This window comes from Haemaphysalis longicornis, unplaced genomic scaffold, assembly GCF_048455015.1.
Source record: "Haemaphysalis longicornis isolate Haplotype H1 unplaced genomic scaffold, Haemaphysalis longicornis Haplotype H1 scaffold_15, whole genome shotgun sequence".
NCBI lineage: Eukaryota > Metazoa > Arthropoda > Arachnida > Ixodida > Ixodidae > Haemaphysalis > Haemaphysalis longicornis.
This window is the reverse complement of record NW_027526257.1, coordinates 16,347,651-16,419,739: the sequence shown is the minus strand read 5'-3', so window position 1 is coordinate 16,419,739 and position 72,089 is coordinate 16,347,651.

The window sequence follows — 72,089 nt, the reverse complement described above, 5'->3', positions numbered from 1 at the left end:
TGCACCACCTAGCCACTTTTATTATTTGATAAGGTAGGAATACGCAGATGCAAATTTAAATTTTCAACAGTACAAATGTTGCAGACAATAGAAACCATTTTGCTATTACTTTTCCGCCATATTTCACTGAATATATTGTTTTGGGGATGTAGCGCCACACTTTTAACGGTTGTTTTGGAATTCCGCGAAAACATTTTAATTCCGCGATTTTTCGCGGAATTGCGGAATTGCGGAAAGCTAGGGGCTCTAGCTATGGCTGACGAAGTCCATGGGCTCCATTTTACCACACAGAGCCGCAACAACGGTTATTTTACGAACACTAATTGGCGCCAATAAATAAAGAAAATAAAATAAAAGCGTGCGGCATCTTATAATTTCTGCAGGCCGCATGCGAAATGCTGCTGTTGTAACCAGGAAGTGAGCATCCCTTGAATAAATGTGGCAGAATAAAGATCAGCCAATTCATTCCCTATTTCCGGTGGTGTGCTCATAGAACTGAATTGTACTTAAAAAAGAGCCAGCAGTCTTTTAAATGTAAACAATCATTGACACTTTCAATCAAAATGGCCGCTTCTTTTAATTTGTTTTCATCATACCATGGCTAAGGAAACTGACCATGCAGTCATTCTCCTGTGTCCTAGATATTGAAGTGGGCTTGGAAAGCTCGCTCACTTGCAAAGGTGGAGTTTTTAAGTTGCTGAAAACAACACGACAGAAAAATAGCAGATCAACTTGTCTGTGGTTTGAGGGAAAGGGAAAAGTAAGCGCACTGGGGATGCTATTGAGCTCCGCGAGGGACCCACCTGCATACAACCCAGTGTGGCGGGGGCAGTGGAAGGTAAGTGCAGAGTATTAAAGAGAAAACGGATAAAAGATATGGCTACCCCAAGTAGCACCAAAACATTAGAAGAACGTATTTTTTTTGTTTGGTGGTAACGTTAGAGCAATGTTCTTAATGTCATTTTTTTGAAATGTTTAACTAATGTTATCAAAAACGTTACAGCAATGTTTTGTCAAACATTATTTAAACGTCCACAAAACATTTTTACAACATATTATTAATGTTAGTGTTACATTTCCCTAACGTTGCAGCGAACAAGCTAATAACGTTCAAAAAACGTTTAAAAACAATGTAAAACGTTACATCACATTTCGCCAAACGTTATGCGAACAGTAAGAAAGCATTTCTACAACATATAAATACTTTTGGAGTTACGTTTACCTAACGTTGCAGAAGCACCCTACAAAAACATTTTAAGAACAACTAAAAAACGTTACAGTAACGTTTCGTCAAACATTATTGGAACTGTGAGGAAGCATTTCGACAACATAGTAATTATGTTGGATTTACATTTACTTAACGTTGCAGAAAACACGCTTGAAACAATCTTTTAACGTTGCAAAACCTTTTCAGAATGTGGACCAGGAACGTTACAGTGACGTTTTGCCAAACGTGTGGAATGTGTATCGTGGAGCATTGTTTCTGTTATCCACGTTTGCCGGTTACAATATATTTTAAAGCATTTTCAAAATAACAAGGAAAAGTGAAATTTCAAATAAAATTTTATTTTATTTTTGCATGGTTACATTTTTTTTTTTATTTACATTCCATTGCTGCTGCTGTGCAGGAGAGGAGGCTCCATCCAGGGGCTGGCTGCGTCTGTGTGGAAAAAGCAAACAATTCCTACTTCAGTACGCTGCGGCGGTAGGCGGTTTTTGCGCGAAAAAGTAGTCGCCGCCTAAGGATTTGTTTAGTTAACGAGCGCACACACGCACACACACGCACATGCACACGCACGCACTAAAAGGAGAGGAACTGAACAAGCAGGTACGCAGCAACTCGTGCTAACCATATGACCAGAAGAAAGCAAGCGCACAAAATTTTGGGTCACCTGACTCCCAACTTGAATCTCCCGAGTCAGTAACCTATACAGGTTAGTGACTATTCGTCAAAGTCGCTCGCTAGCGGAGTGTTGTGTCTTCTGCATGGTTCATGTATTTTTATTAGGCAGAGATTAGGATGAAAATCATTTAAATATAAATGCACTATTAAATTTTGAGAATATTAGTTTATTGCTTACCTTGTGGGTTCCTGTAAGCCCAATATTCGCAAAGTGGATCCAGTCACCAATGATGTGGCCCGCTATCGACTGTGACCTGCGTCACACCAGTAGCAGCTGGAAAGCATAGGGCGCGACTAGTTATGGGCTGCATAGCAGTTCATAAATTGAACTACTAAAACAAATCAAAATACGCTCTCAGAAATTTTCTACACTCACCAAATACTATTCGGGAACGGATACTAACCTCTCGGACCTTTTTCTTCTTTTCTTCCTGTCCAACTGTATATAGATGACCGCTACCTCAATCGAAACAACCCATTTGAAAATTCGCTTGGTTGTAGAAGCGACGTTTGCTCCTCCAGTCCGGCAGATATTTCACCTAAAAAAGAACACAAAGTGCTACAGAGGTATTACAGATGGTTCACACAAAAGAAACACCCATTAAACACGAATGTGTATAATGGTCCAAGTTTACTTACGTAATAACGGGAACCAAAGTGGGAACTCATAAACGAACTTCGATCCTAGTCTTTCTCAGCACTGAAAAGAGTTGTGTGACATGTTTAATACATGCTTGGAACAGGCTAGGGGAAGAAAGGAGGAAGAATTTGAGCATTTTACAACAACCCGGGCATTCTTTTTTTTTTTTTTTTTTTTTGCACGAATGCAGGAAGGTTCTGTTTTTCAGTCAAAGCCATGCGTATCATTGCAGCCACTAAATTTGTTAGCGTTCACTTTAACCATGGTTTTTGTTTTTTCACGCTCGGCGCTGTTACCTCGTCATATGAAACGCACCCTGTTATTCATCACTGCTGAGCGTTTACAGGATTTTTCAAAAGTTGGGAAGAGCGCCTGGAACCACGGCTGTAAAAGCCTTTGATTCAAGCTGTTCGAAACCGCACCACCGATGAACAGTACTAGAACTAGCCTTTTTGCTCGAAGCATGTCGGTTTTATTTCGGCGAACGACGGCTGTGCATGATCAATGCGGCCCCAATGAAAGCGTGTTGGTTCTAAACTTCTGATAAAGTACGCGCAGTAGGCAAAATTCTGTATCCAGAGTGACCTCTTTTGGGCGGAACGGTTCCCTTTAGAGGGAGTGGGTGATCGCTAGCATGACCAAGTACCTCCCACACCTCTTAACCCCAATTCCCCCCTTCGGATCTTTATCGGCTTAGTTGAAAGTGGCACCTGCCCTGGTCATTCCAGCTCCTGTTGTGCTGTGCGTTATCGATTGAATTCGCTTTTCCATTTTGATTCGCTAAACCCGCTAGCCATTTACACAATATTTACTTACCAGTTTCTATGGTCTCGGGATTGGCACTCATCGTCGATGAACTCCGCGGCTTTCCCGGTTTGAGGGTATCTTGAAAACCATAGCCTGCAATGAAAGTGACTTCGACTCTTTACCAGCTGCTATTTACCAGCCTTTTGGGGTGCGTTTCTCACAACTCAAGAACGCGCTATGCTGCTTTAATGCATTTCAAAAATGTAAGTCGCAAACGAACGCATGTACTCGAACAGCGCACTTTTTCCCACCCTCTGTGACACCTTCAGCCCTCAAAGTGCCCCTTTCTAACAAAGTTGGCTATATAGTCACGCAGGTTGTCTGGTTGCTTACTCGCCAGCGAAGAAAGCTACGACAAAAGGCTCAGGTTTGCAGCTTTTAACAATATATCCCAGAAGTCTGACGAACTTTTTGCGATAGGTACACCGTCATACCGTCTAAGTTAACCAGCGGCAAAATAGGCTACCAAGGGGTGCATTCTGACCTGTTCGTTTGCATTTGTATCGACTACATTCCGAAGTAGCTGCACTGGCTGCACCCCCCCCCCCCCCCTTTTTTTTTCACGTTAAGGAACCCCGGCGTTCCCAACATAATTATCGCATCGCCAGGCAATTAGGGGCAAATGTAATGCTTTTTTTTTTTTTCAAAATTTCGCACAGCGAACTAACGTGACACGCACATTATTTTGTTTCGCGTGCCCAAGCCGCTACCTCACTTGCCCGGCTGAAGTGAAGATCATTCGAGTGTGGGCGAGGTTAGTTATCCGAATTCACTTTGCTTTGCACAAAGCGCGCAAAAATCGTTTCCATGCAACGAACAAAAATCGTTTCCATGCAACGTACCCGTAACATCGATTCTTCCATCAATACTGCCTACTATATAGTTCAAAGGCCCGTTCACACTTGCGACGATGAGACGCGATTTCGGAAACTTTTGCCGCCCGGCGATCCGTTTTGTCGTTCGGTCTCGGCCAATTTGTCGCCGCGACAGAAATCGCGTTGTTCGTCGCAAGTGTGCACGGGCCTATAAGCAAGAAAATACTCACGAGTTGCTCCTGCACACCTTCCTTGTATGTCGCTTACATTGCCCAAACGCCGCCTCTGGCGCTTCGTTTTGAATATCCAGCAATGAACGGGTCTCGGTTGGACAGACCACGGAGAAAGATATAACACCATCGAACAGGCTACGACTGAACAAGCATGCGCTTGCGCATATACTTACGTCTACAACTGCAGTGTGCCAGGTAAACGATCCGGTGTAACGACTGGAGCTGGGTGCGCACGGGGCCGGCAGTGGCGAGAAAAGACACCTTGAGCCCTTGCCCTTTTTTCTTTCCCTCTCATATGGGGCGAGAAGGCAGTGGATCTCCAAGCAACTTTCCGCAGCCGCTGTCTGCGGCTGAAACCTGTCTGAATGAACAAAAAGCCGTGGGGGAATGCTACACAAAGGAACGTCGCACAATGCGACGGGAAACTTCTCCACCCGCCCTTGGGGACGCGTGTTTCCGTCTCCAAAACGCCGTAACGCCAAAACTTCCGGTGACGTCACACAAAAATAAAAAAACAAAAAACAAATACGCAGAAGCCGTCTATGCATTAAGTAGTAATAAGGATAATCATAAAAAGTAAAAATATTGCTGCGCGTGTAAGCATTTGCATCGAAACGTTTCACGCATTAACGAAAGTGGGGCGGATGCGCCACGAGCGCCTACTGGTGGTAGAAAGCACCCGTAAAAAAAAAAAAAAGAAAAAGAAACAATGGCGTCTTTTGATGTGTGCGATTTGTCCACGAAGTTTGTGTAGGAACTGTTACGAATGTAGTGCATCATAAAGGCCCGTTCACACTTGCGACGAAAGCGACGGAAATTCCGTCGCTTTGTCGCGCGACGACCGTTTTTGGCGAATGGTCGGGACCAATTTTTGTCGTCGCGCGACAAAGCGACAGAATTCTCGTCGCTTTCGTCGCAGTGTGAACGGGCCTTAAGGCCGATAAGGCTCTAAAGTCGTCTGCGCCGTGTGTGTCTTGCCAAGTCGTCATTTGTACGTGAGGAAGTCGTGGTGGGCTGTTTTTACTCGGAGTGTCGTCACCTAACTCCTGCCGAGAACGTCCTGGCTTCATTTGTTGCTGGTGTGTTGTGTGTCTGTAGCAGTTATAAAAAAAATAATAATAATAATAAACAGCGGGCGAGCGCGATCATCGTACAGGAGGCGATGGCGCGCTGCTTGTGCTTACATTCTCGAGTGACAATGGTTGTGATCGCATTGTTTTTCAGCAGTATGCCAAGCTTTTCACATGGACCATTTCAGTGCGGTTGCTTGCCCCGAGGCCCGTCGCCGAAGCTGTAATTAGCGATGTTTTTATTGAGGGTATTTACTAATTAACAAGGGCGGAAAGTACATTGCACGATTTCTTTCTCAGCCCGCTAACAAACGGTGATATAATCGTTACTGTACTGTAGCATCTGAGTTGGGACCATTTTTGCAGGGGCCGTGCTCACATTTCTCGAAATTTCTATTTCCCCAGAACGCGTATGTGTCAAAATTGGAAGGTTAGCAGCAAAAGTAGATAAAGAGAGCGTTAAAATTAAACTGCACCTGTTGACTGTCATTCGCGAACGGTTTTGTTTATTGTCTGTACCATCTAACAGTGGTTCAGAGACCAGAGTCACGTCACTTTGTTGGTACAGTGTAGGGTATGGGGCATCTCATAGCACCATTCCCTAGTAGGCTGCATTGCAGGTGCTTAAAATATAAATTTTAGCCTACATCTGAGAATGTAATTCCCAAAACCTGTGTCACCGAAATCATGCAGGTGCAATTGACAAAACTTTTTTCACTTATTCTCTACAGCTCCAATGCCACTATCTACCACCAGCTCAGCTCCAATTTCTAAAATTTCAGTAACTGGCGACAGTGCCAGTGTTTCAGTAAACTACTTATGTACTTTATTGCCGCTTTCCAGTTTTCGTTACAATTTGCGTAGACTTTTTGTCCCATTAATTGCAATTTTTGAGGTGAAGATGTGAGCTAGCAGTCCCTTTTTCTTATATTGATTTGATCAATCGTGTGGGGACACAAACCAAAAAAAAATTGCACTTTCCAGCCACCTCATTGCATAGAGGTGATTTCCTGTACAAGCTGGGTCAACTTTTCAAGTGTAGTCACACGCCAGGAGCATCTTCTAGTGGTAACAAGGGCCGAGCACCAGGCTTGTACCTATTTTCTCAATAGGTGCCCGGCACCACCAAGGCACACGAATGCACATGGAGACTTCCACAGCTACGCTGCACTTTCTACTCAGTAACCGCCTGTGGTAGGACATGCCGCCAGACTCTTCCTCCCTTCGGCAATGCGGTGTTGTAGAAGGCCGGGGCCCCACCAGATTGACAAAGGTCGGAAGCCCCTCGCACGGGTAAAGGCAGCTTTCCAGGCGTGAGTTATCCTTTCAAAGGTCCGCACTTGACCAGGGACACCTGTACCCATTAAAGAAACCAGTGGGTGCCCGGCGGTGTGCAGATTCGAACCCAGTACTTCCCCCATATGAGGCGAGTGCAGTACCTCTGAGCCATCGCTGATGAGGCATAGCCACATTACGTTTCTGCAGTGCACTGCAGAAAAGTTGTGTTCACGTAATCCAGGAACACATTGACCGCCAGACTCATAGGGTTTTCTGCAGAGGGTTTTCTGACACCAGTGCTTAAGGCGGTTGCAGACTGCCTCCGTATCAAGTTTAAAAGGCAAAACGAAAGTGCAGAGGCCCGATGAAAACAAGGTGAAAGTGATGCCGTATCTTCATAAGCCGTCGCACAACATAAAGAAAATTATTTCATGGCGCAGTGTTCGAGTAGTGTTTTCCGCACCATGAAAGCTGTCCAGGCTGTGCACGCACATTGAAAACGCCAATACTGGGAGAGCTGGCAAAGGTCATGGTGGAGGTGTGGGTCCTATACAAAAATTACACTTGTGTTCATGAGAAGCACCAACTTCACAGTCTCTGGCATGTTCTCTCACCGCGGTTTCATGGCTGTAAACAAGAGGTGCGCTTGAGAAGCAGCGGCTTTACAGCCCGAGGGCCTCACATGAATCCATTCCAGTGTACTACATAAGTCTGCAATTCTTGCCGTAGTCTTCTAGTCAGAAGCAACAGCCCACCTCTGCAAAGGAGCAACATTAGCACCTCGAAGGACTGACATCAAACCATTGCAACCTGCTGGGCAACTGGTTCCTATTCTTACTGCAGCTGTACAGCCAGAATATTCTTGAAATGCAGCAACATGAAGCACTTAGGTCCTGAAATATTCTGATATGCCGCATCATTTTCTATTCTTACCACAGCTGCATAATCGGATGCAACTGTGCATGCTTGAAAATCAGTGACACAGCACTCTGAAGCCCCTCCAACTCGTCATAGTTGCTAGAACAATAATAACTTCCAAGTGTATGGAAGAGGTGTTGAATCTAAACAAACTTTATATTTATGGGAAGTCTCTGAAAAAATTGTCCCACTTGGTAGAATAATGGCTCTATCGTTGTAAGGGGACGCTGGACACCTGACTGTTTGCCAATACACTTTGTAAACTCCTTTGGAAAAATTTATACTCTACTGTTAAACTGCACAAGCACCAAAATGTAATCATGAAACTCCAGCCATCACTATGAAGCACAATTTCAAAAGCACATTTTTATTGCTCACGAAGGTCATTCTACAAACTCTGAAGAAAAATAAAGGAAAGATAAATTGCTGGGTTCATTCCTCAGAAATGCACTGCACAATTCCAAAATAACTTTAATAGCTGACAACACTTCAGACAGAATCCAACACTGCCAACAAAATAACGGCAATTTGAGATCAGTACACCCTTAGTCGGCCCCTTAGATGCCACTTTCATTAGCAACGGGAACAACGAACCAGCAGCGTAGCAGGCATAATAAAACACTGCGTGTATGTGGATTTTTAAAATCCATTTATCAAAAACACGTCAAGTAATGCCGCGGGGCCACATACTTTCAGATTTCTGCAATGACGGGGTCCAAATCCAGCAATGTCTTTGGTTCCTTTTTCATAACTTGTAAAGAATACTACTGTAGTGTCCTATGTAGTGGCGCTGTCATCCCGTACTCCGGAAACACAGCCGCGTGTGGAAATTGCGGCGCACAAAACTGACAACTGTCTACCTCCGTAGCCAGCGGTTGAACCTGCTTCACGTGTGGCCACCTCGAGGTCACTTTCAACAGTACTGTCGAAGTTTGCATCGCGGGCGTGGAAGACGCCCGGCCTGAGTCGCCGAAATTGTTCCTGAGGAAGACGCCGAGAGTCATGAACATTCTTACTGTTCACACTGATAATTAAGCGTACGGGTGTCTACTTTTATGTCGGGGTTCAACCTGTTTCTCTGGCACCACCCCGGCGCATCATAAAATTTTTAGTGGACACTGGCTCAGCTGTATCGATAATGAAAGAACAAAGCTTTCAAAACCTATTCAGATACCAAGTTGAGCTGAAGAAATCGCAACCAACATTACTGGATTTTTCACGTCAAAAAATTCCTGTGCGTGGACAGTTCCCTGCCCTCACTGTGCACAAATCGGAAACAGCTGTAGTGACCTTCCACATTACCAAAGGTGGAACATCACTTCTGGGTATTGATGCCGTACAAGCTTTTGGTCTCCAGATTGTGGGCACAGAATTACACTGCCTTACTATGGCCAAACATTGACACAAACCAATTAAAACATTGACACAAGGCCCCAAAATGCATCCACAGCACTCAAACAAGTTGTCACCGCCCACCACGAAACCACGCGAGTCTGAAGAAATAGTCTCTGGTGACGTCTGTACATCAAGATGAACTGAGACAAGCGACAGTGGAGGATAACACTCTCCGAGAAGTTTCCCGTTACGTGCAGACATCGTGGCCGCCCCGCAAGAATCGGGCATACTATGAAGTCCAAAGGGGTTGACAGCAGTTGATGGCATGCTCTTCCGTACTAAGCGCATCGTAGTTCCTGTCAAACTCACAGTGACTTTTGTCCAGCTGGTTGACAAATCCCACCCTCGTATCGTGAAAACCAAACAATGCCTATGAGAGAAGTATGATGGCCAGGGTTAGGCAAACATGATGAAACAGCTATCCGCAGTTCCATTTGTCAGCACGCGGAAAAAAGTGCCAAGATCTCACCCACACCACTTCAGCCAATTCCTCTTCCTGACAAACCTTGAGACAAGATAGACGTTGTTGCTCCTTTTCAGCGTGCACCTGGAGACTACCGATTTGCCATTTCAGTAGTTGATTATTTTTCAAAATGGCCAGAAGTGGCTTTTTGCACTGACGTTACCACTCACACGGTGACGAAGTTGCTTCTAGCACTCTCCGTACGTGAGGGTTACCCTACTGAAATAGTGTCTGTTCATGGTCGACTTCACATCAAGGGAATTTGAGTCCTTCCTTGAAGACCGTGAATCAACCACATCTTTTCTGCCATGTACAACCCAGAGGCAAGTGGTCTCGTTGAGATTTGATCGTATACTGAAGTCATACATTCAACTGGCTCTGCTCGAGCAGCGTCCAGTGAAGGAAACTGTGACCGAGTACTTGGGAGTATACAGAGCCACCCCTCGCAGCACCACCAGTCTCTCCCCGGCCGTTCTTCTACATGGCCGACACATGAGAACTTCTTTGGACGTCATTGGTCAGCTGACAGCTGACTTCAGCACAAATCCTTCACGGGAGATGAGCCCGCTAGGAAAAAGAGTCCCAGAGTGTGAACGAAAAAGTAAGGCATACGCTGAGCAACAGCGAGCTGCAAGAGTCCCCAAGTTCCTAGTTGGCACCTACATACGAGTGAAGAAACCAGTTCCTGGGTCAGTTCCTGGCTCCAAGTTATGGACCACTATTAAAAATCCTCAAAAAAATTGGCCGCTGGTCCTTCTATCTGGAAGACGGTCTAACTTGGAACGCTTCACAGCTATCAGCGGTACCAAAAGAGGCATCACCAGGGCAAGAAACTAAGGACAACTCTTGCACGTACAACATGCCCCTGTTGACGGACTACCAAAGTACAGCTGCACCATTGAAGACTTGGATCACTGCACCTGGGGGTCCGCCACAAACACAATCTGCGAGTTCATCCGCAGATCAACTTGAGTCTTCACGCGCTGTACCATCACATGTGCCACCGAGCCCACCACAGCCGCAAGGTTCGCAGCCACAAAGTCTGGCTCCAGGCTCTGGCACTGAGGAGTGCAGTGTACCGGTAGAGGGAAATGGACTCAATGCCAGGGCCACCACCTGACCGGCCCAGGAGAAATCGCAGACCTCCAGTGCACTTCCAAGATTACATGCAGTGATTCGACAGCTGTCAGGGCTCATACAGACAGTGACTGTATTGGTGATTTCTGCACACAAACAGTGACCGTATTGGTGATTTGTGCAGACAGGACTGTCTAGTCTAATAATTGTTTGTTCCCCGGGAGGGAAAGATGTAGTGGCTCGCAGAAGCACCAGGCGCCACCATATTATCCGTAGATGCCAACATGTGGCACCACCTCTGTAATATGCGTACACACACACACACACACACACACACACACACACACACACACGCACGCACGCACGCACGCACACACACGATGTGCAGTGCAGTGCATCTGTACAGCCGACATAACTACTTATGCTTACGAACAACCATAGTCCATAGCAGTCATGAAACACTCTATATAACGCCAGCGCATTTGATTACCTGAACAATATTCGCGCTCGTTCATAGTGCTTTGTTTGTAAGATACGCAGTCTCAGACGATTGTGTACAGGATAAAAACGCATCGTTGCTCCGATTGTACTACCACCCAGAGCAACCTGCGAAACCACTCCGAAAGGATACCTTCCGTTGTCATTAGAGTGAACTAGAATGTGAGTTGTAACACCAGCTACGTAGGCCTCGCGTTTAACGTCGGGTGAGCCCATGTTCACAGCCAGAAAAAGAACCCTTGTAGCTTGTCACCACTGCTGTCGTAGAACAAAGCCACTCAAATTCCATCAGGGAGATTTTACACAGACACACACCACACCAGCAACAAATAAAGCCAGGACGTTCTCGGCAGGAGATAGGTGACGACGATACGAGTAAAAACAGCCCACCACGACTTCCTCACGCACAAATGACGACTTGGCAAGACACACACGGCGCAGACGACTTTAGAGCCTTATGATGTACTACATTCGTACAGTTCCTACACAAACTTCGTGGACGAATCGCACACATCAGAAAACGCCATTGTTTCTTTTCTTTTTTTTTTTTTTTTACGGGTGCTTTCTACCACTAGTGCCACTAGTAGGCGCTCGTGGCGCATCCGCCCTAAGGTCCCTAAAATTACTAAGGTAGCGCCATCTTTAGATCTCGCCGCCTTTCGCCCTCGCCCGCGCTCCTCTCTTACTTCGTTTTTTGCCATTTTCTTTTTCGCCGGCGAACGCCGCGCGCCATTGGCCAAGGGAAAAGTCACGTGGTTTTGTTTTTTTTGCTCCGCCGCCGGGTCGCCTCGCCGATGCCTCGCCGGCGGGGACATTGCGCAACGCCGCCGCTGCGACGCCATTGCCCTGTTCTGTGCCATTGCTGGCTTCCGAGCCACCGTCGCCACCGTGCTTCAGTACCGGAATTAGCTGCTCGCTTCGAAAAAATGTCGCACCGGTGTCGTTTTAGGTTACTTCTCGGTGTCGATGTGTTGTGCCTTAGGCAGCGCGAATATCGTCAGGCAGGGCACAAGACTTCGTTATTCCGTCCGGGAAACGCGACGCAGAAAGGAGAAAAGTTTGGTTGCATAGATTTGAACGGGCATACTTCAGGCCGACACTACCATCACTCTTTTGCGAGGTAAGTTTCTGAATGCTTGTTCTTGCTCTGTTAAATTCTGCGCGAGCTTGAGCGGTCACTTACGAAGAAATGCGTATTCCCTTCGCGACCGTCGTCCACGCTTTGTTCTGAGTAGGCATTGCGTGCAGCGCCGAGTTCGTCCCGTCGTAAGCTTTGGTTTGGATAAGAGGCCGTGTATTTGTCATGTGCGCGCTTAACTTCCAGCATCAATATCAGCGGCGTAGCATGTTCAGTCAGTTGTCGTAAGGGTTTCGTGACGCGAGAATTGTTCACCTGAATTCATGCTTGTTTTGGCCGACGGCAGCTTGCGTCTGACCATGTATCGTGTCCGTTCCGAGTGCGTGTACGCTCTTTTTGGCGTGAAGTCATGTTTTGTGTGTTAGCTACCCGGGTGGTATTATAATCCCGTTGTTATGACATCGGAGTGATTTGCTGCGTAATATGGGCTTGGTCGGTGCGGCGCAAATTGAGGCTGTTGCGAGAAAAAAAAATTGCGGCTAGGTAAAACAATTTAAGGTCAGCTAATATAGTGACCGCGCTGTTGACGTACGTTTGATGCGCAATTTCTGTTATCGCTTTATTAAATTCGCGCACGTTTGAATGAGCACTTCAAATGCATATTCGCGCCGTAACGGCTGTACGCCCTTTCTTCCGTGTATGCACAGAGGAACGTTAATTACGACTTACGTTTGCATTACACGTGATGCCGTACATTTGCAGTGTGCGCGCTTACTTCATCTTAGTAGTCAATGGCGCAGCGTATCCAGTCATTGCGATTTGAACCAAAACACACTGGGCGACTATATTATTTTCAGCAGACGTATTTTTGTCCAGCAAAGCGCTTGCTAAACGGGTTTAGTGTAGCGAGTTGAACGGACGCGGTACTGAGCAGATGCGCGAACACGAATTTGACCATGCTACGGTAAAACAGTCACTAACTCCCTTCTGCAATGCATTATTGCCTATATTTGCGGAGTGTTTGTGGCGCATCTCAAACTCGGTGGCGACATTTCTTTTCCCTTCTCAATAGGATTATTTCACGGATCAATTTGAGCAACGGATATTGGAGAAGCTTGGCGTTAAAAAAACTAAACCCAAATGCCACTCCCAACATTTTTTCTCACGGGAAGCCACGTCAGCAGCACAAGCCACCTGCACGACGTCATTACGGACGTTTGTTCCAATAAAATATCTATTTGCTGGCACCAATTCATTTTTGTGATTTATTGTTTTCTCTTGATAATCATCGTGACATTGGTCCTCTTTCGAATTTCTTTCGGGTGTATCCCTGTGTTAGTGCAATGTACAAATCTGCCAGAATATATCCCAGCACAAAACAATTCTGTCCAGGCGCCTCCATTAATAACGGCTGTAAACGACCGCGCCCGGTGAAAAAACGTATTGCATGATTAATTAACTGCGGTAACTAGTTACATAATTTGTACCTAGAGGGACTGTAATTTCAGTTTACCCGATCGATTGATCGCAGTCTTCTCTGGCGCGTATTCCCAGAATTACAAGTCTGCGTTTTTCACTAGGTTCGCACATGAACGTACGGCCGCGAGTGTAGTTTAGTGTATCCGGCTGCGAAGTCGAGGAAGCAGGGGCTTTTCACGTCGCTGTACGTGCACACACGCACAACAGCATGTGTATGTTTTTAGTCTACTCACAGCAGCCTATAACGACATAAAGGTGAAGGAAACATTTCTACAAAAACGGCAAAGCACTCTAAACTGCCCGTACTTAAGGTAGGCTGTAGGTCGTTAGTAAAAGCGGGCGCAGAGTGAACGCCGCTGAGGATACACAATTATCGCAAGAAAGGCGAGTGCAAGGACGCCAGCGCAGCGCTCGAACTACGGCATTTGCGAATGAAGCGCACTGTATACTGCCGCGAACCGTGCGCAAGACCTCTGTGCAGTGATTGCACGACCACAGTCACGCGAATGCAAGAACGGAACTACCGTAACACAGCAGTTTGAAATGTCCACGCTCGATCCTTTCGCATTCACGAGCTATCCTGAGGTGTTACAGAATGCCGCACACGTAAACAAAAACCGCGCTGTGCGTATGCGCCAGCGGCATCCGCCCCGCAAATATCCCCTTGTAGACAAAAATATAAAACAAAACACTATAACTCAGTGCCTGTTGGTAAAACGGGGCTCTAGAAATCCTATAAATGCTACCAAAGAGCGATTTCGGCGCGAAAACAAGAGCAAACTGCAGCGAGCGCCCTGAAGCGTAGCGAGGGCGTCTGCTCTCAAGTGGCCAACAAATATGGCGGCCCCGCCGCGGAGTTAAAGGGACGGCGGCGCCGCGGGTGAGGGGAGAGAAAAAAGAGGAGGGCAGCGGAGAAGGAGGGAGCAGTTGGCGCTACCTTAGTTCTTTCAGGGACCTTAATCCGCCCCACTTTCGTTAATGCGTAAAACGTTTCGATGCAAATGCTTACACGCGCAGCAATATTTTTACTTTTTATAAGTATCCTTATTACTACTTAATGCATAAACGGCTTCTGCGTATTTGTTTTTTATTTTTGTGTGACGTCACCGGAAGTTTTGGTGTTACGGCGTTTTGGAGACGGAAACACGCCTTGGGGACAGCGCCGCGAAGTTCGCCTTTTACATCGCAAAGTGAAGACAGCCTTACCTGCTCGTCTCAACGAACAGAATGAAGAGGACTCGCGAACAAGATTGACTTTGAACGAGACTGATCGTGATGCCCGGATCAAGGAACGCTTCATAACCAAACATGAAATACGAGCGGTGTAGGGAGAAAATTTGTAAAAAACACCAGTGGCATTTTTTTTGTAAACTAGAACTTAAACGTTTTGATTCACTAGTCAGAAATATCATGCTTCGATGAAAAAAGAATTGTGGGCAACTTAACCAGTCCGGCTGGTGCGTACGGAATAACTGTGTGGTCACATAACTACAAAAAAGGGTTGTTTTTTTTCGTACATGTATGCTTTAAACAAGCGAGTTACCCCTGCAGCCTTGAGCACTATTAGCGAACACGATTACGTAATTTCTCGCCTGATCGCCGATAAAGCATGCCTTCGCCAGGAATGCCTTCGCACATGGAGTCCATCTCCCCCCCTTCTTCCTCCCCCGTTAAACGGCTCCGAAAATTACATAGTCTCACGACTAGAAATAATAGGATATCATTTCACAGTAAATCACGGAATAGTACGCGAATTACGGGATATTACGGCTAGAAACTGCTCTTTCTAATGTTTTCTAAAATGTTTTCTGAGTGAATCTAGAGCAATCTCTCCCCTGCCCAAAGAACCACAACTTAATAGGAAATAAGCCGCAACGAGTAAAATAAATCTGCTTTATAATAGGTGTTGCTTGAAGTGTGTTAAAGAAAAACCTAACAATGGACACAAATCGTAAGATAAACTTTTGAAACGTGGCATTATTATAATAAAAAAATTCAGTAAGTGCAGTAAATAGTCATTCACGACATATGATTTACCAAAATCAAAATACAACAATACGTTCAAAGCAAATAAGGCATACAAGAACCAGACCGAAGTAGGTGGCTAGTACCAACAAATATATTTTACATGACCTGCTCGAGATAGCTAGCGCACCGCTGGCGTTGTCTTATTACCGCTGTTTCCAGAAAACTGCACGTGCACTGCTTGCGTACTCAAACGCTTCGTCGTCGTTTTCTACCGTCGTTGTCTTCTTCCATCGTGGCACGTTAGGAGCACACTACGAGTAACCATATCTGTTCTTCAAAATGTTTTCGCATCGAAATGCCTTTGAACCGAGAAGTCCGTGCATCGGAAAGCCCGTGCGCCGAAACGTGCTTCACCGAAATGTCCCAGACCCCGTCATAACAGTAACAGGGAGACACTGAGATCGGATGATTCGTTTCAAATTAGCTCGATGGCATAGGCGCCAACAAAGTGGGCGCTGAAAGGCTCGATCCCCCCCTCTTCCATCACCCTCCCCATTTTTCGAGGGCTTCGTGTCCTTACGCCGCACACGATGATGGGAAAAATATGGGTACGCAGCTTTTCAACAACAAACGCAACTCAAGGTTTTAAACGAAGTTCGCGTAATTGGAGGCTAAACATTGCGCTTCGGCTGATTATAAGGACTCGAATACTTCCTCGAGTCCTTATAATTCCTGGATTTAACAAAGTTTTTCAAATCCCCATTGCCAGCCTCATTGAAAACGATGCGTTTTCGACCTGACCTCTATATAACGAAGGCATGGCAACAGTTACACCTTCATGTAACGAATTCGCTACGCTGATGAGCCATCGTTTTTTGCACTTTTTCTAAAAATTGGCTGGAGATATGCACTAATTTAGCGAACATTGCCCGCGCTGCAAACTACCGTGTGTTTCCAATGTGAGTGTGGTGTCGCTTATATTAGGTGCTAGGCCCAACTGTCGGTGAGTATATTCGCGCATCTCCACTGATTTCTGAGGTGTAGGTTCATTGGTGATGAGTTCTGCTACTAGAAAACAAAAATATTTGTCTTTTCAAGACAAGCTCGGAATTTCAGGTGCCGTCTCCGCAGGCAAGTAGGATCAACGTTGTCGTTCGGTACAGCATCCCAGCTAGCACCTTCTCAAAAAGTTTGAGTGCACAATTAAATAGCATCAAGTTCGCGAAAAGGCGCCCTTTCAGCACACGTTTGCTCCTTGAAACTGGTTAAAGGGACACTGAAGTGAATTTGTCAAGCTCCCGTTTTTGCTTGCACTGCGTAGACTGGCTCAAATTAGCCCACTTTTCATCGTTTATCCGGTTGACAAATCGGTAATTATTTTACAAAGCGCCGAAGAAGAAAAACTACCATGCGCGGTTTGCGGCGGCCGCACCAACTAAAGCTGTGACGTTGGGAGGAGCGGGACCGTGATTGGACGATGCCCAAGGTGAGCAACCAAACAAGTTTCGGTTTCGGTTTCGGTTCTGTAAAACACAACCTGTGGCGTTGTTGGATGGGCATTCTCAATAACTCAGTAATCATCGTACCGCGCTTCTGCCATGTTGTCAGCTGTAAAAATGCATAACGATAAGCCTCCCAGGACGGCTTGGAATCGTAGCATTCACTAGCCGAGGCCTACGCAGTGCATGGACGCCCTCCGCGTACCCGCAGACGCACAAATGTCATGCGCTTTTCCTCCCCTATTTGGAGCTTGCCTCACTCATGCCTGTACCGTAAAATGCGTGTTCGCACCAGGCCAAGGGTCTGTTCATTCTGGCCTGTGCCCACTGCCCGCAAGCAGTCGGTGCTTATGGACAGCACGCCAACGAGAACTCGCTAGCGCGCCAGTGCCAGCCTGCGTGCGTTCTGTGAACTAGTTCGTGGAGCCATGAACGTTGCGGCCCAAACAAAGGTGAACTCAATGTAGAAAACATCGGCAGAAAATATAAAAGTTAACTTACAAAAAAAAAAAGCAAGTACCCGCAGGGACTCGAACTTGTGACTTGCAAAACATTCGGCGGTGACATACCTGCAGCCTTAGACAACTCGGCCACGAGACGGGCTGCGCCGAGTATAGTAATATAAGGTATATATTGTACAACAAGTTTACATTTTTATTTAGTTTTGGCATTTCAAGCAGCTTAGGTGACTATTTGTTGTATTGTGCTCGTGCAGTAAGCGTCCCCCGAGTTTCCACAATAGCTCACGTCTAGCAATTGCATTTCGTAGACGGAAAAGCGTTCGCAGATGCGTAGTCGTGCTGCTGACCGCTGTGCTTGTTCGCCCAGCGCAAAAAAGTGCTTCCCGCACCCTATTTTTACGCTGTACGGTAAAAATATCAGTTGATTTTATTTCCTTAGTACCTATATTGACTTCGCTGACTCTTCTCCCGCCTTCAAGAGGCCTTATATTTTCCTACGGGCGTACCAGTCAGCGAAGCGTCGCATGTGCGCTTGTGCAGGGCTTGTGTGAAGCGACCTTGACTTGGAGCTAGATACAGTGTACAAACTAACCAAGTAAAGAAAGGCCCATTCTTCCATTCACAAACGTGTCCTGGCTTCGTTTCAACTGAGCGAACGAATTGCGACGACCCGTCGGCGTCCGGCGGACGAAACGCTGGGCCGACTGACTCTGTCTGAAGGCCGGGGAGCCGTGCAGATAGCGCAGCCAATTGCGAGCTCGGCTCCTCTCGACGTCACACGAAAACGCCGCAGAAAATGGGCGAGCGTAAAGAGAGGAGGACAGCATTTTCGAATTAAGTTTTCTACTAAATAAAAGCGCGTAAACGCGCCCAGAGTGGTCGTAACATGGCCTGGGGACCCCGGACTACAATTTGCGCAAGTAATCCCGCAATGTTTACATATCACTTCAGTGTCCCTTTAAAGCAGCGAAGAGTGTCAAAAGGCAAAATTGATAGTTACGTTACGCTTGCGAATACAGGGGTATTATAAGTGACCTTGATTCTTTGGACTGCCGTGTACTGAAAAACTTCGTGGAAAAGCAGAAGCCGCAAATAGAGCATTTTTTTTCACTCTGAAATAAATTCTTGAAGGGAGAGTTCACTGTCCCTGATATCAAGTATTCTGATTTAGTTTCGGCTTCATTTACGGGTGCCTTAAATCGAAACTTGCATATAATGAAAACCTGCATGTAACGAAAATTTTAAATTTTTATCAACTTCTTTACATACAGGTTTAACTGTACGCGTAACTCTATATTTCGACGTGGTGCGTGCTTTTACACGGCGGATAAACCTAGGCTTGCATCAAAATTGACGAATTGATTACGTCTGCCGCAAAGGGAAGTTTTCAAAGTTTCAATTTTGTCGCCTAAATATTTTTATGAAGTTTCATCAAAGGTAATACAGTTGTCAAACATTATAGCTTTTGCAGTGAATTAACAACACCGCAGCAGCAGACATCAAAATATTTAGGCAGCAATCGTGCCGCCAGCGCAGCGCTATGGGGAGGAATTGGAGCGACAGCGGAGTGCAGTTTATATACGTAGATGTTAAAAGTTGAAATCCACTCTAGAAATACAGTTATGCGGCTACAAAGGAAGGCTGTACAGCTTGGTTAGATACTTCGCAAGGGTCCCAGTGCTTGATTTCACCTAGGGTCCACCGCCCATCGACATCATGAAGTCGATTTCAGGCTAGCCGTTTGTAGCGCGAGCGTGAGCGTAGGGTATCATCGATAGTGAGCACTTACGCGCTCGTATAGGCTCAAGGCAGGAGCATGGATATATGGTTAGCAACCGCCACCAAAATGTTACAGAGAGGAAGACGTGAAACGAAGATGTATTTACAAGGCGTATTTACACCCGCCTTGGTGGCTCAGTGGCTAAGGCGTTGTGCTGCTGGGCACGAGGACGCTGGTTCGATTCCCGGCCGCTGCGGCCGCTTTTCCGATGGAGGCGAAAAGCAAAAACGCCCGTGCGTACGAGATTTAGGCGCACGTTACAGATCCCCAGGTGGTCAAAATTAATCCGGAGCCCTTCACTACGGCGCGCCTCATCGCCTGCGTTGCATCGGCGCGTTAAACCCTACAACCCATCAACCAACAAGGCGTATTTACATAACAGAAGGCTCCGCGCAGACCAAGAACGCCAGAGCTTCGGCTTCTTCCTTTTCAATACATGTACACCTCAGAGTCGATCTGAGCGCACCCAGCGTGTTGTTTTGGCTACAATTTAGCACACGTGCGAGCAGGCTAGGCACTGGCGTCCGTGTCTTCTTCCTCTGTGGCTGATGCACCATAACAATGCTGTTGTACTTTATATGGCTAATGCGAAACAAAATAACGCGAAACTGCGGTGTCGCAGTCTCGCGTTGCATGCGCAGGGCAACTCTGGCTTTCACTGTAGGTGTGAGTTCGTTACAGATCTACCAAATCATCCAATGGGTGTTAATTCGATCGCCGCATTGATAAGAAGCAGCTCTCGCATTTTTGTTTTCTGCTTCAATGGCGCAGAATTTGCGGTGCAAACGTGACAGGAATGTAAAAATTACACATAACACTGTCAATTCCTACTCATTTTTTTCTATTCCTATTCATTCCTAGTCATTCATTCATTATTTCATTCATTCATTCATTCATTCATCCTAGTCATTCCTAGTCAATTCCTAAAATAAATTTAACTTCATATGATGCTTACTGAAAATAGTTAAAAGCGTGCTTTCGTGTATATTTGAAGTAACCTGCATTTGACTTGCAAATCGTTGTTTCCCGGCAACAAGTGTATTTCTCGATGACGCAAAACACCTTCTGCTGCTCTGTGCTGTCACTCTTTCTTGCGCTCGGTGCAGATGACAGAAAAGAAAAATACCAGGCAGCCTCACGCCGGAATACAAGACACAAGAACAGGCTTTTGACGCACTTCCCCTGAAGGTCTTGAGAGGGGGAGCAAGCCCCCACCCGCCGCGCGCACCCGCATGATGCACGCCTTGCAAAACGAGGGGAGCGGCGGTGGGCAACAATAGGACTGGTCATAAATGGGACCGGTTGTTGACGGAGCTATTCCTCTAAGGGAACAAAAGGCAACTGAGGGGAAAGCCGCCTTGCCTGAGAAATGTTTCGCGCGGACTCGCAGCGGCCAAAACCACAACTGATGACACGATTGGCGCTGTAATTTATCCTCCTCAACACGTTGGCTTGCCCATGTCCAGGGCTGAGCTGGGCTCATAACACAAAATAAACACGCACGCATACGCACTACAACATTTGTCTCAGCACATCTCCGGCGGCGTCAAAATGCAGTCAAGCACTGAAATAATGTGGCTGCGATTTTTAAAAGCATTGGCGTAGCCAGGATTTTATATCGGATTGGGGGAAGGGGGGGGGGGGGGGTTTGAGCCGCTAGAGCTGCTCAAACGAGCGGGAAGAATTGGCCGCGGAAGACACGCCAACGATAGCAGAATCGGTGGCGACACGCCGACGGCACGAGATGCAAAGTTCTATATATGTGAAATAAGGAAATAACCCGAAATATCCTCCCCCCCCCCCCTTTAATATCTCAAAATGGTGAAGAGGGAGCCAGAAGAACCGACCGGTACGTGGTGGAGCCTGGAAGCGTTATCTGGCGCGTGCGATTCACGTTCGCGCGAATCACCCGTCCTGGATGACCCCCCCCCCTCCCCACTTCCCTCACGAGGAATTTCGGGGGGAGGACTTGTTTTGACCACCTGTACCCCTGAAGACTTTGGTAAAAGCCAGTTGTATTGTGCAATTAGTTTGAACATTTCGCTAATGCTTCAAGCATAACATCACCCTGCCGTTGTAACATAAATGTTATGCTTATGTTCAGATTTATTATGTTACCTGACAGTATTACCTCGAGCATTTTAATAACGTTAAATTTCTAAAATTACTTCAACGTTATGCCTTGAACATTGTAATAATGTTGCAATAAAGATGTTACCTATAACGTTGCTTTGCGGGTACTTCTTAACATTATAATAATGTTTACATTTTTACATCCCATTAATGTTCTGCCGTGAACATGCCCTGAACGTTATTATAATGTTTCAATTTGTACATTACTTTAATGTTGAGTCCTGAGCATTTTAATAACGTTACCATTTCTAACATTGGTGATAAGTTGTTTCCTGAACATGTCCTGAACGTTATTATAATGTTTGTATATATACATTACTTTAATGTTGAGTATGAGCATTGTAATAACATTAGTATTTCTAACATTGGTTTTAAGTTGTTTCCTAAACGTTAAATAAATGTTGGGAACAAAACGTTAACATACATGTTTGTTTTCAACGTAAAAATAACGTTTCTAACATAACATAAACATTGAATGTTTTTTTTAAACGTTACGTAAACATTGCCTCGTAACATTTAACGTTATTTAAACTTTCGCAACTTCCAGATAACGTTATTCTAATGTTCTGTGCTACTTGGGACGTCAGACTTGCTACATCAAACTTGCTGCATTTATAGCAGAAAGACAAACCGTGGGGTAAGTTGGTGGTCCAGCAGGTTGCGAAAGAAACGTACATAGCGTTGAACGTACACAGAAAGGGAGAAAGCACATGAGTGCTGTAAATACAAAATGACCGCTTTTCGTGCTTGCATGACATTATCACAGAAACTAAGAATTCGGCAATGTTCTCAAATTTTGTCTCTGCACGGTCCGACTGTCACATCCACAGGGAAGACATAGTAGTGAAGTATTTACGTCGGGTAAGTGATGCATATGGGAGATTTTCTGAACAGTCCACAGCAGGCATAAGATGGAGGCCAAGCAGTCGATCTGATTTGAGGGGATTACAACCGGCAGGTTAAAAGCAGAGGTGGAAGGAGAAACGTAGTTATTGTTTGTGTAAGCGAATTCTAAATTTGGGTGTGAAGGCCCCTCGTCAGTAAGGTAGTCGTGGGACCACAACAGGCATAAGACGGAAGCCAAGCAGTCGATCTGATTTAAAGGGATTACAACCGGCAGGTTAAAAGCAGAGGTGGAAGGAGAAACGTAGTTATTGTTTGTGTAAGCGAATTCTAAATTTGGGTGTGAAGGCAAACATTGGCCGCACCCTCGTCAGTAAGGTAGTCGTGGGACCACAGCAGGCATAAGACGGAAGCCAAGCAGTCGGTCTGATTTGAGGGGATTACAACTGGCAGGTTAAAAGCAGGGGTGGAAGGAGAAACATATACCCTTATTGTTTGTGTAAGCGAATTGTAAACTTGGGTGTGAAGACAAACATTGGCTGCAAACGTAGTTGGGACTACAGCAGTCCTAAGACGGCAGCCAAGCAGTCGGTCTGATTTGAGGGGATTACAACCGACAGGCAGGGGCGTAGCCAGGGGGGGGGGGGGGGCACACCAGGCCCGTGCACCCTCCCCCGAAATGTTTCGTTCCAGGCGGGGATACGGTTTAAGTAGCCTGAAGAACCGGCTGAAGTCGCCTACAGGCGCAGAACCTGCAGTTTTAAGGACATTCTTGCTCATATAAAGCTGAAAACGACTACGTCAATGTCTGATCCCTGTGCCCGCTCCATATGCTGTATATGTCAACATATATACGGCCCGGCTGCATTTCGCGCCGTATACGCCTCGAGCGCGGCCTGTAGGGGCGCCACTGAAATCCCCCTAGCGGCCCGTTTCGAAAGCAGGCGCGGGAGTCCCCGGCCCGCTCCCCCTGTCGCCGTTGCTTTTGGGGCTCGTTCAAGACAGCAATTTACCGCTTGTCCGCGTTCGAAATACCGAATAACGTGGAGCAGGCACTCTGTTTGCAAGCCTGGTGTGTTCACGAGAGTATAAACGTGTATGACGTGATCTTAGAAAGATCTATATGAGCGCCGGGCGTGTGTCATAGGCCGGCGTCCCGAAGCCAGTATTTGCATGCAGCTGATTGCAATTCCACTGCCCTGAAATTTAGTGGCAGTGTCTCGGTAAGCAGTGTTTCCTCCGATGGTCATGTTGCGGCCATACACACTATGATGTAAATCGACTTTGTGCACTACAAAATCCAGCAGAGCACTCATACCTGACAGCACGAAAGTTACGCCTGCCAATATCACATATCAGATATTGATCAGTACCCTGAACAAGCCAATGCGGCATAAATTTCGCAAACATTGTACCAAAGAAGTACGATCGATAATGCAAAATTACACTCCGGAGTCAGCACACGACGACAAATTTAATGCTGGGTCGTCTTGTCCCGAGGTGAGCGCTCGCAAGAAATTCATCTGTTACATTTATCCTCCACGAGAAGCGCGAAGATGGGCTTATAGAGTAATCCGCGTCCGCGACCAAACTCTTCTTCGAAACATCGTCGTATGACACTGGGAGACTGCAGAATCTAGCATAAACCGAAATCAGAGACCCTTATCAGATACGACACTCTTCCAACGAGTCCGTGTGTACGAGATTTCGGCGCACGTTAAGGATCTCCAGGTGGTCAAAATTAATCCGGAGCCATCCACTACGGCGTTCCTCATCGTCTCCATTGCGTCGGCGCGTTAAACCCTGCAATCAATCAATCAACTCTTTCAACGGCACCTCGTATTTCTTGTGAACTGCCTACCTTGTATTCTTAAAAAAATGCGTCCGCCGAGTGATCAGCCGTTCGTTGAAGGCGAAAAACAAACGAAAAATGAACACGCAGCTTGTGTGTGTGATAACTAAAACGTTCATTCGTTGATTTCGCTCCGAATTTGTAAATAACGATAGTTGAGCGTCCTCCTCCTCACCCCCCCCCCCCCACCCCCCGCCCCATGATTAGCGAAATATCAGCGCATTTCGGATCTAGTTGGTCTGGTGATTACTACCTTGCTCAAACAAACCTCTTTAGCATTTCAGAAGCTGCACTCGGTTTTTTTTTTCATTCCCGTATGACTATTCTATTTATTCCTGACTTGCAGACCATTCATTTTCCCGTGGTTTCATTAACATATACCTTGGTTCTTACTATAAGGCATGAGTGAACACATATCTGACAATGCACAGCCTTAACATTTTCGCGTTGCTTATATTCCCATGAAAGGCACAAGTTTTTGTCAGCTATTGGGTTATCACATCCCTGAAACATATATTTTTCTACGACGTACGTACTCGAAGCAAAGCCGCATTTGTTGTCTGCGCTGCAAAACGAACCAACCTCTTACAGTGCCAAATATTAGGTCTAAACGAGGTAACAATAAATAGAATTCACTTGTGCTGACGTGTTCGAAGGTGACAGCGGTGATATGCTGCTGCCGTCGCCGACGCCCGCAAGAGCGGCCAAGAAGCGCGCAGAACCGCCTCCCCGGGTAGCTCTTGTTGGCGTTCGAGCGCTCTACCAAGACGCAGCTGTTTTTTTTAAGCACCCTAAACGTGCACTTAGCTTACAGACATCACCATAACAAGTAGTTTAGTGCGCGGAAAGGCAAAGAGAAGCGAAAGAGAACCAAAACACTGCATGACCACCTATCAGCCACGCAGCGCTAATCCCGCAAACGCCGCGGAGAAGCGGCGGCAGGCGGCGCAGCGATCGCGAATCTCGAGGCGTATACACCGAGCTGCGCCGGGAACCTGCAGCGAGCCGATCGAGGCAGTCCCGCTGTTTCACTGGCGGAACAGCACGGCCGGGAAATGGCGGAACAGCAGGAAAAGCCTTACATAGTCATACATGTGGTCTGGGCTTTAGGGTGTCATTCCTTGTCTTTACACTATTACAAAGTATAATCGCATGACAGAGCATGTCACTGTATTTTGTTCAGTCAGCTATCAATCCTTGATATGTTTATTTTTCTACCTACATCGCATTTCCATAATATCTGCAGTATGAAAGCATTGCTCTGTGAATCTTGTATTTCCTCCACATCAACAAAACTGTACAATTCTCTTTATTGCGGAGCTTTGTCTTTTTGGCATTGTTCTTGTGTTTCATTGACCTCCCTCTTGGTTAGAATCAGTATTCTGTATTTGCTTACCCGGAATTTTACTGAAGTCATGTCTGTTCGATTTAACGGATAAAAATAGCATGAAATTTAAGAAACATGCAACTCAACGTTCAACATCAGGTGTTCCCCTAAGTGTAAGTTTACAAGGTATTCACGTTGTTAGCAGCCATGAAGAGAAAACAAAAGTTTGTTTTATTCGAAAGATTAGGTGTTTCATAGTACCCTAAGCGCTTTCCCGGAAGCAAATGATGCTTTATTAACTGAGAAATAAGGCAATTTAAGCCAAAATTTTAAATGTCCCGCTAAATTGCACATTTCGTGACGTGAACAATGGCGTCATACGAGCCGGTCCATGAAACAGATACTTAGTATGTCGACTCCATATAGCACCCCACGCGGGAATCAAACAGGAACCGGAACTCGTGCCGAAACCGAGACGGCGGCCATTTTAAAAATACTAGTAAAACCTAGTGCACCCGCAGCCCTAGTCATGGAATCGCCTGAACCGGAGAACAAAACTCGCCGAGAAGCTCGGGCTTACATTTAACAACCTCACACCACTTGAACGCTCAATGCTTCTAAGTGCACGAGCGGCAGGAGTTGTGGGATACGCGGATGGACCGGAAAGCGACCATTCCGCGATAGCCACAACAGACGAACGCCCAGCCGTCGGCACCGCTGCCTCGTCAGCCCCGTCGCGACGGACGAATACAGACTGGTACGTATGTGCCGTGTTTTAAAGTGCGATGCACTTTATAAGCGACCCCAAACCATCCACCGCCGGCGTCGGCGGCGGCGGCGTCCGCAGTGCTCTTTAAAGAAGAAACAGCATCCGGCGCCAGGTTTCGATCCGAGGACTTTGCGGGCCGCAGCCCGACGCTCTACCGAATAAGCCACGGACGCGACGCTGACGTTGTCAGTAACGCGCCTTATATCTTTAACGCATTCAAACTACGCCGTCAGCGGCGTGCGTTGGCGACTCAGCGGCGTTATACGCCTCGAGATTCGCGATCGCTGCGCCGCCTGCCGCCGCTTCTCCGCGGCGTTTGCGGGATTAGCGCTGCGTGGCTGATAGGTGGTCATGCAGTGTTTTGGTTCTCTTTCGCTTATCTTTGCCTTTCCGCGCACTAAACAACTTGTTATGGTGACGTCTGTAAGCAAACTGCACGTTTAGGGCACTTAAAAAAAAAACAGCTGCGTCTTGGTAGAGCGCTCTAACGCCAACAAGAGCTGCCCGGGGAGGCGGTTCTGCGCGCTTCTTGGCCGCTCTTGCGGGTGTCGGCGACGGCAGCAGCATATCACCGCTGTCACCTTCGAACACGTCAGCACAAGTGAATTCTATTTATTGTCGCCTCGTTTAGACCTGATATTGGCACTGTAAGAGGTTGATTCGTTTTGCAGCGCAGACAACAAATGCGGCTTTGCTTCGAATATGTACGTCGTAGAAAAATATGTTTCGGGGATGTGATAACCCAATAGCTGACAAAAACTTGTGCCTTTTATGGGAGTATAAGCCACGCGAAAATGTTAAGTACACTGGAAGGCCGTGCGTTGTCAAATATGAGTTCAATGAAGCTTTATAGCAAGCACCAAGATATAAGTTAATGAAACCACGGGAAAATGAATGGTCCGCAAGTCAGGAATAAATAGAATAGTCGTACGGGAATGAAAAAAAAAACCGAGTGCAGCCTGTGAAATACTAAAGACGTTTGTTTGAGCAAGGTAGTATTCACCAGACCAACTAGATGCGAAATGCACTATTTCGCTAGACATTCGGGGGGGGGGGGGGGGTGAGGAGGCGGACGCTCAACTATCGTTGTTTACAAATGCGGAGTGAAATCAACGAATGAACGTTTTAGTAATCACACACACAATTTTGATTGATTGTGGGGTTTAACGCGCCGACGCAACGCAGGCGATGAGGCGCGCCGTAGTGGAGGGCTCCGGATTAATTTTGACCACCTGGGGATCTTTAACGTGCGCCGAAATCTCGTACACACGGGCGTTTTTGCTTTTCGCCTCCATCAGAAAAGCGGCCGCCGCGGCCGGGAATCGAACCCGCGACCTCGTGCTCAGCAGCGCAACGCCTTAGCCACTGAGCCACCGCGGCGGGTAATCACACACACAAGCTGCGTGTTCACTTTTCGTTTGTTTTTCGCCTTCAACGAACGGCTGATCACTCGGCGGACGCATTTTTTGAAGAATACAGGGTAGGCAGTTCACAAGCGATACGAGGTGTCGTTGGAAGAGTTGATTGATTGATTGCAGGGTTTAAAGCGCCGACGAAACGGAGGCGATGAGGCACGCCGTAGTGGAGGGCTCCGGATTAATTTTGACCACCTGGAGATCCTTAACGTGCGCCGAAATCTCGTACACACGGGCTCGTTGGAAGAGTGTCGTATCTGATAAGAGTCTCTGATTTCGGTTCATGCTAGATTCTGCAGTCTCCCTGTGTCATATGACGATGTTTCGAAGAAGAGTTTGGTCACGGACGCGGATTACTCTATAAGCCCATCTTCGCGCTTCTGCGGAGGATAAATGTAACAGATGAATCTTTGCGAGTGCTCACCTCGGGACAAGACGACACAGCATTAAATTTGTCGTCGTGTGCTGACTCCGGAGTGTAATTTTGCATTATCCATCGTACTTCTTTGGTACAATGTTTGTGAAATTTATGCCGCATTGGCTTGTTCATGGTACTGATCAATATCTTATTTGTGATATTGGCAGGCGTAACTTGCGTGCTGTCAGGTATGAGTGCTCCGCTGGATTTTCTAAGTGCACAAAGTCGATTTACATCATAGTGTGTATGGCCGCTACATGACCATCGGAGGAAACACTGCTTACGGAGACACTGCCACTAAATTTCAGGGCAGCGGAATTGCAATCAGCTGCATGCAAATGCTGGCTTCGGGACGCCGGCCTGTGACACACGCCCGGCGCTCATACACATCTCACTAAGATCGCGTCATAAACGTTTATACTCCCGTGAACACACCACGCTTGCAAACAGAGTGCCTGCTCCACGTTATTCGGTATTTCGAACGCGGACAAACGGTAAATCGCTGTCTTGAACGAGCCCCAAAAGCAACGGCGACAGGGGGGAGCGGGCCGGGGACTCCCGCGCCTGCTTTCGAAACGGGCCGCTAGGGGGATTTCAGTGGCGCCCCTACAGGCCGCGCTCGAGGCGTATAGCGGCTTGATAAATGCGTGGTGTACACGTGATACTACAAACCCGATGGAAGAGATGGAAGAGAAGGCGGCGAGGCGGTGGGCTGCGGGGGCCGAGCGCAAGCGCCGCAAGCGGGCCGACAACCGTGCATTCGCACTTTCACATTCTCCCCCTCGGGGAAATGCGGGGGAATTTTTTTTATTACGGTTAATAATAGTTCAATTTCAGTAGCAGTGTCGCTTATGCCAGTTGGCCGGTGTCGTGTATGGAAAGCCGTTCGCGCGAGCTCTCTGCTTTGACCAGAAAGATACGAGCGTCAATGCGCGGTGTGTACGGCATTTTTTACCCCAAGGTCAGAGTGCTTTGACGGCGATTTGACGAAGTCGGCGACGAGCGCCAGCATGTCCCAGGAGTGAGCTAACGTGAGGGCCCCTGCCGTAATCACTTCCTCGGAAATGAAGCGAGCACACTCGTACTTCCTTTAGCTCTCTTTCTCCTCCGTTTGCAAAGTTCACAAAACGTAGCCACTTGCTTCACCGCGGTTCGTCGTTTGGCAGCACATGAGAGGAGATCTCTTCACCGGCGGGGATGTCGCACTCCCTCGACGATTTGCCCGTACTACATGGGCATTTCGAAACGCAGCAACGAAATTTCATTGTAAAGTACTCGAACAAACTGAAGTTTTCAGTGGTTGTAAACTAGAAACGAGCTCCTAACAAAGCCAACACCATTCCGAAACTGCGACGACTGTCACTATATCTCGTCGCTGCTTGCTGTTCCTTACTCCTCTCGTTTCTATTTTTACCTTTGCTGGTTGGCGTTATGACGGCCAGCCTCCTGTGAAGGTATTACGATACCAAGAAAGGTCGCGGCTGTGCGTGCTGGGACGGTTCGTTGGCCCCGAAGAGCCTCGAACCCGAAAATTCGTCTGCGCGACGGTGGCGACGGCGAGATGTCGAGTTCGGATGGCGGTAGTTTCGTACGCATTGGCGTACACGCTTGCGTGTTTATTCGGAACTCCACCGTTCTTAGTGTCATAAAAGGAATGTGCAGTATGTTTAACGGGCATATAGCTCACTATGCAAACTGCAATGGTAAGCCCTGCCTAACTTGCGTTTGCTTTTGCCGGCCTCCGCCAATCGCAGAGCATTCTCGTGTGACATCATAGGTAGGTAGGTAGGTATAACTTTATTTGACAAGAGTAGCTGCCTCGAGGCGGCCGCCGATGGGGGTGGTCCCTTCTTCTCAGGGCCCAAACCAGGCCAACACCTCCCGTCCACGGGCCACTATGGCCTTGTGGATGTTGATGGAGGGGCTGGACCTGAGGATCTCCCATCGCTCTTTTGAGGTTGGGGCGGAGGGGGTTGGTATAACGGGTAGTGGTGATTTTATCGAGGTGCATTCAGCAATTAAATGACACAGCGTTCCTTTTGCTTGCTGGCAGAAAGGGCATGTGTCCTTGTACTGCTCTGGGTACATACGGTGCATTAGGGTTGGGTGTGCTAGTGAGCCACCTTGGATTCGTCTTAGAATTGATTGATCTTCCCTAGTTAGCGACCGGTGCGGCTCCGGAAGTGTCTGTCTATTCTCCCGGTACATGGAAATTATCTCTTTGTAACCGGTTGCGGGTGTCGGCACGTCTGGGTCTTCCCTCTCGTGTGCCCGGCGTGCCATCACTCGGGCGTGGTAGTCAGCGACTGCGTTGCCGACTAACGAGGAGTGTGAGGGGGCCCATATGAGCTCGACCGCGTTCCCTGGTGGCTTCCTGCTTCTTAAGATTCTAGCTGCTAAGGAGGAGATCACTCCCCTTCTATAGTTACTGTACGCTTTCTTGCTATCGGTGACCACTGACCTCACTCCTGTGTGGAGTAACGCCATGGCAATAGCCGCTTCTTCCGCTGTATCGATTTCTTTGGCCCTGATTGATGCTGCGTTGACTAGATTGTGTTTGGTTGTTACTGCTGTTGCCGCCTTCTCACTTCCGTGTACTGCTGATGCGTCTGTGTAAAGGACGTGGGGGCTGTCTTCCAGACTATTTTCTAGGGCTCTTGCTCTTTCTTTCCGTCTCTCTTCATCTTCTCCCGGTGTCATGTTGCGTGGAAGGGGTCTCGTCATGATTTTGTCCCGCCATTCGTCGGTTATGGGCATGTTTGTCCGTCTGGGCTCTATTTTCCATCCGATCTTTTGAAGGATTCTCCTGCCGTGCTCGGTGTCGCTGAGACGCATTCTTTGGCCTGAGAGGTGCGCCTCCACGAGCTCGTCCAAAGTGTTGTGCATTCCCATACTGTACAGTCTCTTGGTCGATGTGTAGATGGGAAGCCCCAGAGCTTGTTTAGTGGCTTTCCTAATAGTGGTGTCGATTTTCTCTTTCTGAGTTTTGGTCATTTGGAGGTATGGTGCAGAGTATGTGATCCTAGATATTATAAAAGCTTGGACCAAGCGTACCGCGTCATCCTCCTTGATTCCCCTGTTTCTCTTGGCGACTCGTCGCAGCATTCCCAGGACTTGTTCAGATGAAGTTAAGATCTTGGATACGGCCGCGTCTGCTCTACCGTCGCTCCTGAGCAGTAAGCCCAGTATTCGGCATTGTTGTACTGGCTTGATCACGATTCCATCCACTTGCACCGTGATCTGGCTTCTGGTCTTTTTGTTGGCGCCAGGCTGGACTACTAAGAGCTCGGACTTTTGGGGGGCACAGCTCAGGCCACACGACTTGGAGTATTCGTGCACCGTCGTCGCTGCTGTCTGCAGAGTTTCCTCCATCCACCCCTCAGATCCTGCTCTGTTCGTCCAGACCGTAATATCATCGGCGTAGAAAGCGTGATCTAGGCCGTCGATCTGTCCCAGGAGCTTCGGAAGGGGCAGAAGAGCTAGATTGAATAGCAGGGGCGAGATGACGGATCCTTGAGGTGTGCCCCGCTCTCCTAATGTTATTGGGTCCGATTTTGCTCTCCCGATGGTGATGACCGCGGTTCTGTCCTCCAGGAAGCTCTTGATGTAGTTAAAGGTTCTTTCTCCGCACTTTGTCGTGTTTAGGTTACGTAGGATACTGGCATGTGTTACATTATCGAAGGCCCCCTTCAAGTCGAGTGCGAGGATCGCCCTCGGTCTTGCTCTTGTCGCCTGTTTAACCACCAGCTCATTCAACTGGATCAAGACGTCTTGCGTTCCTAGATGTTTTCTAAAGCCAAACATGGTGGCCGGCATCTGTTCCGTGGCTTCCAGGTGATTCTGTAGACGCTGCAGGACCATCCTCTCCATTACCTTTCCTACACATGATGTTAGGGATATAGGCCTTAGGTTCTGGATGGATTGTGATTTGCCAGGCTTAGGAATGAATTTGATGTTTGCCGATTTCCATTCTTTCGGTAATGTTCCTGTTTTCCACGCCCTGTTAACATGTTGCAGTAGCTCCGTTGCTGTTCGGCCACACATATTTGATAGCAGTTTATATGTAATGGCGTCTTCTCCTGGGGCACTTTTCTTGTTGCTTGCATCTATGGCTGCCCACAATTCAGAGATGGTAAAGAGTCGATCCAGATCTTCAGTAGGAATTTCCGTGTATTCCTTCATGGGTGGGTGTGTTCCCTTTTCTGTTTGTAGATATTTGTCCTGTAGATCTTTGAGTAGCTTGCTTCTGTCCCCGTCATAATTATTGATGACCTTTATTAAATTCCGGTTGGTGGCCGATTTACTCTGCGTCGGGTCGATAAGATGTCTTAGTAATTTCCAAGTCTTGCCCACAGAGAGCTGCCCTTGTATTCCTTCACACATTTTGTGCCAGCTTTCCCTGCAGAGCTTGGCAGCGTATGCTGCTATTTCTTTGTTTAACAGAGCGATACGCTTAGCCAGCCTCTTGTTGCGCCTTTGTCTTCTCCATCTTCGAGTGAGTGAGTGTCTGGCTGCCCACAGTTTGGAGAGCCTGGCGTCAATGTAGGGTGTGGCTGCTGTCGTGGTGATCTCTTGGGTGAATTTGCGTAGTGTGGCCTGTTGACGTTGTGCCCACTCTTCGTACTGTTCTTCGTAAGTCTCCGCGTCTCCTTCCTGCTGTTCTTGTTCCTTGTTTCGCTCTTGCGTGTACTTTCTCATTTTGTCCCAGTCTGTTATTCTGGCTTTGCCGAACACTGCCTTGTACTGGGGTCCGTGAACTTCCAAGCTAATTATCTTGTGGTCTGACCCGAGATCCACGTCTTCGCATCTCCACGCGATTTCCAGCGGCCCTGAAGCCCACGTGAGGTCCGGTGTTGTGTCGTTACTAACGCTGTTACCGGTTCGCGTGGGCGTGTCGGGCTCGTTAATGAGATGAAGATCGTACTTCTCCATTGCCCGGATTAGGTCCTTGCCCCTTTTGGAGAGAGAGAGATGGAACTTTATTCAGGCATCCGGCGTGCAAAGGACACGATTCCCGGCCACGCAGGGCTCGGTCGCGTCCCCTCTATCTAACCACCCTAAGTCGCAAAAGTCCTAGGGCGTCGGGCTTAGACCCCGAGGCGGTTGGTCTCGGCGTCCGCTCGAGCTACTCGGAGCGCTCCCGGCCGCCACCGTCGGCCCCCGACCCCCACCTCCCGCATGGGAGGGCGGAGTGCCGGGAGGGACGGGCGGGCGCGGGGCCCCCTTTCTCCTTTGCAGAGCCAGAGCCGCCTCGAGCCGCTGGATGGCCCTCCTCTGTTGTTGGGGCTCCGCAGAGCCCACGCATTCGCGCACGTCCGGTGGGTACGGGTCCTGTGGGTCCTGTCTATCCCCCCCACCGTCGCGCACTGCACAGTCACAGCCCCACATGATATGGGTCAGGGTCGCAGTTTCGCGTTCACACACACTGCACCGAGCACTCTCGTAGAGGTCCGGACACACGTGCCGCGCGAGCGCCGGCGTCAGAACAGTCTCTGTCTGTAATTGCCTGAGCTTCACCGCCTCCGCCCGAGACAGGTCCCGGTGCGGGAGCGGAAAAGCACGCCTCTGGTCCCGATGCCAACGAAGCACCCCGCCGTAGTCGGTGAGGGGCTCCGCTTCTTCGTCGTCGTCGATGTCAGTTGTTTCACCGCAGTCCTCGAGGGATGACGACAGCGGACGGGATGTCGCGACCCGGCACGTGGCGAGACCACGGGCCGCAGCGTCCGCCTCCTCGTTGCGGTTGCATAGTCCAGGTGCCAGCTCCCGGCCCGCGTGGGCCGGGAACCACTTGATGATCGTAGTCTTCGTGACCCCCTGCGCTGCAGCCCCCGTCGTCCGCCAGGACTCCAGGAGCCGCGCAGTGCCACCACACACCACGCCGCGAGCAAAGTTGCGGATGGCTGTCTTTGAGTCACTGAGCACCGTGCGCACACCGGGCAGGCCCAGGGCCAAGGCGATCGCCGCCTCCTCTGCCTGGCTCGCCGACCGGGCGCACACGCTGCCCGCCGTCAGTAGTTCACCGGTGGAGGCCCGCGCGGCCACCGCCACGAACGTGCACGGTCGCCCACGGCACTTGGCCGCGTCCACAAACACCGCACCGTCGTCCTCGCTGTACTGGTGAGCCAGCGCGCGCGCGCGCGGCCCGTCTGCCGGCATTCCTCTCTGGGTCCACGTTCCTCGGGAGCGGGTACACGATCAAACTTCTGGCGATCTCGTCCCGAAGAGGGACCAGCTCGTCCGCCTCCGAAACGCCGCCGGCAGCCGATGATGCCGTGGGCCCTCCGCAGCCACCCGTGTCAGGAGGCTGTAGGCCCGCTCGTGCCAGGATACGGCGTCCCACGGCAGTGCTGCCCAGGCGCGCCAGTTGCGATGCTCGTTGCGCCTCGCTAATCTCCGACAGGGTGTTGTGCACCCCCAGAGACAGCAAGGCCGACGTCTTCGTGCCGTTCAGGAGCCCCAAGGCCCCCGTGTAGGCCTTGCGGATGGCCGCGTCGATGCGCTGCCGCTCCCCCTTGGTCCAGCGGTGAAAGGCCCCCGCGTACGCCGCGTGGCTGACCAGGAAGGCCTGCAGCAGCCGCAGGAGACTCGCCTCCCGCATGCCTCGCGAGCGGGAAGACACCCGCTTCACCAGGCGCGTCGCGATGCCCATCTTCGTCACGATGTGCTTGACCGCCGTGCCGTTGGTCCGGTGCGCGTCCACGAACATGCCCAGGACCCGAAGGCCCGAGACGTGCGGGATTGGCGCCCCGTCGCCGGCACGAACCACGATGGTGCGTTCCGCCTCCTCGGCGGCCCGCTTCCTCCACAGACCGGGCGGGGGCAGGATCAGGAGCTGCGACTTCTGCGGCGAACACCGAAGGCCCGTGCCCGAGAGCGCGGCCTCCACGGCGTCCACCGCCGACTGCAGCCCGGCCTCGACGTCGCCGTCGCTGCCGCCCGTTGCCCAGATAGTCACGTCGTCCGCGTAGATGCAGTACTTGATGGCCGGCCCGAGCTCCTCCAGTCGCCGCACCACCTCGATCATGACTAGATTGAAGAGGAGCGGCGAGATCACCGAGCCTTGCGGGGTCCCCACGCTGCCCAGCTCGCGCTCCTCCAGCTTCGCTCCGCCGACCTCCAGCCGCGCCGTGCGCCGGGACAGGAACGAACGGATGTACTCGTAGGAACGGCGCCCCAGACCGAGGCGCGACGCCTGAGCCAGGATCGCAGAGTGCCGCACCTTGTCGAAGGCGCTCTGCAGGTCCAGGCCCAGAATCGCACGATTGTCCTTCTTCGGGAGTCCCCCGGGGGGCTCCAGGACCTCCCGCTGTAGCAGTAACATGGCGTCCTGGGTGCCAAGCTTCGCGCGGAAGCCCAGCATCGCGTCCGGGTACAACTCCTCTTGCTCCAGGTACCTCTGCCACCGGGTGTTCAGGACGTGCTCCAACACCTTGCCCACGCACGACGTGAGCGAGATGGGGCGCAGGTTCTCGATGCCCGGCGGCTTGTTCGGCTTCGGTAGCAGGATGGTCGTGGCCGTCTTCCACTGGCGCGGGAGACGGCCGCTGTGCCAGCACTCGTTGAAGTACCGGGTCAGCGACGAGATGGCCGCATCACTCAGGTTCCGGAGCGCCTTGTTGGTCGCCCTGTCGGGGCCGGCGGCCGATCGACAGTTCAGGGACTGCGTCACCTGCCTCACTTCCCACTCCTCGATGTCTCGGTCGAGGGCGGGGTTCAGCGGGCCCGCGTATTCCGGGTGGTCTTCGTGCGGGGTCGAAGGGAGGTAGCGCTCATTCAGGCGCTTGTGCATCTCTTTTTCGCCCAGCTGCTTGGTCGCCGTGTGTAAGATCTGCGCCATGCGGTTGCGCTGATATTCCTTGCTCTTGCTCTCGTCCATTAAGTGGCGCAACAGCTTCCACGTGCCTCCGCGGTGGAGCTGTCCGTCGGCCTCGCTGCACAGCGCGAACCACTGCTGCGCGCTCAGCTGACGGCTGTAACGCTCGATCTCGCGACCGAGAGCCGCCACCCGCTTGCGCAGCGTGCGGTTGTGGCGCTGGAGCTTCCAGCGGCGCTGCAGCGAACGCCTGGCCTCCAGCAGGTGCGCGAGGCGAGGGTCCACGCTCTCCGTGTCGTTCGACGTCTCGATCTCGGTCGTCGCGCCCTCAGTCGCGGCCACCTAGTCAGCCGTCCACTTCTCCACGTCTTCGACTTCGCCCAGCTCCGCGTCCCGGAACTTGTGCCAGTCGGTCAGTCGATGCTTGATGTTCGTGCCGGCGCCGCCGCCGTAGCCACTGCCCTCGCGGGGATGGCTCAGCGGCACCGTCACCTCCACGATGTAGTGGTCGCTGCCCAGGTTGTGGCCCGTGTTCCGCCACCCCGCCACGCCGCCGTCAGGCAGGAGCGCGAAGGCGAGGTCCGGGTTGGTGTCCCGAGCAGTCGACGTCCCTATGCGCGTCGGGTGCGCCGGGTTCGTCAGTAACGTGAAGTCGGCCTCGCTCGCGTCGTCCAGCAGGCATTTGCCCTTGGCCGTCGTGCGCGTGTAGCCCAACTCCATGTGCTGCGCGTTGAAGTCGCCGCAGACGATCGCCGCGGCGTCTCCTCCTCCCACTCCGTCTCTCCCGGGCTGGTGGACCGCGTCTCTGATCTTGTGCAGCAGCGTCTTGAACTTCTGCTTGCCGTGCTGCGGGTTGCTGTAGACGTTCGCGACGAAGACCGTGGTCGTCGTCGTCTTCCTCCCTTTAGCGTTCTTGTCTCGACCTCTGCTGTTCCTGCCGGCTAGCACCAGCTCGGTGACGCAGAGCTCGATGGCGGTGTCCTTGTTGCCCAGGAACTTCTCGTGCTTGATACAGGCGATGCCCTTGCGGACGAACGTGCACACGCCCTGCGCCGCCCCCTTCCCGCATGCGCGGGCGCTCGGCGGGCTGGCGTGCGCACGGTAGCCGGGCAAAGTCATCACCTTCGGGTCTTCGGCGTGCGTTTCCTGCACCGCTATCACGTCGGGAAGCTCCGACGGATCGAGCGAGCGCAGGTGCTGCTGCAGTACTGCCTTCCGACACCGAAAGCCGTTGGCGTTCCAGTGCCAGACGCGTAGCACTCCTTCTCCGCGGCGACCCCCCATTATGGCGATGGCAGTGGAGACTCGGATGCGTTGCAGTAACGTTGCACGGCGGTGTCGACGAGCGCCTGCAACCTCTCGGGGCTAATTTGCTGTTGGATCTGCTGATGGAATTGCTGGAACTGCTGTTGCATCTGCTGTTGCAGCTGTTGTTGCTGTTGCTGCATGACTTGGGTGATCTTGTTGAGGAGACGGTGCTCGAGGTTCTCGAGATTCTTCCCCCAGTAGTTTGTGATGTTGGTCAGTTGACGGATGCGGTTGTTCAGGCCCGCGTAGCCCAGGGGCTGTTTCGCGGCCGCGGCATCGACCGCAGTCTTCGCCATCGCTGCCGACGACGTCGACGTCCTGGCAGCGGCGTCCCCGCCGTCGCCGTCCTCGCCATCGTCGTCGCTTGCGCTGAACACTTCCTCGTCGTCTTCTTCTTGGTCTTCTACCTTCCTCCTGTCCTCCCGCTCCGTCTCCTTCTTCTTGGAAGACGATACGGTTGCGGTGAATTTGAAGGCCCTTGACGTGGTCGGTTGCGGTGACGGTGCACCCGAGGTAGAATCCCTCGTTACAACCGCCATCGCCGGCTTCTTCTGCTGTTGTTGGACCGCCGCAGTCGTTGCGACGGCTGGGCCCGGGCTCTTGCCCGCCTTGAGTTGCGTGATGGTGTTGCGCTGCTGATTGATCGTCAGCTGCATCGTGTTTATCTTCGCTTGTTGGCGCTGCATGGCTGCGCGCATTTCTTTCATGGCTTCCCGCATCTCCTCCATGGCTGCTCTGTGGTCTTCGTCGCTGCTGCTGCCTCCGCCGCTTTTATTGCCAGCGCGGCGCGACGTCGGGCCGGAACTGCTGACGCCTCTTCCCCTCGGCGCGGACCTCTCTCTTTCCCATTGTTCTGCTCTCGTCGCAGCTGCAGCCGTGCCGCCGGAGCTCTTCTTCCCCGCTCCCTGCTGCTGCCGCCGCCGCGATGCGGAGCGCTGCCGTCTCGGCGCTGCGGTCGCAGTCATCGCCGCAGTCGCCGCCCCTCCGGTAGTGACGTCGGCCCACGTGGGGCCGCCTTCTCCTGGTGTCAGTTTGCGCCAATCGCGGCTCTCCGCCCTGCTCCCGTTCCCGTCCCTGTGGTTCCTCTCCAGTTTACGGAACTCGTCCCTTCTGGAAAGTCTGACCTTCAGGGCCGGTTGCAAGGGCGCCGGCGCCATCTTGGTGGTCGTTCGCTCTTCGGCCTGCTGTCGGGCCCACTGCCGTTTCTTGATCTGCAGCGGCGTCTTAAATTTGTTCTTGCAGCTGCCGGCGCCCGTAACGTGCGAGCCGCCGCACAGTCTGCATCTTGGTCGGCAATATTCGGCGTGGTCCGCGCCCGGATTTCTCCTGCCGCAGGCGAAACACACCCGGGCGTTGGGCGTAGGACACACGTCCTTTCTGTGCCCCACCTGTCCGCAGGTCTTACAGACTTCTCGGTGTTGGCGGTACAGGGTGCATTTGGTAATAAAGCCGCCGTACTTGACGTAATGCGGCACCTTTTGGCCTTCAAACAGAATCACCACCGAGGTGGACCCACCCAGGCGGTGCGCGGCCATGGCCGTGGGGTTGTGAGCATTGACCACGCGGCGCCGGATGTCTTCCTCCGATTCCTCGTGGCCTACGCCGCGTATAACGCCGCGGGACGTGTTCTCGGGGGTGGCCCAGTACGCGTACGTTTCGTACATCACTTCCCCGACTGTGATCGCTCGGGTCGATCCGTACTTGTTAGCCCGCTTCTCACTGGGCGTACTGATGACGATAATATTTTGGGCGGCATTCGGGGACACAGAATCCTCGTCCGCCTCCTCTTCACCGACTCCCGCCGCGGCGAAGATGGCTCCCCGCAACGCAGTCATCGGTGTTTTAGCGATAACCAACCCGCCGCGCGGCCGGACGACCACGCGGATCTCGTCGCGAGACGCGAAGCTCGGCATGCGAGCCGCCCTCGCCATCTCGGCATTCACCTTAGCGGCGAACTGAGCCCGCGTGGGCTGCTGTCTTCCGACCGCGCGCGCGTTGCTATTAGAATTCGCAGCTGAGCCCAAGGTGCTCGGCTTACCTGGTTGCGAGGAGCCCTGCTGCGACGGGGCTCCCGATGCCTTCAAATTCTTCTTTGCGCGGCGGGAAACCACTTGAGTCCACCCGGCACACAACACCACAGAGTCCTCCCCACCTTCCGCGTCGTCGGCGAGTGTCACGGCGGCGGCGGCAACGGAGTCGTCGTCGTCGACGCTGGCGGCACCCCCAGTAGCGGTCCGGCGAGAGGTAGGAGCAGTAATGGCGACCGTCTTCCTCGCCGCGTTGCCGGCGTCGTCGCGGCCGGTCGGGTCGCGGCGACACTTGCGAGTCGGATCCGTCGTCGTCGTGGCAGCGGGCGTAGTGTCCATTTCTTGGAACTCGTTGTCTTCGTTCTCCATGGCTCCGCGAAAATCCGCGGAGCCTGCCGGGGCGAGGCGCGAGGCCTCCCCGGTAGCGGCGGCGACCGTACACGTGGCCGCCGTGGCCGGAGTCGACGTTAGGCTTAGTCGGGCCGGCCTCGCCTCACACACGAAAACACTCGCTAATTCGCCAAAAATGGGCGAAATGGCCCAAACTTGGTGTCCACGGGTTCCGGAGATCAAACGGAACACTCACGTGTCGAAGTGGGCCAGGTGGGGTGAGATGGACCGCCGAAATTTGGCATATTTCACGGAGCCGATGCAAGGCACGTCCGCTCGCTCCGGCGACCGCAGCGCCCCCCCTCGCCCCTTTTGGACGCTTGTTTGTATCCCCATGTAGGGTGCGGGGCGTTAAAATCTCCGAGCACTATGAGCGTACGATCTTTGGCAACACCCTTCGCTTCCTTCAAAATGGCTTCAAAATCGTACTGATGTCTGGCTCCTGGTCGGCAATATATGTTTAGAATGAAGACGTTCCTGGCGTGCCCAATGTCTCTTGCATGTATTTCAATGAGGACGTGGTCGCAGCCGTGTTGTGCTGTGACGTGTTGCGTTGCTGCTACTGTGTTTCGGACTAGGACCGCGGTGCTCTTCTCTGTTGGGTCGGTGTATGTGATGTACCCTGGCATGCGAGGTTTGACTTTGGTCTCCTGTAACGCTAATATCAGTGGTTGTCGGTGACTGTCTTGTCCCCCTATGTGGAGGATGAGTTCCATTTCTTTGTCCTTGATGCTGCGACAGTTCCATTGATATATCGTGGTGACCGAGTCCTCGTCCCTGCACCGCCCGGGCTTACTGCGTCTGTTCTGGTTCATCTTTATGGTCGATGTCTGCCTGGCCTCTTCTCTTCGCGATCGCCTCTCTGAGCCGCTCTGTGCGTGCCCTCTTGAGTGATCCGTGCTTTAGCTTGGCTTCCAGGGTGTTCATCCTGGTAGCTAGCCGGTCGTGTTTGGTCTCCATGGCGGTCATCCTTTCCTCTAGCCTGCCTAGTGCTGCTAGTATGGCTGACTCTCCGGGGGTTAGCTGAGGCTGTTTCTCAGCGTTCGCGCTGCCTTGTTGTGGGGTTTGCTGCGGTTGTTCATCAGCTTCCATTGCTTGTGTCTCGGTGTGTTGCACGGGCTGGGCAGAAGTCACAGACGGTGACCTCCTCCTTGGCAGCTTACGTGGTCCTTCATCTGTGTTGCCTACCGGTGGATATTCGTGTTCTAGTTCGCGTCTGTTTTGATTGCTACTGGTTACGCTCTCTAGCTTTAGCATCAGTTCTCTGATCTGTTCATTTTGCATTTCTATAATCTTTTTCAGTTCTTGGATAATTGCGCTTTCACTTTGTGTAAGTGTGTTGGGAGGGTTAGAGGGGGGCGAAGTGGGGGTTCGAGCTTTGGGAGACCCATCGGCCCAGCCCACCTTTGTACCGGCGGCAGTCCCACGCTGGTCTCCGGGTTCACCCCTGGATCTCGAACGCCTTCGCTCCCCGGCCAGGTAGCCTCCTCCTTGTTGGATCGTCTCGTTCTGCGTCGACGACGCCGCTCGTCCCGCCGTCTCCCAGCGCCGATTACCCAGGGCCGGTTGTCTCGAGCTGGAGCGACCTTGGCGGCCGCGAGTGGCGCTTCTTTCTCGGTTGCCGTTGCCGCCGCGCGACCGCGATCGGCTCCTATTGTCCGCCGCCGTCTGATTCAGCGGCGGAAAGTCTGCTTCGGTGGCTGGTTGATTCATTTGTTTGCGCTGAGATTCCATTCTTCTCTCCCACTGTCGTTTCTTCACTATGTAGGGGACCTTGAAGGGATTGCTGCATTCCTTTTCGCCAGTTGCGTGCTTTCCGTCACAGAGCTTGCACCTGGGCTTGCATAGTTCGTTATGTCCTTCTCCGGGATTCGGTTCCCCGCAGGCAACACAAATTCTTGTGTCTGTGACATCATAGGTTCTGTTGCGGGAAATGAGCTGGTGGGTCGCATGGTAATTCCCTTTTTTCCTAATTATGTAACTTATTTGAGCGAAGTTTGTGTTAAAAGTGGTGTCAGTATGGTTCGATTAATATTACGGCGAAAAGTAGCGAATAATGTTCTGGCGTTCTTCGGGGAACCCATGGGTTCCCCGAAGAACGCCTTGCAAGGTGCCGTTTTGAATAATGGTGACGCGCAGAACGAACAAACAATTTAAGTAAGGAAGTAGACATTAAAAATAAAATACAGGATTTCTTTTAAGAAACGTGGAAATCGCCTATTTATCGGCAGCGGAAAGTGAGCTGAAAGATAAATTCAGTAGCCAAATAATTTCCAAAATAAACAACATGAATAAAGGTAATAAAGGTTCGTGATTCATAACGCTGGCATTCCGTCTGTGTGATTGTGCTTCGCACACGCTTGATTCGGGGACGCCGTTCGCAAGCCGCTTGTCTCATCTTCTATGAAAGGTGAAGGCCAAAATAAACCAATAAAACATTCTGCGCAAGTGTTTATCAGGACGCGAGGAGCACTTGCGCCAAAGCCAGCGCTATCGTCATATTAGGCCCCAAATGTGCCATCGGGAAGAAAGGAATGCTACAAAGGCGTCGCTCTGCAGTGCTTCGGTGACCATCTCAGCACTGCTGCAGGAAGCAAAAAAATCAGCGTGCCTGCGAGTAAACCAGGACGCGCATGCGCGCCACGCCGGTCTCGACAACAGGCGCGCGCCTCCAGAGCGCGCATCGGTGGCTTTTGCCACGCGCTGGCGTGGTCTGCAAAATTAAGTAGGAGTACTACAGCGGTTTCAATGCCACACAAGAGACGCAGACATAGGAGCGACGCGTCCATCCACCAGCCCAGCCGCGGACTAAAAGAACGCGCAAAGGCACAGCGCTCAAGTAGTTCGACGGACACCGTTGCATTAGGACACACAAATGACCCATTCCTAGAGAACGTGTAACAATATCTCGCGCGCTATTTTGAATACGCTGCACTTTAGTTTGAGTACGCTTTGTTTCGTGGCAGGGTGCTGTGGCTCATGAGGTAACTACTTTTTGCTGCGTTGTTGCTCATTTAAGCGCTGATAAACGTCATGTTCGCACATGCCAGGCGCTCGGCCAGTGCGTGGCCAAATTGCGCTTTTATCCGTTGCGCCTCCGATGCGCTTTCCGTGTGACGTTACTTCCGGTCGCCGTTAGCTTGGCGCTCAAGCAATCTTTCAGCCGAGTTACCCATTAGTGGCCAATAGTTTGGAAGCCAATGGGGATCCATGAGGTTTCCAATCATTGGCAATCGGAATCTGATGCTTGGGAGAGCGGCTGATGGCCCCCATTTAGCGCCTCCTCACAGTGTTGTCATGACAATAAGCACGCCTCCAAGCTCAAGATGGCGCCGACGTTGCCAGGGAAATTACAACTCACTTTTGCTCGCCCAGGCTCGCCAGGGAAGGATTTGGCGCTACGACCACAATTAGCCGGCACGCTGGGTTGAAGGCTATGATGCCGCCGACTGCCCTAACCTTTCCTTCTGAGGTTCTGCAACACCAACCGTTACTCGCGGCCTAACGCAACGTTAGGACAACGGCTACTTATTCTAAAGGGTACGTACGGTCAACAGTTGACGTTAGGGAGGGCACTAATGCCTTAATTTGGGACGTGGTATACCCACGTTGCCCCTCCCTCTCCACTGCGTCAACCTTTGCGCAAGCGAGTGTAACCGCAAAACACGGAATGTTTAACGACTAACGACTGTCCACAATGTTTCGCGAAGTGGGCAAAAATAGGCCGACAACACGGTCGTTCCAATGAGTAGGCATTGCTTGATGAATTTATGCAATAATAACTAAATGGATGAACATCAATCTTGAACATCGTGGCTGAACATCATGGCAAAGTCCTGCACCGCATGCCGGCACACGCAACATCCCCATCGGCAGCAAGGGCAGCAAAATTGTTCTCCCTTCTGCTCAAGAAAGACATCTGGTGCCAAGATGGGAACACAATTGTAGGCCTACGCAAATTCTCGGGTAGTGACAAGGTCCACGCACTTGCACTATTTTGTGGCAGGGAACCATCAGCTGCGTCAAGTTGTAGCAACTCGGCTCCAGCTTTTGAGTCTAAGCATTGACAAGCCTCAGAACATTCTCAGGTCATTTCCCCTTTTTGGGGATCTTGTGAACGCATATTTTAAGCAGAATCCCACACCCGCCTAGAAATGGAAATGAAGTCCAGCTGGGTGCTGCCATAAGTGTGAAGCGGACGGAAATGCTCTACCACTGTTCCAGAAAGTGGTGTGCCATAATCATCAATGGCATTCGCGTCGGCTCAACAAGGACACACTTACGCGGACGAAGGTACGGTACTTGTAATTGTAGCCAGTTCTAATGCTGTGCGTCAATGGTCACACACCAAACACATAAGGTGGAGGGGCCCTGACTTTATCCAGTACCTAAAGCGAGTAACCGAAAACACAGCAAAAACAGATCAGCGCTCCGACTGTTCGGCTAGCTTTATTTAACTCTTTCCTTACCGCGCCCAATCAAAATCGTTCAATTTTAACAATATTTAGTAACGCCTTTTCATAGCGCTTCAGATGTTGCTCTAACAAGTAAAGCTGTTTAGAGTTGCAACAGGCAATAATCTCTCAGAATAAGTTTTGTTTTCCTTTGTGCACCAAAAAAAGGATTTTTCACACCGTTTGAATCACCTGGGCGTGGAAAAGGAGCGTGGTCACCGCGCGTCACTGCTTTCCTCCATGGCTACCAACGAAGAATGTGTGCCACTCGCAATTATTCTGCACCAGTGTTGGTTTTTTTTGTTATCAGGGCATCCATGATGGACCAGCAAACGATTTTCAACCGTCAGGTTTGGACTCTGACAGTAATAACCCCAGAAATCGGTTGAAAATGTCAAGTAGTGCCTGTTTGCAAAACTACTTTCTGATTTTAGGCAGTTTTATTGCCTTTGCGCACGTTGTTCTAAGTTGCGTGGTAGTTCTCGTTACCTCAGGACCCTTCGCGTACAGTTTACGGCAGTTTCGGTTTCGTTACTGCATCGCGAAATTCATATTTAGAGCTAATACGTAGTTACCCAACTTCTAGGCTACCTGCCATGGCGCCTTGAGCGTACGCGACTGATCCGCGAAGAAAGCATGCTGCTCCTGATTTCACAGAACTCTAACCCGAATTCTGCGATATGAACTTCAGATGCAAATCAAAAGATCAGACCCAGTCGCCAGATATGTGTTCCGACGAGGACAGCGCATCAAACCGGCCTTAGACACTGCCAGCTGTTCGCCTTTCAGTTTCGTTTCCATACGAGGGTATCTCCGGGTGTCCAGGGATGGTATTAACTGCCCCTTTTGAAAACGTCCCTTTTGCGTCCCTTTCATCGTGACGTACTTCCGGTTAAGCAATAAACTTTGAGAGTAGGTTTGGCGCACTTGCATAACGTCATTTCCTGATGTTTGCTTTTAGCCAATAGGGGCTCGCCAAAAGGGACACTTCTGAAAGGGACAAAACTCGAGAATACCGCCCCAGTGTTGCTGCTTGGTTTAACTGTCTATTCGGACGGAGTTGTCCGGTAAGTTTTTCTACTGTTTCATTTCAAAAATGTTAGGTGGCGCTGCAATAGAGGAAGCTCTAAGGTCCCTAAAATTACTTTAGCGGCCTTAGGAGGCTCGTTGTGCTGATCTTTATTATCGTGCAACAGCTACTCGGCCACAGTTTGCAGGGCAAGATTCTAGAGCATCGCGCCTCATTCCTGCAAGCAAGGCTACAGTTGCGAGTCAGAAGCTGATAATAAAGCTCAAATTTATGTTTTGAGGAGTGACCGTGAACGTCTACAAGCATCAACCACGGAGTTCCGTTTTCAACTTCATGCATGTTTTTCCGCATCGCGTGCTTGTCCCAAATATTGTGCTGGCTGTAACTGCAAAGTCTGTCATTGACAAGATGTTTTTACGTTATGTGGGAGCGAATTGGTGCCTCTTATAATGTGAAACCGGGAGATTCCTTCCATGGAGCCACCCAAAATTATGGCATTTTGAATCAGAGGTTGGGCTTGACGCATCACACGAGCACCACGCGTGCTAACATTTTTTTTAATATCTGAAAAACTGTTCCCCACATGTCGACATTTTTTCTACAGCGTGTTTTTAAAATGTTTCCCTACAAAATGTATATTGTAACTTTTTTCTACTATTGGTGGTTTGTTATACATAAGTCCATCTTATCATTTTTTTGACATTTTGACAAAAATTATGATTTTGATATTTTTTTCGGAACTATGGTATACGAAAACATTTTTAAAACCTGCTGTTATTGGAAAGGCCGTTAAATTTTCTGCATTTTGTGTTCCTGTAATTAGTGCCCAACCAAACTTTTTATCACAAGAAAATGTTTTATTGGACCCCTAAAAATCGGTCAATTTCCCACGGTAACGAAAGAGTTTTAAACACAACAAATACAGACTGCAGTGTGTGTCTGAAAATATGTCGGCGCAACTTTATTTAGACATCAAGATAATGACTGAGATCACCCGGTATTCCTAAGTGCCCTGATTTTGACGCGTCTTCAGATGACTTTCATTTTGCCCCTTCGTTTCACAAATGTTCAGCGGAGGCCCCTTAGAACGGTTGTCTTGCTGTGTGTGTTTCTGTTTGCGGGTCAGTGGGTGCGTCATTTCTGCCTCGGTAATGGGTCAACAAAATTTCCTGTGTCGTGTCCAACTTTCCAATTTTCATTTCATTGAAAAGTGGATGGTTTGGGGAGATGCGAGTATGTTGTTGAACGTATTTTCTATTCCTTAAAGGGCTTAAGAGAAACTTACGTCCATAATACGCTATTTACATATCAGCATGTAAATTTATCGGCAAATCACCAATCGTCTTAAAGTACCTTGACTACACTGGCTTCTACCCCATTGACTACCTAACTACTCATCGGTGCTCTGTTTCCTGTGCTGGTCTACTCATTGGTGCTCTGTAACCTGTGCTGGCTTAGAAAATGAACCTAAACTATTTCGTTTCGCCATTGCTGTAACCCAATAGGCTATTCATGCTAGTCCGCTACTATTAAACTTACACTGCCTTGGCTCAGTGAGCCATGTAATAATTAGGCAGTTGATATCCAGAAAGCCCTTCTCTTGACAGTGCTAACTTGTGTCATAGTAAAGTGTGCTAGTCGGGCAATCTCAGTAAGTTGAAATTTATTTGTAGTAAGCTCTTGTTCGTAGTCTTCTTCTCGTCCCTGGTCTTTTTTTCCGCTGTGTTGCTCATGAAATTTGAACCTTACTCCACGAACCTTCAGCTACTTTGTTCTCCGTAGCACTTCCGGCAGCCTATACAATGCGCCGCAAGGAACACGTTGGGTTCGCCATTTGGGGAGTAACGATGTTGCCTCGGGACCTTCTCGAGATGGACAAGTACTGAGATGGCGGCGAAGTGAACACTCGAGATTTAGGGAGCCCATTTCTGAAGGTTCCGCGTTTATGTTGGGCCTTGTCTGGTTGGTGTAAAGCCATATTTTGCAACCGTGATAGGTCAAATTCCAATCCGGGTGGAGTACAATTGGTATTCTGCCTGCTGGAAAAGATAGTTCGATGGCCACTTTACGCGCTGAAAGCTAGTTTGGCTTCACTATCACAAAAACACAAGCACGCTCCCTAAGCCGGAACTCAATTGTATTGTACATATCACCGCAGAAAGCAGCGAATGGTTTCATCGTCTAGCGAACACTGTACTGCCTGCTTTTATCAAGAAACCACATGTTAGTATGTAAATGCTCGTGAAGTCGGCATGTATGCGCTCATACTCGCAGATTGTGTATTTTACCAGGTGCACATATGGCCGTACGTACATTAAAATGTGTGAATTGCAGAAAAGCATGACAAACTGCTCTGCTTTTCCTTTTCGATGGCCGCTATTTCCCAGTACAAAATATCTTAAGTACAGACGGATCTCGGCATCTTATTTAGCCAGCGTGACAAGTTAATACCACGGGAAGACGTCTGCGAGCCTCCCAGAACACTCAGCCCCCACGTCAAAAGAGCCACTTCATTGACGGCCAATGTTACACAAACAGGGACTTTTTTATTGATCTCGATAATCAATAGGTTATGCCTAAACAAAGACCGGCTCACCTGCGTGCCAAAGTAGGATCACAAGTGACGTTCCACAAAAGCGTGCGCTGGTGCACAAAATGTTATCGCATGCCAAGCGATAGGTGACACTGTACAAAATTTTTTAACATTGCAGTTATTCACTGCACTGTATGCTTTGTAGGCTTTCATAGGTAGGCTTTGATAGGTATAAATGTAACATTATTCGTTAAGTATGAAGGATCTTTGTATCAGTCACCAAGAGGTATGTTCCTCTTGAAAACAACAAAATAAAATTTTCGTCCTTTTGCTGCTTCCCAATTCTTGCCTAGTTGTAAGCACATTTATGGCAAACTTTTTTCCGAATATCCGTGCGCTGGGGTGTAAGCTGGTCTCGCATCCCAATCCCTGTATGAGAGAGAGAAACTTTATTTACAGTTGAAGTGAGCCTTTTTGTGGTCGGGGTCTTCAGTCCAAGACTCCGTTGGTACGGCCGGCTTCGCCCTGTCCACTAGCAAAAGCTGCGTTTCAGGACAGGAGCTTGCCAGCATACGCTCCCACTGCTCGCGTGAGGGTTGGGGATGGGGGAAGACCTGGATTTAGTTGGCATTCCCAGAAAATATGGTAGAGTGTGCCTGGGGCTTCGCAATGAGTACATGGAGAATCATCGAGAGTAGGATGGATGGCGTGTAGTCTTGTTGGGTGTAGGTACGCATTAGTTTGCTGTTGTCTCAGGATGACTTCCTGCTCTTTCGTGGCCTGATCGGTCACTGGTGGATATATAGTTGTCTCGCGAGTCGGTAATGTTGGGTGATGTCGGCGAATGTGAGGAGCGGTTGCCAGGTTCGCTCCGACTCTTCTTGCGGTGCCCGGTGGACGAGTTCTCGGGCCAGAACGGGGGCCGTCTAGTTGCCGCGAAGAGCAGAGTGGGCCAGGGTCCAAATGATTGTGACCTGCTTCTTTGGTGATCGTTGAAGGGGAACCCGAAGCGCTTGTCTTGAAACCCTACCTGCTTGGTATGCTCGGCAGGAGGCTTGGCTGTGCGTAATAATTACTTTGGCCTTTGTCTGGGAGATGGCAAGGGCGATAGCCGTCTCTTCAGCCTGCTGGGTGTTAGGCGACCGAAGTGTAAGACTGGAAAGGAGGTCGGTTGTGGAGGTAACGGCCGGCGATCTTACCCCGTACCACGCGTATTCCGCGGCGTCTGTATACACGACGTAGTCTTGTCCTTCGCACTTCTTTTCTAGCGCAGTAGCTTTTGCTATACGTCTTCACTGATGATGTTGAGGAGACATGTTCCGTGGTATTGCACGGACAAGAATTGTGGTCCTTAGTTCAAGCGGGATGTCCACTGCGTTTTCCGTGATGTGCGGCACCGTGTAACCAAGCGTATCGTTCCCCTACCCGTTGGGCTTGCTCCGAGTCTTACTTTCTGCGCCGTAAGGTGGGCCTCTATGAGCTCTTCGATGGTGTTTTGCAGTCTCAAAGCCGTGAGTCGTACCGTACAGGTGCTCGCAGTAAGTTCCAGGGCTTGCTTGTATGCCTTTATAAGAAGGACGTCTAGTTTTTCGCGCTCCGATGCCCCAAACCGCATAAGGAGGAGCGTAAACGGTTCTGGAGACGGCGAAGGCCTGCAGAAGACGGACCATGTCGTTTTCGTTTTCTTTCAACCCATGGATCCTGTTTGCTATCCTACGCAGCATCCGAACAATTTGAGCCGTGGTTTCTTGAAGCCTGTTGAGGACCAGGGTGTTTTTGCCGTTTTCCTGATAAGTAAATCTTAATATCTTGATTGAGGATGTAGGTTTGATGAGTATACCGTCAAACCATATTTTGATGTTATCTGGAGTGTCCAGGCAGCATTTTGTACCATGATGAGTTCTGATTATTGCGGTGCATAAGCTGAACCATATCGGCTGGCATAGGTGTGGACGACGTCCGCTACCGCTTGTAGGTTGTCCTGCATGACGCCGGGAGAACCCTTGGTAATCCAGATCGTCATATCGTCCGCATGCAGAGCGTGCTTAATGTTGGGGATTTTGTCTAATTGTCTGGGAAGGCCTATCATGACTATGTTGAAAAGTAGGGGCGACAGCACTGCCCCTTGTGGTGTACCACGACTACCCCATCATATGGGAGGAGATTGGATGTCGCAAATTTTAATGATAACAGTTCTATCTGAAAGAAAATTCTTGACGTAGGAGTAAGTTTCTTCCCCGCAATCCAAAGTGCTTCTAGATGAATGCAGAGATGCAAGAGTTTACTGGGGAACAAAGTAATCTTTATAGCACAGCATTTCATACAGGGAATGATCCCTGTATGAAATGCTGTGCTGTGAAGATTACTTTGCTTCCGAGTAAACTCTTGCATCTCCGCGTTCATCTCGAAGCGTTGATAACCATGAAAAAAACATTCCACCCTACCGTATCGCCATCGTGGTTTGGCGATGTAAACTTTTATCATTCTGGAAAGCAAGAGTGGTGAAAGACCACGGAAAAAGCGTGGTAGTGCGGGCTTGTTGGTATACACTTGACATAGAATAACAGCGCTTAAACGGTACGAAAGATTGACAAGACGAGGCGTTGGACTTGCCAATTTTTCTTTCGTCCTGTTTAAGCGCTGTTATTCTATGTGAAATAACACTATTTTGTGAAATAACACTCTTGCACGTTGTTAGAAGAGCTTTGGAGAAGTATGGAGAAAAGCTTTGGAGAAGATAGAAGTATGGAGAAGACCTACTTTTCACTTTTAATATTTACGGGCAGCCTACCCGACATACCGCACGTGTCCACGATTTTGTGAATGTATGTGCATGCAAGAGCTGTGGCGACCAAATTTATTGCCTAAATTTTGAGCTGCTTCCTATGACTAGGCGTTATTTTGAATAATCACTTTAAGAACAACGTGCGGGAATTAGCAATGTCGGTCCTTCTGTTTCGCGGTACAGGTGCTGAAAGTTTACATATACGACTAGATTTGTTTTGTGTTTTTGGAACTTTCATATTTGCTGGAAATTTCAGTCGGTCGTCTTCCCGTGCAGCCACTGAATGGGAAAGCTCACTTTGTATTGTCGCTACTTCTCAAAACTTGCAACTAAATCAATGTTTTCTGTTCAGCATTACAGCTATCCCGAGTTGCTGGTAATAGCGCTGTGGTTTTCCGAACATGTGGCTTTGACATTAACAGCGCTTGTACGATGGTGGCCATTAACCCTGCAGCATTCCGTTCAGAAATAGGCGCCCACATTCTACGTACGCACCTTTGAATTGCCCCTTTCGACCAGGGTAACGCCAGCGCTTTTTGCTCAAAGATAGTCTATGCAAAGACAGTGTACAGAAATTAGTTTAGATATGGCTTCTTGACCCTAAGTGCGGGGGACAGATTAGTGACAGGGGCTGGGTATGCGAAATTCCCCACATAAATCGCGAACGCAAAAAGGCCATGACGAACACTGAAAGTTGACATTTGGGCGTGACTCGCACGGTATCATCTCCTAATCTCGGCTGCCTGAGCTCGCGCCAAGCCCAAATCTACCATTGCTGCACTCTTTGCAGCTCACCTTTTGCATTGGTGACCATCTCGCTCCGCTCCTCGCTCACCCACAAAAAGCCATACCACAAGGGTTCGTACTTTAACCCACACTATTAATTCTTGCCAGTTCAAGTTGACAGAGAAATATGCGTGGTTCCGTACAAAGTTCTCCTTCTTTGAAGATAATTTAACACTCTGGATCAATAAGAGATGTCGAGGCCACATTCAAGGCACCCTAAATTGACTCTAAATAGTGTAGGACCAGCCACCAACGCAGGAATATACTGCTCCACTGAAAGATGGAACTGTTAGAAGTGCAGCACCATCCCCGATAGAATTTCCCCACCATACACTTAGGAAACGGAATACACGACATACATGGCAAGCCCTCGATCAACGTTTTCGACGTCCGCATACAAAAGCGACGGCAGAGAACACAGAGCTGACTCCCAAGTCACACAGTACTGTGGTCGGACCTCACGCACCATGACACAAGTGTCAAAAAATAATACAGTGCTCAAGAGAAAACAGAATTACTCATCCTCAGGAGGCCCCCATTGCCAAGCGCATCAGATATCAAGCTGCCCTGAGAAGCCTCACCAAAGTGTTGGAGAATTGCCTGCGCACACAAACTCGTAAAGAAACAAAACGTGCCGTGGGAATCATCTTTAGCACAAGCGCAGCGAAGCTTCTCAACGCTGGGACTTCCCATACACCAAACAAATAACCACAAACCGCCACAGTCACATAGTCCAGACAAACAGCATTAACGTGGGACGAGCCACACAGGCATAACTCGGATACCAACCACGCAAATACAACGCCCACCCAGACTAATACCGCCCTCATCAAACAGGACATCCTGAAGGGGTCCCCATACCGCTGCACATAGAGATGAATTTATGTGCATGACACATTACAGCGACATTATCCTCAAATCAGTAGCAACAGGTTCCAACCAAAAACACATATAAACGAATGCTGCAAGGAAAGGAATGATGCCTGCAACACCCTATAGGAACCACACCATACCAGGCTGAAATGATAGCTATAGAAATCAAATTAGGACGAATAACGCTGCCCACCACGCTTACAAAAATCTACACGGACACTGAGAAGGCATGCCTTCTGCTTGCAACGGACTCACCCCCGCACGGACACTGTCATTTCTAGTCACCGTAAGTACAGTGCGGTCCACTGTTAAAGGGAAACGGCGAGCGCGTGGCCGCTGCGCGACGCCGAGAAGTGGCGAGAATCGGAGACAGTCGGCACATGCGCACTGACCGCATGAGACGGGAGAAGCAACTTATTCTAGTAACGCTGGGAGAAACCCCCCCTGTCGTCTGCTATGGCGCTCCGCTGTTCCGTTCAGCTTGCGATAGCTGGTGACTTTCGCACTCGAAGGATCTAAGCGGCCCGACGGAGCGTTGTAGCTGACGACAGAGCGGCTTCTCCGGCCTCATGCGGTCAGTGCGCATGCGCCGGTTGTCTCCGATTGTCGCCACTTCTCGGCGTCGGCGCTACGCGGAGAGCAGCGGCCACGCGCTCGCCGTTTCCCTTTAACAGTGGATCGCACTGTACACAGGCCAGAATTCGCTGGGTATCTGGGAACACGAGAATAGCGGGAGCCAACGAGAGAATGAACCCGCTCGTGAAGCACTCATGCGGGCTTCTTCTTACCGTGTCCGTTCCTTGAAACCTCAGCACCCCGTAATAGCCCACGGAGATGGTACCTGAGCGAAAGAACATACACCCAACCCCACATACCTCGTCAGACAGAAGAACAAGCACCAGTCAAATTATCCAAACAAACACACTACAAACACCCGCACGGTTACACCGCGCAATACATGGTACGTCAGCTCCTCCCCCCTAGGGAACCCACTGCAACACCAAACATATCCCCGAGCATATCTCATGACCATGCTCAATTACCTCAGCACTCAGAACACACAACACTACGGAGTGGCAATCTACCGCCTGACAATTATCCAGGCAGCTGCTGGGATTCTCTGGGCGAAGATCACGAAGTACAAAGTTTAACGGGACCTCGTGATCTTCGCCCAGAGAATCTTAGCAGCTGCCTGGATAGAAGTGGCTGATAGATTACCCCCCCCCCAACAATGCAATCATAAAAGAAAAAAATTCCTCGCATTTCCCCGAGGGGAAGAATGTGAAAGTGCGAATGCAGGAGTTGAATTTGCGCGGTTCGGTAATGTTCGCGAAAGAGAGATCACACACACACACGCAACTGCAAAGAAAGAAAGATGCATTTATTCACAGACACCTATTTGTGTTGTCGTTGTACTTGATTGCTAGAGCGGATCTCAGCTTTGAAATTTCGTGTCAGTACTACTTTAAGCGGGTGCATTAGCCCTTCTCACGCCCGATTCCTGGCCAATCCCCCACGTGGGTATGTGCCATGCACAGACACCTATTTGTGTTGTCGTTGTACTTGATTGCTAGAGCGGATCTCAGCTTTGAAATTTCGTGTCAGTACTCCTTTAAGCGGGTGCATTAGCCCTTCTCACGCCCGATTCCTGGCCAATCCCCCACGTGGGTATGTGCCATGTCAGCGGCCAGGCAGCGCGCGTCCATCTCCCCCCGTTGCCAAGGAAGACGAGGAGATTCCTGGCCAATCCCCCACGTGGGTATGTGCCGTGTCAGCGGCCAGGCAGCGCGCGCCCATCTCCCCCCGTTGCCAAGGAAGACGAGGAGCGCGCGCACCCGCAGCTGTTGCTATGCGGACGGCGGCGGAATGCGGATGGCGGCGGACGCTTCAGGCTCGCTTAAGAAGTGCATTCGCACTTAAAATAAAGTTATCTTTCTCTCTCCATCTCATCTGCTAGCTACCATGTGGGCCTCCCGGATGAGCCAGTCATGGTAGTAAAACACTGGGACGCTCGCTTACGCATTGCGGAACGTACGCGTACTAAAAGACCACACCGGGACCCTCGTTTTCCTACGCGTAACTCTAGAACGTTCATCGCCGTTGTGAAAAATGCCAAGGTGACGCGAATACACTTATACAATGCTTGCTGCATTCCTTCCCAGGTTTTACGTTAGTGTGGCCGGGATTTTTGTTTCATACCCTTACTAAAACAAAGTCTATTGTCTATTGGCCGCGAGGCCCACCACTGGAGAGGCCGGCGCTGCGATCGTTTTGACGTCACTTGTAGGATCACCGTTCCTATCTTGCTGCGTAGTTGGCTTGCAACGCGTGACACTTCGCTTAGGAAGCGCGTTCTAGAGGTATTTTCGTGTTAATTTCCTTCGTTTGAAGGTAATTCTCAGTGCTTCAAGCGCAGTTCGACCTAATGGTGACTGTATAACCGTATCAACTGTGGTAGATTATCCGCAAACACCATGAGCGTGGTGGTGTATTACGCATGCGACCGAAGCGTAAGCAGCGGCTTGTTTCCCCGATCAACAATGTGGACTACGACGATCGCCGAGTGAAGTTTCTAGATTTCCCTTGTTTGCAAGAAATGTATAAAGCAGGAAATCGTGAAGGGTTAACTGCTCGCAGAAGCACACGCACCCGCCGTGTCTGCCCGCACAGCCGACGGTGCGGCTCGAACCGACGCAGGTCGCGGCAGCAACAACTTGTCGCCGCTTTTTAAAATCACACAAGTCGTGGAAAAGAAGTTCCAGATTGGTGAAAGTGGATGTTAGTGGGGTGAACAATTCTGATAGGTAGTGTCATCAGCTGTGGTTTTCAAAGCGATGCTCAAATATCTGCCGCGATTTACGCCAACCGGCCGCGGAGGTCGGTCCCGACAGCGCCGGCCCGTTCACGCACGGTGCGGCGAGCGGCCGAAGGATGGCTATGCTTGTGCGCAAGAATCGGCCGAGGCCGTGCAGGTATCTTGATCGTCGATCGCTTGAACGGAAATCACCACGCTTACAGAGTTCCCACCGCGGTGAAACGTTTTGTTAGGGACTGTCACTCACAATTCTAACGGCGATGAAATATCTGCTGCGACGCCAAGCCTAAAGTTCCCAACATTTGATTACGTGCATCCGAAGCCGGCTGCGAGCTGTTGGCGAAGGCCCTCCCGTCGCGCACGCGCGTGTTGCATTTGGGTTCCTCTAACTTCTTGGGGGCCCCCAGCGCTCGGTTCTCCTATTCTAAATATCCCCATTACCCGAAATCATTAACGACGTGTTTCGCCTCGTACGCAGCCTCGCCTTCTGTGAGCAGTCGTGAGTTTCGAAATTGATGCTTGAGAAATGCCGGCTTACTGTAAACATACAAAACACGCTGCAATTATAAATTACCAAGCCGAGCACCTAATGAAAACTAAATATAGACTTGTCCTAACCCGCTCGAAAAACTCACTAAACTCGGCGTTAAACTTGGCGTTAAAAACCCGCGTTCATACCGTTCATACATTGCGGACAAGTCGCGAAAAGTAAACATCAGCCGTACAGAGTACAGGCTACGGCAGTGATCGTTAATGAAATCCGGGCATGACTATAAAAAAATCGTAGGTGAAATAGACGCCGATTAACACAAACTGCAGACCATATCAATACGTTTAAGCATGTGCGGCGAAGCAATCTGATCACCGTTCTCGCATCATTCATTTACCAGGCAGTATACGAGCAGTTCGCGCGGTGAGATCATAAGTAAGCGACGCGTTTCCGTCGCTGTTACAAGGTGTTTCCTTGCACACACATGTCCCGTCACAAGTATTTCATAATGAATTTACAGCGTACTTTTCTCGGCATCAGCTGCATCGTCCTTGGCGCTAGCTGGCTGCGTATGTAAGAGCTGTGGGTCGCGATGGTAGCAACTACCTAAACGCGTTGGTGTCGCCGTGAACAAGCGAGTCGCTGATTGCTTGCCCGAATTATTTGGTTTACAGACAACTTTTCTGGTAATTTGCATCAAATCCACAAGGAGCGGGCGAGGCGGTGGCCACAACAAAAAAACACGCTTCCGCATACGTACGGGAAATGTGTTGTAGCAGACGACAACAAGATTCGGCGTCCTACAAGTGACGTCACTCGTACGTGGCGCCACGGTATGTCCTCGAGGCCAATACTCATCCGGCAGTAAACAAGCAAATAAAAACAATGCGGTCTCTTTATTTGCATTCCACTGTTTCTTTAAATTTGGTTTCCTTTTTACTATATACAAAAATATTGTTTATTTTCCCAAAAATCCACGTATAGTTTATCTCGACCAGCCCCCTTTTCGTGGCCAATCCCCTTGTGTGGGGGACAATTAAATTAGCCTAAACGCACCCATAGTGGTCGAAACATTGCCTAGGTTCTCCAGGCTTCAAAATGCTAACCTTTCAATTTTTACAAGCTATTTAGGTGTCTCTTGAAGCGGGACATGTGAAGATTATCCGCATTTCAGAATTTACATCCCGCTGTTTGGATTATCTTGTCTTTCTTTCTTTCTTTTTGTAGAGCTACATTTAGACTAAGACCTTACACGAAGAGCCCAGTGAACGTTTTACTTTTGCCCAATGGTCAGGCAAATGCGAAATTAATTAAGGTATTCCACAACAAAGCCCCGCATCATTATCATTATCATCATTATGGGTTTGGCGCTACCGTCACCATATTCATCATCATATTGCCGCGTCTTGGGCTCGCTCGTATTCCCGACTTGGTGCGAACTGTTACCGCTGTTCCACAGTGATAGGGCTGAGGTAGAAACTGAGACTCTGCGACCTGAGTGCTGGTTGCGTACTTTTCATGGACACAGCGACGCCTTACGCAGGCTGCAAAATGTTTGACCAACGTGAGTACCCGGCACTCCAATTCAAGGTAGCCCCAATTTTGAGCGTACAGTGACACGCAAGTAGCGTTTCCGATTTGTTTGAAAACGTCGTTCAGGTACAGGAAAGGATACGTTTGTTACCATGGTGCAGGGTGCAGTCTTGTGCAGTGCAATTTCATTGAGTTCTTTGATGTCGAACTTACCTGGCGGTTTTTGAGGAAAGTAGTCTTTGAGGAAATAGTTTTGTCGCGCAGACGCTCCATGTTTCGTGTTAGTTCAGATGTAATTTACGGTGCTTTGCCTGAAACTTCATCCATATTGCGTGTGTGCCCTCGCACTTAAAAATAAATATCGTACAGACGCAATGGTGAAAAGTAATATTCGCGATAGTAGGTCAACATGCGTTGCGGTTGTATTTTCCATCGGCTATAAAATGCATATCAAGGTTAATGAGGTTAACCGCACATATATCTATTTTTCATCTGCACCAGCGGATCATGAACGGTGCACGTGCAATGAAAAGATACAGACACTAACAACCGCTATGGTAAAAATAATTTCTTTTGATCCTCTCTCCGCTGAAGCTTAGCTGATAATGCGTTGCTTTTCTGCGCACAAAACTGGCGGTTTATCCCAGACCCAACTACAATTTTTATCATGAAAAAAAAAACCCAGCTTGCAAACACTTTGGTTAGATTCAGTCGTACCCATGGGTGTGAATTCACGCGTATCCGACCAACTGAATTCCTGTTAAACCACGCGTAGCATCCACGCATAGAACATCTAGTCAGAATAGCGAGGTTTTACTCATTGTATTATGTTCACATGTGCCACAACGTTTAGAAGCTGAAAGCGTCCTGGAAAGAAGCATAATTTGTGCAATGATAACGCATGGGAAAGAAGTGCCATGGATTACGGAAGAAGATATTCAAAGGGTTAAAAAAGATTGCGCCCATTACTGGGCCCACGATTTTACAGCGAAGCTGTTTAAATACATGTGGTAATGCAACTACGAAAGAAATGGAATGTTTGCAGTGAGTTGCTATTTGACAGCAATTTGTTTGCTAGTTTATTGACTTATGCGCAAGTGGAAAGACTGGAGGAAACAAATACTATGGTTGGGATATATTGGTTTAGGATACGTCTGCAGTAATCAGGTTGATAAAACTGAACTGTCAACGCTTTTATCATAATAAACGCGGCGCTGGTCTCTCTACGGGAACTTTTTAAGGCTGCTGAAAAGATTTCCGAGCGCTTAAAGCGTTTCCTTTTCAAGCTGGGACAAGCCAATCTGCCGTCGGAGTATAGTGCTTCTCCAAATGCTTAGACGTCTCAGTAGTCAAATGTCATCTAATCTATTTGTTGTACTTTGCGAAAGGAATTTTTAAGCCTTTTTCCAACCATACTTTTCACATAGAAGCACGTGTATTGATAGCTGACACGAATCGGATTACTTGAAAATTAGAAATCTGCAACTTTGCCGATGGTTATTGTGGGGTTTAACTCGCCGAAGTTACGTGTCTGTTATCAAGCGCGCCGTACTGGAGCACTCGGTTTTTTTTTGACTACCATGGTTTTCTTGAACGGGAAAGAAATATCGATTAACGGGTGATTGTGCTTTTCGCCCCTCTAAAAAAAGAGGTCACCGCGGCCGGGGGTACAATCACCAGCTAAAGAGCCACAGTTGCGTGCGAAACACTATTGTCACTTTATGGGTAACCTTCCAAAATTGAATTTCTTCTAAACGAACTGCACTCTGTTGTCTTTTTCATATTGTTACGTGGCGGCACGCCCGACGACTTTACTTGTAGATGGAGGTAAAACGATGTTTTTCCATAGAGAAGCTACCTATTTACAATACAGCAATATCAGCTGGAGCCATGCGTCTGCGCCACGCGTCCCCATCGCTTGTGGTGTGACATGAAAATGGCGATACACTCCACTGCCCAATTTATTTTTCTCATACAGCTACGCAGAATTCACAAAAACGTTCCTCCACAGTGTGCCCTGGAGAGAAATTCTGATGGGAAACCACGGGTTATAGTATCCCAAAGGCGACAGCAATGTAAAGCTTCGCTGGAAAATGAAAACGTTCTGTTTTTCGACATTGTTCAGCAAAAAAAAAAAAAACAAAAAAACAGGCATATTGAACCAAATGTTGGCTGACTATTATTCGTAGTGTTCTTTTATTTAAAGGTAACGTGGGCGTAATATTTTGCGATGCCAAACGAAAAAACGCTATCAAAATGTCTCAACCACAGAATACAGATAAAGCACTCGTTCCCTAAAATTGTTCTCGTGGCTGAAGCGCCAAGCCGAAGAAAAAAATTACAACACAATGCACGAACTCGAAAAAAATGTATTGGGGTCCGCAAATATGTGTTGCTTTTATAATTGCAAGACTGAAAAAGCAGGGAAACAGCGTGAGAGTGGCCGGTGTAGAGAGGACAGGTGCTTGCATCGCAATGCCGGCAGAAAGCAATTTCAATTGTTTGAAAGAGGGTTCCACTGAAGCCAGCAGATACGCTGCCAGTTAGATTATGCAGGCTCCATCATGACGATTCCAAAGGACGCGAATGTTCGGTCACTTACGACTGTTGACCTCAACCTTTCAATCAAAATGTTAAAATCAACTATAATGTGTTTTTGTTCGCTTCAGGTATCTTAACTGAAACCTCCGAGCTGTACTTAAATTATTCGCTGCATCTAGACATTTAAATATTATGCAGCCAACCAGCCTAACGAACTATTAATTCAGCACATCTTCATCAGATTAGTCTCTGTCCTATTGAGAAGTTGTTTTATAAACTGTGCACCAACACAACTTAATTTGCTGTAACGTACTTAAGATGTTGCCTTTGAGATGAAACCACGCTTTGTGTTTTTTACCTTGCTTTTAACTTGCTTTTCCCGCAGGTAGTTCGAGTGGTAATGTGAAGAACGATTAATAACCGCGGCGTAATCGGCTTGGGAGTAGCCGTGATACAATCGGGCGCAGCAACAGCACCAATCGCAGTCCATCAGCCTAGACTGTGGGCAGTGATCTCTTCTTTAGAGCAATGAGAAATGTGGCAATATTCCTCTGGCGTACGCTGTACATCGAGGCTCTGCGCCTTCGATACAAGTGGACGTTGACGGAGCTGGTCGGGTTACCGTTATGTTTCGCCTATTGTGTTTTCATTTTCGTTAAACCACTGCCACTAATCAGAGACACGGAGGACCTCGTCACCAGTACGTCGCTACATCCGCCCCGGCCCGCCGCCCTACTTTATGGTCCCAACACAACCTACCACGTCAAGTTGATGACGGCCGTGGCGAAGAAACTTGAAACCATGGCTACAGAGGAGAGGTCAACTGAAGAAAAGGGGCTACAGGATAGCGGTAAGTTGATTTCAACGCCACTGTCGAAAACGTACTTTCAGAATGAGACACGAGTTAGATTTATTAAAACTCGATTTTATGACGAAATAAAGTAGTAACTACATGTTCTGAAAAGGGAGAGGTCAAGACCTCACGGATTGGTACGGACATACCAACCTGGTATGTACTTAAGTACTTATTTATGTACGTACGCACATACATACATACATACATACATACATACATACATACATACATACATACATACATACATACATACATACATACATACATACATACATTTTTTTGTCGAGTTTCTCTTTCAAAATTCATTATCTGTTTTGCTTTCCAAGGCATTCTCGACTGCCAATCCTTATTTCTGTTTAAATTCAACGAGCCCCTCATTTGGTATACTCATTTGCTACATGCACAGCGAGGGTCTCTGTTGTGGCAGTCTTGGCGCCTTAGGTAGCTTAAGAGGGTTCAATGCTAGTCGAACACTCTCGACATGTCTTAGACGCTCGAGTCACCATCCGGGGGTTAAAAATAAGGTCCCCTTCACCTCCAGTAGTCTCAGTGGCACTGGCTACCACCTCAAGCGCAGGAAACGAAATCCTTGACATAAATACCAGAGAAAGTGGAGGGGAAACAGTCCCGCCGGTAGCGTAGGGATGATAACACCAAAATCGTATTCTGGAGGTCTTGGTTCCGGACCCCACCCGGCGGGCATTTTTTCACCACTTCGTTTCTGCCTTTCAAAATTCTTCATCTGTTTTAATGACCTACCGCATTCTCCCCTTTGGTTTCCGAGGCATTCGTGACTGCCAGTTCTTATTTCTACATGCGTAGATACATGCGCACATACATACATACATACATACATACATACATACATACATACATACATACATACATACATACATACATACATACATACATACATACATACATACATACATACATACATGCATACATACATGCATACATACATACATACATACATACATACCCTTGATGTACTTACCACTAGGGATGTCTATGAAGATGTACATACATAGTAGTGATGTACAGCGTAGTTCCCGTTGCGGATTTAGTACAGTAATCACCCAGCTTCTCGAATTTTCTCTTGACATTGCTCACTGCCTCAACAAGGGAAACCAATTTGAAGCAATTTAAATGCACTTATCTAAGGCACGCGACACCGCTAACCACTCAAAACGTCTTCATATACTTTGCGTTATGCATAATACGTCGGTGTTAGTTATTCGATTGCAAACTATTTACACGGCTGCTCCCAGCATGTTGAGTTATTTTCTCGAAACTCGTCTCTGGTGAATGTATGTTTCGTCTCGAGTTGCTCAGAGTTCAGTGCTGGGGCCACTTGTTTACTTATTATATATAAATGATGTGGCAAATTATGTAGTCGCAAAACTCTGCCACTAAGCCTATGGCTATGCATATACAACGTAATTAGCACCAATGATGACCATATTTCACTGAAAAGTATTTTGCACGATTTGGCAGGTGGTGCGACAAATTTCAAACGAATAAAACTTCCCCAAAACAGCCGCTTTATCATTAAGCACGCGAGTTCTGTTTGTTGAGTCGATTAATGGCTGGTCCCTACAGCGGGTTCCTGAACATTATCTTCGCACCTACATTGCCGATGTCAAAACACGTTGAATCTACATGTAACAAAGGACAATATACTAGACTAACAAAATCGTATATTGCGAGAAGCACGACTTCAAACAAAATTTCTAGCATATAAGTTGCTCATGAGGCCAATTTTAAAATGTCCTGCACCATGAAAGCCTTAGGAAATACATATATGAAATTACCACGCTTGGAATCCCTATTAATAAAAATCAATCCTCCTCATTATCCACCGTTTGGGCTTAAGCTTTTTGCTGTTACCCACCTCTCTACAATAAAATTACAACCCCGTCAGGCCGCTGAGATCCCGAATGCAAAAAAAAATTCGCATATTTTAAATAACACCCTGCGCTATATATTCGAGAAAAACTATTTGTTATCTGATAAACTGATGCCTAGTGGAAATAGTCACAAGAGTAACATTGCACATTTTGATACTACATCCTAACCTATTTAGGCTTCGTGCCTCCAGATGCTGAAAAGTATAATTTTCTACCTTGTGAATTTATGTCACTGCTTCTAGAAAAAAATTTCTGTAGTATAAGTTGATTATCTTTTGTGACTTATTCATATATTTGTTGTCATTGCTGTGTTTATTACCTGCCATGTGAAAATCTCGCCCAACATACGTGAGTTTAAATGTGTTGTGGAATATCTATTTGTTGACCTGTTCGGAAAAGTGTTTTTGCATTTTATGTGCCTACCCACTACTGCGTAGGCTAACTTCGCTGCAGTGTGTAAATATAAACTAAATAAATAAATATACGTACCTGCATACATTCATAAAAACATATGCACGATAAAGAAATGGAGGAGCAGAGGTTTGATATTTTATGAGAGGACACAGGGTTACGCTACCCAGTTACTCCAATTATTGCTCGTAGTCTTTACCGAATCTCGAGGGGGATGCTCGACGTCGTTTTAATGGTTTGTGGGAGTGCGAATCCTTGGCGTTGGAGCGCCTCGCGCCCATTGGTGGCAATCGCTAGGCAAGCTCTCTGCGCGGTGAGGTGGGCTTCAATCAATATTTCTAGAGTTATTGCAGTGAGGGTTCTGGTCGAGAAATCGATGTACTTGTGGGAAAACCTTTGGCTTATTTGCATATTTTGTGGAAAAGTGCGTTTGTTTTCAGCTTTTCTGGCCCCTCAAAGATGGCTAAGATGTCGACGTAGGTTATGTAGAGACCGGAACTTTAGGCACGAGAAATTAAGGTTTTAGGCGGCTATAAATAATTGGCGCCTATAATAGGCACTGAAAAGTGTCATTTAGGTATTTATGGCACCAAATATTATCGTTTAGGCACATATACGCCCAGTTCGTATTTACTTGAGCAGCATATTGTGCTACAAATTTCTGACTTCAGTAAAAACTGCAGACAAGTATTCTGTAGTGGGAAAGTAATTTTATTTTATTCGGGCAAATAAGTCACACAAGAGTTGCTATTTTAACAGATTTACTTTAAATGCAGGGCGATTCGACAACAAAAAAAAGCTTAAAAGCAACGGCAAGCCACACCCATCGCAATTATTTGCGGCTTGAAGTTGTGCCTCATTTCGGTCGGTAATTGTGCGCGAAAAAAAAAAACAACACTCAACAATGACTGAAGTTGGAGGAGCATGCTTGTTCTTAGGGACGCTTCATGATTCCATCTGGAATATCATATGTTTGGTGCTCAGGACCTTCGGCAGCTTTTTTATCACAGGGAATCCAGGAATATTGTGTCAGACAGAATGGCGCATTGTCAGACAGGAATGGTTCTAACAGGAACCGGTCCTTTGGGGATTGTGTCGGGTCAGTCCTGGACCTCCGAAATCAGCTCAGGATTAGTGGCGCTCAAGCTCTCAGCTGCGGAAATACTTTTTGCTAAGAGTGTGAAGTAAGCACGCAAATGTACCAAGTAACGTTCATGTGTATCGTGGTGTAAACAATTTCGGGTGCAATGCTTTTGTCGTTTGCGATGCTGTTAGTAGTACCGGCGAGTGTATTTGTAGTAGTTTTCCGCCCTTAGCCGATTTTTTAGGCTATAGCAATGGGCTGTGGTGGAGAGGGACACCTGCTGCTTGAAGACACAACTGCAAACGGAAGAAAGATCTTAACTGCAGGTATGTATTCGTTGACAGAGTAGAACGGCCTTCTCAGCCCTCCACAGCACCGTTGAATCCCATAGATTCATCGTATTGCTGGAGGTCGCGTTTTGTTATGTTTGAAACTACGACAGTTCCATCGCCACTGTAAGTGCACACCTCATACTTCGAGGTCTAGTTAGCGTTCATTGCTGCTTTGAGAGTTTACGTGGCCGTATCAGTCTGCCCTGGACAAAGTTATGGCTTATCTTTTCTCAAATGGCACTCTGTTGCTGTTGGTTGCTGTACCTCGAGACGCTCAATTCTGATCTGCGCATTTTGGCATCTGCGATGATAACTGCCTGATTTGATTCGTCATTTTTTCAATCGGAGTCGTGATTGTTAACAATGCATCACGGACGAGGTTGGTAACCTGCGGAAATCTGATTTGAAAATTTTCTTCTGTGATGGTAGCTGGGATATTTGCTTCCTGCGTTTCAGGGATCTGATCTAGTCTTCGTTTCTTTTTCGCGAATGTTTCCCGTGTGGGGCTTCCAAGGGGTCTGTCCGGTGTGGATTTGGACTGTGGGGCGGCTTGTGTAGGCGGATTGTGGCTGTTGGCTGACTCGATTTGTTGTGTCATGAAAGCGTGAAGCGATTAATTATGATCTAAGTTGTCGGATTTCGTGTTGCAGCTTATCGCATTCACTGCACTCGGGCGAGGGAAATGAGCAGTGGGAGGACGGATATTTGCCCCGCTCTCCTGACTACGATCTCCGCCTTGATCTTGGAATTGTCATTTCTGGCTTCGCGGTTTCTACGTCGATCTTTAACGGCTCCCCTCAGCCCTGGCTGGTCTCGATGCTGAGCGCCTGGCGGGTCCTCCCCCTCGGGTGGTGCAGCGGGATCTGCGGGAAGTCTCCTGTTGAGCCGTCTCTCTTTCCCATTTCTTCTCCCGTAGGACGCATGGTTCACGAACCCGCTGCTTGCAGGCCTTTCATGCCACGGTGAGGTTATCACGTTGGCACAGGTCCAACATTGGGTTAGAGGTTGCTGGACCTTGGGCGCCGAATGCCACATCTTTACTTGGTCAAGAGCATGGCTGAAGGAGAGAGGAGTGCATCTGTCATATGACCCGAACAGTCGACTCAGCACGCTCACAAATACAGGAACTATTGTTGTCGACGTTCGCAAATCGACACGACCCCATTCCGGACACAGTGAACGTCTCATTACGGACAAAATCAAATTAAAATCGCCTGCGAATGTAGTAGGTACCAAGCTAGAACTTCAAACGTGGTGTCTCGTACATTAGCCGTTGGGGAAAAGGCATAAAACATTCAAACAGGCGCACGTTAGGGACACAGGCGCCATCCGAGGATGGCAATGGGGTTGGCGGCCTGAAAGCTGTTTGTTCAATTTAGAGTGCATTCGTTTCACATACAAATACCTTGGTGCTTAGGAACAGTCATATTGGGTTATAGTGAAGGCTACAATATTCCGCTGATTAAAGTCTCTAGATGCATAGGTGGCCGTTCAAAAATAGAAAAAAAAAGAACTTGCACCTGTGTACGCTGGTTTTACTACAGATGTTTGTGGACGAAAATAGTCGTTCCCCGCCTTACCTCGTTACTTGTTCTTCGCTCTCCACTCCAGGCCCTCAATCTCCTTTCCACTTTCGTGTCTCTCGTTATAAATGAAATTTAGGTTGGTTGAGTTTTATTGAGTTTTCCTGCCCTCATAATAATTCCGGCAAATTTGTTGGGTCCACACTAATCTTTTTTCGCGCTATTTGGCGCCAGGGCACAAAACACACGAAGAGACTATGCACATAACAGCTCATGTGCAAATAACAGAAAGGAAGGAAAGGACAAATTGGCACTGCGCACACGAGTGCTGGAAGGATCGACAAAGATTGGAGGTGGCGGCCTGTCTGTCTCCGCCGGAGGACAGGCTGTTGTCCCTTACATGGATTAGGGAAACTGCTGCGGAAAGTTGCAAATTACTGCTTGACCCGGATCGTTTTTCCCCCAAGTCGTCACATCTGTTTTTTCCCCTATTTTTTTTCTTTTTTTCGTTCAGTTCTTTTTCAGCTATATCCTACAATTTTCATTGTTTTTTCGTGTTGCGAATCGTATTCTGCCTTTGCCAATCTTTTGTATACCCAGCCCGTACGTAATGTCCCTTCCGTTAGAAACTGCTGAGGGAAATAAATAAATAAACAAACAAACAAGCAAATAAATAAATAAATAAATAAATAAATAAATAAATAAATAAATAAATAAATAAATAAATAAATAAATAAATAAATAAATAAATAAATAAATAAATAAAAATATAAAAAAGTAAATAAAAAGTGGAATGCGTTAGCACGCGCTGGAACCAGCGGACACAGGCTTCGCGAACTCGGCTCCTGGGCTCACTTTTTTAGGCGTAAACGCACATAAACTGGCGAAGAGAACAGCACGCGAAACTTCGCGCCATGAACGCTGGGCAGCGTTTTCTTGAAGCGTGAGCTAGACGGCTCCTGGCGCTCCTGAAGACGCGCACGCTTGCATGCGTTCGGTATTTTTTCTAAGTATTTTTCCGGGCTCCTCATGTAGTGGAAATCCCCCCGAAAATCTGGAAGACTCCGGGCGTTCCTCACGAGGCGCACCCTCGCGTGCGCTCGGTATGGAAAAATGACGTAGCTTCCATAGGGGTAGCTTCCATGACGTAGCTTCCATTGCTGAAGGCACAGCCGAGGTTGATGTCGACCAACTTTAGCCCGCTCTAACAGGGGCTACTGGGATAGAGAGAGCAGACGGAGCAAGTTTATGCGTGTTCCTCGTCACGTTAAGCGCCAACCAAGCACGCAATCTTGACATTAACCGCCACTAAAACGTCATCGCCCGCCGACCGAGTCAAGCCCGCTGATGTTACCTCCAGCAGATCCAACCAGGGCTTCGCTGCCTCAGCGAACATCCCCGGATTTTCCGAGCTGAAGCGATCAACAACTTCATGTTTTTGCTGGCTTGACGGTATTGGCCCCTTCACGGCCACATAACGGCCGCCGGTTCTGCGAAGGGGGGTGGGGGGGGGGGGGATGGGGGGAAGCCCTGTAGCGGCTGGCATGCCACGGGTGCGCTGCTCAGAAGTGGAAATACGCTCGAGCTCCTCACGCCGCGCAAGACCACCCACACGTCTGAGCGACGTCGAGCGGTGCCAGCTGGGCGCACGTTCCCGTGCGCTGGGTATTTTACCGCGAAGGGGTATACCTCACCAGCCAAGGACATATTCGTGTCCACTTCAGCGGAAAACTCCCAGGCTACATAAAAAAAAAAAAAAAATTGGCCGCGTATCTGCCCCTTTCGTTGCAAATGTCGTCAAAAGACGATAGTCTTTGTAGACATTTGCCAAGGAAATGCCCCCCTTTGCTTTCCCGCTCACGTTTCATGCTATTTCTGTACTGTCGCGCTCATCCCAAGGTACACACACTAAGGGTTTGCGCAAGGCGATTTGAATTTACCCCGATCCACTGGTACAAGCCGGGTTCCTCGATGCCAGCGCTGCAGTACGGCAAAGACGCGCGTGAATGGAGGCGGCCGACTACAAGGTTTATTGAACCGTGTGGCAGTGCTCCACGTGCGTTCCAATCAGAACGTGGGACCTAGGCAGTGGAACCTTTCGTTGCTGTTGCCGCGTGATTTTTCATATGCCGCCAGGAGGCGGCGGTTTTATGCAGTAGATGTAGAATATCACGTTTTATCGAAAAACCAAGCATCCATGAATTTTTTAATAAAGGAACACTGTAAATATCCCTTGTGTAATAATTTCCTGTCTTATATTTGCGTAATGTCTTGTTATTGTTCAACAAAGTTGACAAGTATGACCATGTAAAGCAGGCTTAGATGTTTACATTTGGCTGTGAGTATATAAGACTATTGCGCAGTAAGCAGTTTACTTTGGCCGGGTGGCTGAATCGGACAGACAGACAGACAGACAGACAGACCAAGATTTCTGGGTTGAAGTAGCCCAAGAAAGACTATCGTCTTTAAAACTAGCGGGCAATTCCAGCAATCAAACCTGCACTCGAATACAGCGAAGGAATGAGAGCCCGTCCTCCTAGCGACTAAACTACGCCTCGCATGAGGCGACGGAAAACAGACGCTGTGCTCAACGATCACAGCGGTGGGACTACCACATGCGCCAATTGAAAACCCTCGTGTGAAGGGGAAACTGCATAATCATGTATGAAAACGGCGTTCACATGGTTTAAATTAGCGACGAAGGAAACAGCGTCTCGACAAGAGGAGGGCGCTTTTTGGTGGCGATGCAAGAAGCAAGAGTGATGGGCAGGCAATCAGAGAGATGACGCCATAGGCGCGCGTGCCATCCTCCTGGTCACCCTTCGCCGGTAGCGCTTCTCGGTTTCCTTGCAGCTGTTAGCTGTTGTGTTCGGGAGAGAGAGAGAGAGACAAAAAACGGGACGCCGCCCCTGGGTAAGCCATGTAACTGTTCTTGTGGGTGTCCTTTGCAGCTTCGCAATCCAGCCACCTTCACAGCCTGGATTGGAACCAAATTGTTTCTAAAGACGATAGTCCTTCTTGGGCTACTTGAACGCCGCAATTTTGGTCTGTGTTTTTGTCTGTTTCTAACTCGATTCAACTGCCCGGCCAAACTAAAACGTACGTTGAACACGACATTTATATAGCCCGAACCATTTCTAAGCGTAGAGTTCGGGTTGCAGTGTTCGTACCTGCGGACATTGTTGCACAAAAACAAAGCATTATGCTTATCTTCGGCATAGAATTGGTACAAGAGCGAATTTCCAGTGTTCCTTTATTGAAAACACATTGTTGCTCGATTGTAGCGATAGCAAATGAAAACCTACATTCCCTGTATCACGCAGGTGCCTGCTGTCGCCCGCGACACTATAGCCTCGCGGTATTCCAATTTGTTAAACGGTAATGAAACGTTCTAGTAGATAGCGCGTGGAGAGCGCCTGGAGTAGGGTGCCTGGATGCACGAGCTCGTGCCGCTGGGAAGCGCGCGGAGCGCCGGGGAGAGTGTGCATCCGGGCACCGAGCTTGGAGAAGGGCGTCATAGTGGAGCAGTGGAACGCGGTAAACTTGAATTGATTTACGGGGCAAAGCTGCCAGTCGACAATCGTCTTGAAATGCCATTTGCAATAAAGTGAGCAGATGCGCGGCCATTGTTTTTTTTTTTTTTTGCTAAAGCCGCTTCGCAAAGTTCGCGTCGGGCGCCTCCCGCGAGGGAGTTGTTTGCTTGATATTTTCTTTTTGCAAACGCCAACGAACCCAAGCTGAAGCTTCGAAAGACCTGCTGTTTAAAAGCGTCCTGATGCGTCTTTTCTCGTTGGCTCCACTTGATCAGCACTAGCAGTGGCTCTGTTTTGTTTCTTGCTTTTCTCCCCCATGATCGCGAGCCTTTCTGCGCTTTTTTCACTCTTTTTATCTTTCCATCGCAAAGATGATCATTACGGCACCTTGATTTGTACTTACATTTTGCATAAAATATGGCTCTTGTTTTGTTTACATCAAATGATGGGGTCATGTATGACTTCCACGAGGAGATATAGTTGCATGGAAGGGATCTCCCTGTACAGCCGTGTCACGCGTACTGAGTCAATTTGTGGCCGGGAAGCTGAATTGGGGAACAGACAGGCAGGCGGACACCCACCAAAAGTTTGTGTCCATGCCGACAAAATAAAAGTTTGTTTTATTCGAAAGATTTCGTATATTGTAGTGACCCCAGCGCTTGTCCGGAAGCAGCCGATGCTTTATTCGCTGAGAAATTAATCAATTTAAATCTAAATTTCGATTCTCCCGCCAAATCGTGTGTTTCCATAACGTCTGCACTGACATCACAAGAGCAGGTCTTCAAGCTAAACCTAGTGTGCTGTCGAACCTGGTTTACCGTTAGTCAACCTAGATGGCGCTATGTAACCGCGGTGGGCTGTATTCTACCTTTTATTTTTTTGACCGTATTTGTACCTGGCTTGTTTTTGTTAAAGCGCTGGTGAAGAGCTTTTCAAAACAATATTTGTTGGGGGCATTGCATTATGATTTTTCCTTACGCTGAATTCGAAAAACATGTTTATTTTATGTTGAAATACACCCAAAACATCTTTTTTTTTGTCAAAACAAATGACCCCAGCCCGCGGGCGCGGTCAGAGCCCTGGCTGCCTTTCGCGATTGGCTGGCGGCAGGTGACGTCATATTCGGAAGTGCCGGCGCTGCAGGGACCGCTCGGCCTAAAGATCTCATTCTGTTCCCGTTAAGATACGGGCTAGAAGGTCCTCTGGTGAATGGAGGGCTCACACAATCTTTCTTTAGAATAGGAGAGGCTGAGGGAAGTATAAACGCAACAGGTTCGCTCGCGGCGAGCATTAAAGAGGGGTTTACCTCCGACGACTGATGGCCGACTTGTTTCTCGGGTGCAGGGAAGTTGCGCAGATATTGGTTCACCGCTTTCACTACCAGCGGTAGTCACAATTACTAGCACAATTTTTCAACCCACCATCATCCCATCCTCGAATGTGGAACTTTGTTTTTACATTTGGACAGGCGGCAACAAGCTCTGTGCAACGGCCTGCGATGCGCAGCGCGGCCGCCGCCGGTCGCCGCGTCGCGCAGAGGTGCTGCAGCGGGGTCGCTACTCGTCCGGTCAGCGGAACGTGGCATTGCTGCACATACGCATGTTTTAGAATAGGGGAGCCGAACGTTGGTCGCCCCCCAAAAGGTAGACAAACCCAAGCGCAGCACGCTGGTCCCCGACGAGCTTTAGAACGCCTTCCCCAACAGCGCCAGCCGGCTCATGTTGCACAGATCGCCGCTAATTTTGGGAACTTTAGGCTTAGCGCCAAGAGAGCTAGTTGGTCGCCGCTATCTCTACAATTGCGCATGACTATCCTTAACACAGTTTTTCGCCACGCTATCATCCCCTTTCTCGCACGTGGAACCTTATTCCTACGTTGATAGTCATTCTAGCGATCGGTGCTGTGCTCATTCTTGCGCGCAGGTAACGCCATCCATCGGCCTCCCGCCGCATCTCGTGTTCGGGCGGGTTCGTTTGCTGCCGTCGACGAGCCTCCGCGACCGGTCGGCGCTCCGCATCGCGATACAAATTCGATCACCTCTTTCGAAATCACCTTGGATGACAATCCCTAGCACAATTTTTCACCACACTATCATCCTCTCTTGCACGTGTACCTTGCTTTTCGCGACAGCCTTTTATCTGGGCGGCAGTGAAGGGTGGTCGCTGCCGCGGCATGTGTGGTGCGAGCCGTTTTGTGCGCCGTACGGGCATGCACGACCGGCGAGTGTGCGGAGCGCTTCCGTGCGCAGAAAATGCTTCATGCTTTCAACTTGCTTTATTTCTTCTTAAAATCTAGCTATTCAGATAAGCTGTCGTCACAGCCAACAACGTTGACCGGGAAAACGAAAGCCCAGAGCTCTGTGGTCCCACAAATTTTCTAATTCCCTTATAATAATGTACCAGGAACTTGGGGTACCTCCGTATTTGTTTGAGACCGTCGCTTCGCGTACGAAGCACAGAGCACCCCACGACACGGCCTGCCTCGCGACTACTCGTGAAGGCAATGTAGTAGCCACGGGCGCTCGGGTAGGAAATCTCTGGTATCTAGGAGTCGATTTAGGGAATCACGCAGTAGCATTACGGTTAAAAATCGACGCGGAAGCAACTCTAGACAATGATGATTAATAAAGTGCAGGTTACACGCCTGCTTATTTCTGAACTTCGCCCAGAAAACTGGGACACAGCGAAGTGGCGGCGCACGTCGCCGGCCATCTACTTCCGCTACTTCCGGTCGCTGCCGCTCAGTTTCTCGCTCTTCCGGCGATGCGGCAGGGAGCGGTGGGCGGGGCGTAGGGTCAACTTTAACCACGAATACAGCTGTCCCCAAGCTAGAAATGACGAAAAAAACTTTACAGGCATAAACTGACCAATGTAATAATTGTAAAAAGTAGAGTTTTGCCCGTTTTAAAAGCACTTCAGTAGCCCTTTAAGGTCGAAAAGAATC